Raw genomic sequence first — 72,089 nt, forward strand, 5'->3', positions numbered from 1 at the left:
TAAGGTCTGCTTCATGGTCTCCTAAGAATCTGGAAGTGAACGAATAACTGCTTGAACCTGTTGTTCATTAGTCAACTCATGACCAGCAGTTTTAAGCTCCCGAATCATGTTCGACATCTCCCTAAGGTGTTGAACCATTGATACATTCGGACGCTTTTTGTAGCTGTTAAACTTGATTGTCAGCTGGCGAAGCTTGCTCAGACTTACTCCACTATATTTTTCTTTAAGGGCAACCCAGACTTCATGAGCCGTAAAATATGACTCATATTCAAAAGCTAGGTCGTCTACCATTGAACTAATCAATATACCCTTTGCAGTGGAGTCCTTTTTCTTCCATGCCTTATAGGCATCAAGATCTTGTCTGTGTTGTGCAGTGGGACCATCTACAGGTACTTCCATAACCTGATTTACAACCTCTAGAACTTCTTGTTCCTCAAGTACATATTGTATCTTGAGGTGCCAGATCTTATAGTTATCCCCATTAAATTTTTCACCTTTGTTGAGTTCAGCTATTATGTTTTTGGTTGCCATAATCTATCATAAATAAACAAATTATTTAGTATTCAGTGTATATCATATGTATGCAATTTATGATTGACTTAATATTACTTTGAGTTGATTTACAAAATCAAGTGACAACTATGTTTTCACTCATCATTCGTATGACCAATCAAATTAATATTAATCAATTCTATTACATACATCCCAACAAATGAACTAATCATTTTTAATATCATGAATTCTTTAATTAAATGAACTAATCATTTAATATATCATGTTTTTTTTTTAAAATTAAATGAACTAATCATTTAATATATCATGTTTTTTTTAATTAAATGAACTAATCATTTAATACTTCATGAACTAATCATGCATCATGTCAAGCAAACAACATAAATAAATGAACACATCATTAACATAAAATTATGTTGCAAATTGTTAACATATAACTAACTGACATGAATGAAATGGATTAACTATTGTTCATACAAAACGACAATAAAAATAACAGAACTCTAATAAACTAGATAGGCAACTACCACTCCCACTAGGACAGACACTAGTGTAGTGGCTAATATAATCCCTCTCAGCCTGGACTCATTTGGAGTAATCACAGGCAGGACATCTTCAAGGTTCTCTATTGGATCCATAATTGGATCCTCTTCTGGTTTCTCCTCGATCATTTCCGGGTCCTCTTTGAACTCTTCCGGATCCTCTTCAGTCATATGATGAAGCAACTCCTCACATAGTACAGAATATGTGATGTGTCCTTGATGACGCTCCCAAATATAATCTGCTATCATCCTAGGATTTTCTAGCAATGAATGCATCAAAGCCCAAATCCTATAACTGTCCAGGACTGGAAACTCTTCTCGCTCAAGTTTCCAAAACAGATCATCAAGTCGTCCAATGTGTCCGTCGACTCCATAAGTAGAGTTATACTCTATCTCCTGAATATCCTCCCTGAGCTGATTTCGTCGCACTTCACGACGAGTCAATGTGGTAATCGTCCGTGCCATCTAAAAAATTGAAAATAAATAAGTCAGTACAAAATCGACTAATCAGTATAAAACCGGCTTATTTCAATTTATACAGGCATAGTACCAACATAATAAATCAAGAAAAACAAATCTTCTCGATTTTCAGGAGTTTAAGTCGATAATTAGAACTAATCTAATTGGTCAGACCCGTTGGATCGGTTGATTAGGGATCCAGATCCTAAGCTCGGTCCATTGTCCTTAATTAGAACTAATCCAATTGGATGGAGATTTTTGTACTTATGTTCTGTTACTTTTTCTCTAAGTCCATTTCTACCAATTTCAGACTTATTGATCAAACTCAGATCCATTTGATCAAACCAATGTCCATTGGTTTAAGTCTAACCAATTAGAACAAATCTAATTGTTTTGATCAAATCTGACCCATTAGAATAAATCTGGCCATTTGATCATATTTGGTCCAAGTCTAATTAATCAACCCAAATTAATTTGGGGTTGGATCAAATTGGTTTAATTAAATCCAATGGTTTAATCTAAACCGGATCTAATTGGACCAATCTGATTCGACTAAACTAATTAATTGCCTCGGATCTGATTCTAATTATCTTTCAACCAAGCCCATTTAAAGTTGAACCAGTTCAATTGAATAAAATTCATTGCATTCAAGTGAATAAAAGTCATTGCATTCAACTTGAACAGTACGAAATTAAATTTATGCATGCATCAAATTTAATTGCATGGACATGATACGCTTTTCCTTTTTTTTTTTTTTAAATAAACATGTATTCCATGCGTTTATTCACCGTGTGCAGTAATGAGATGGTTTTTTTATTTGATTTTCTAAAATCAAACTTTTCCTCACACGAATGGTTCTTTTGCCGATTTCTCCGCCACTACCCACATCCTCAACCCGTGCACCTTGCACACGCCGCACACGCTACCACGCCGCCTTCTTCAATCACACCGCGTAAACCACCCACGCCGCGACGGACACGGTCGCCGGTGATACCTACCTTCTGCTAGTGGCAGTTGATCATTTCCAACACCAAAAACTAGTCAATTTTAGGCTCGACGAGATCGTCGACAGTGGTTCTGACTGTCCTAGCCACTAACACATAGCCGACCAGCCAGGATGCCAACGACGGCCATGGACTGCCGTCGCCGGCAAATCCAGCGGTCTTGATTTTACATATTTGGCACAACGTGTATGCTACGACACATTAGTCGTGCAAAACAATGACGGGAAATGACAAAACGAGGAAACATTCGTACAACAATTTCATAATTCGTTTATAAACATTTAGAAATAACTACGCGCTCTGATACCAATGTAGATTTATATTCTAAATGCATGATAGACGAATAAAATAAAAGCGGTAAAAACTTACAGCGATCTCCCGCAGATCCGCAATCTGCAATGGCAAAACTCGCTGTCGGAAGAGCGATCACAGGATCGGAAAGCCCTCCGTAATTCCACAAACCAAATTTCACCGTCTCAGATGTTCTCCTCTTACTCTCGTCTTCAACGCACCCTAATTCTCGTTGCGTGATCCTTGGACGCATCCCCTTTATATAGGGAAATAAACCAGGGGCATAATGGACCTTTTCCATTATGAATAGTGGGGAACATGGGCCACGTTCCCATATCCCCACTCTTCCTATTTCCAACAAAAACATCCCTTACCAAGTACCATACAGGTTGTCCTGACGATCTCCAAACACTTGACTCGATCTAAAATTATAATCTAAATCGAAAGATAAATACAGGAGAGATCATAGCTAATTTTAGCTCAATTTTAATCAATGTAAATTACGGGAGAGGTAAGGAAGAAATTGTGAATTATGGAGTAAAAAATCTGAGCTCCCACTTATACCCAAGTTATATGAGTTATATGAGGGTGATTGCATCAGGAATTTATCATCTTCCTGCACCCAATCAATCACAATATATTACTGGCAATAATAGCGCAGTGGTAAAAGGTTGCGTCCCATCATAGGATATGATCCACTCCAACGGTCCTCGTACCGAATCGCTCAAATGCTCCCCTCCTTGACGGGCACGTAACCAGCTGGGACCAAAGCCTTCAATTCCGCTGCCACGGCCACCCCTCAATGCTAGTGCGCCAATTCGTCGTCAAGCCTCTTCTGCTCGTAGCCGCATAAATGTATTCGTACGAGGCTCACATCCGGCGTCAAAAGCACTCGCCCGACTCATCTCCCTTTGCGTAACTCGGCCGCATGGATATTAGCATGCGGAAGGCTGCGGATGAGGTGTTTCCAAGGGTTAAAAGAGCGAAGATAGGTAGCTTTCGGCTTCCTCTTTCCTATAAATAGCAAGTTGGGTTTAGTTTCTTCTTTCCAAGTGCGAAATCTTTTTCTCTCTTGTTCTTCCTTTTTCTTCTTTCCTTGATATTTTTTTCAGTCTTCGTTGTTGTTGATCTGGTGAATAGGAAATGGGAAGGGGTAGAGTAGAGCTGAGGCGGATCGAGAATAAGATCAATCGGCAGGTAACGTTCGCCAAGAGGAGAAACGGTCTGCTCAAAAAGGCTTACGAGCTGTCCGTTCTGTGCGATGCCGAAGTCGCCCTCATCGTCTTCTCCACCCGCGGGAAGCTCTACGAGTTCTCCAGCAGCTCCAGGTACTTGAAAAAAATGGTTTGATATAGGATCATCACTCTCTTTTTGGTTATGTGATAAAATTCCGCTATGATCTGTTTCAAGCTTCGACTCATCTTCTGGATTTCCGTTTTAGTGAAAGAAATTAATGGGAAAACTGACTGGATCTTATGAGGAAATAACACGAAGTGGGACAGATAAAGGAAAATTGAATGGATCTTCCGGTTTCGTAAATTTCCGCTACTTTTTTTTTTCCCCCTCAGATCTTCATTGCTACGATGCAATGGTCCAGACATTCAAAAGGCATGCTGAAATTTATGCTTTCACAAAATATTAACAAAATTTCCAACTTGCCTCATCTCTGTTTTCTTTTTGGGCTCATAGGGACTTTGTGTTGGATCGAACAAAGACAGTTTTGTGTTTTGGTGTTAAGTCTTATGAAAACTTAAACTAGAAGATAGCTACAGTTCGTACGGCTGCGGCATCAGATCTCTATCTTTCAGATCTTTTGCCTTGCCTTTTCTTTTTCGTTTTCTGAATAAAAACAACAGTAGTAAGTAACTTCTCTTAAGCCTATACTTGTTCCAGAGTAAAGTTAATTGCTAACAAAGTCTGACAGAGAGAATTCCGAGGTTTCTCTTTTTTGTTTTTCTATATATATCAATCGCATAAAAGTTTAGGGTTTTTTTTGGGTGTAGTTTTGATTATTCATTATCCTCTTCCAACAGTTCATTATATCAGGGCGAATGGAAGGGTATAAAAAGTGAATTTTCTTTCAGAAATTATCCAAGAATATATTGTGTCTGAAGACCGGTAAGGCACGGTCATATCTGTCATTCTTGTGAAGAAACCTCGAGGGTTCTAGCTGCGTCCTTAAGAAATTATCTCATCCATCATTCTAGGGGGAAAAAAAAATCACGATTTCCCATCAAACTATATTTTGTCATCCTCTTTCAGTTACCAGAATACATCCATGGCAATGGCATGTTATGAACAATACCAAAATAAGTTTTTCGTAAAAACATCACATATAAATCCTAGATCTTGCATATTTAATCATTAAGAATTAAGAAACAAATATACGGAAGCATACTTGAATTTATAATGCTTAATACCCTTTAGGAGTTGATCTTCCAGATCAACACGATTTTCTTGAGATTTAGAAGAATAGAATGGCTCGTCATTGTGTGACCTAAGGACTATAACCCCTTATTTATAGGGATGACCTCTCTATTATGCTTTTGATAATTTTATTATAGTCCATCGTAAAAATAAAAATTACCCATCTTTATGCATTAGAAGGCCACATCCTGTTAGATATTTTAATGACTAAATACCTAAAACCTAAGTTGATCGCTTTAATTGGACTTAACCTAATATAACAACCCACAGTACATAATTATTTCACATCCAAGGCCAACGTTGGATTAAAGATCAACAATATTCCACTTGGACTATATGTATAACCCTATAATTATATTTTATAAAAATGACTATACAAGCTTGAATTTACTGCCATTAAAAAAATATATTTGTAACCAATTCCGTCCATTAACCATATCAATATATGTTCAAAATTGTATTCATTACATCTATTGTAATTCAACCCAATGGTCACGTATATTGATGTAACTAAATGACATGGATTATGATATGGATGTGTTATAAGAATATTTTATACAATGTGATTATATCATGTCTATTTCCTATACGTCCACCTTAAACTTTATTGAGATCAAATCATAATTAAAGTCAGAGTGTGTAAATCAACCAAAAACATTATTTCTACAAAAATTATTCTAAAAACATAATAAACCGAAATAACAAAATTTGTCCATAATATGAAAGCATTCAAAATTATAAACTTCCACTAAAATTGAATATCATCTAAGGACATAACACCCATATGAGCAGTGTGCTCATGAAACACTCTGAGTGACACTCCTTTAGTAAGCAGATTTGCAATAATGAAGTTTATTCCAATATGTTTTATGGACAACTATCCACCCTAAACTCTTTTTTTCACAACTAGAAATTTGATGTCTATATGCTTTGACTTTGTCGAGCTTCTATTGTTGTTAGCGTACAGAATTGCTAATTTATTATCACAAAATAACTTGAGTGATCTATAAATACTATCCATTATGCACAACCCTATGATAACATTTTGCAACCATATTCCATGATTGAACATTTTATAATATGCTATGAACTCTCCTTCTATAGTAGAAAAGGCCACAAGTGATTGCTTGGTACACTTCCAAGTGATGGCTCCCCCAGCTAATAGATAGATATATCCTAATATAGATTTCATACTATCTTGACATTCGGCAAAATTAGAGTTAGTATACCTGACAATCTCTAGGTAATCTAACCTTCAATAAGCGAGCATGTAATCCTTTGTTCTCTGCAGATATTGCAAGACCCATTTGGTTACTTTCCAATGGTCTAATCCTGGATTGCTTAGGTATCTATCCAACATCCCTGTAATATACACAATATCTAGACATGTACAAACTTGAGTATACATTAGACTCCCTACTGCTGATGCATAAGGAATCTCCTGCATCTCTTTTTTCTCAAAGTCATTCTTGGAGTATTGATTAAGACTAAATTTATCTACTTAGCCACAGGGTACCGCCTGGTTTATAATTTTGCATATCATATCTTTTGAGATTTTTTTGATATAGCTTTTTATGGTAATGCAAGAGAACCTCAAGAGCGATCTCAGTGTATTTGTATACCTAATATAAAAGAAGTTTCATCAAAATCTTTCATCTCAAAATTTTTAGCTAGAAATCTTTTGATTTTGTGCAACAAGCCTATTTAGTTGTTAACAAACAAAATATGATCAACATATGAAATCAAAAAATATACCTACTCCCACAAAACTTATGGTATATACAATCGTCGGTCGAATCAATCTCAAAACCGAACAAGATGATCACTTGATGAAACTTGATATATCATTGTTGAGATGCTTGCTTGAGTTCATAGATAAATTTCTTAAGTTTGCAAACCATATTCTTTGAATCTCCCAACACAAAGTTTTCTGGTTCCACCATATTGATCGCTCATCAATGCAACCATTGAGGTCAATTTGATGTAATTCAAGATTGTAATGTGTCACCAATGTCATCATGATCCTAAAGATTCTTTCGAAGAAACCGGTGAGAAAGTCTCTTTATAGTTGATGCCTTCTTTCTATATAAAGCCCTTCGCAACAAGACGAACTTTGTACCTCTCCACATTGTCTTTTGAATCCCTCTTAGAACTTTGCATAACTTGACAGAAGTTGCTGGATCATCTTTGATCACTCCAATGTCAACCTCATGTTTTGAAAAAAAATATACAATGTAATCATCTAATGCTACATTTCGCATTTGTCTAGTGGATCTCCTCAATTGCATAGGTTCTTGAGGTGGTAGAGTTTTCTCTCTTGGAATAGTTTCTTGTAAGGTTCTCCGATTTTGTCTTGATCTATTGTGTCTTGAACTTGATCAAGAATATATTTTTGACCAAATTCAATAACACCTATGGAAATATCAACATATTCCTCTTCAAAGACAAAATCCCTAACCGTATCCCCCACCCCAAAGAACCGAGCATTTCTTGACTAAAAAATTGACTTAGTCATGGGATCATAAAATTTATAATAACAACCTATCGTTCTTGAGTTAAGGTCGTGCATCGGCTAGACATCCTCAAACATGTAAGTACTTTAAACCAAGCTTCTTGCCTGTCCAAAGCTCTAGACCAACTCCAACCGGTGCTCTTTTACACTAAAATGGTGTAAAAGGGACACCAAGCTTACTCCAACGGAGACCCCAAATCTTACACCAAAATGGTGCAAGTGAACAGCGCAGCACCAAGATGATGCTGCATTGTTCACTTGCACCATTTTGGTGCAAGTGCAGATTTTTTTAAAAATATAATATATTATATTATTAAAATTATATTTAAAATATTTTTAAATATTATAAATTAATATTATTTAATTTAATTAAATTTATTAGGTAAATTTTATATATTATAAATTTATATTAGTTATTAACTTAAATATTAAATATTAGTATGTTTATTAAATTATTTCTAACAAAATTATAAAATACTAATTTTAATTTTCTTATAACTAAAAACATAATATCATAAAAATTAGTTATCATGTACAATAAATTTTTTAATTTTAATAGTAATTATTATCATAATAAAAATATTTAATAAATTAATATGTATGTTAAATAATAAATTATAAGATGGAAAAATAGAATATTCTAAATAATATTCCTTTTGGTGTAGGAAATGGTGTGTATTGGTTGGAGTTGGAAAATTTTTTTGTGCTCCAATGACATTAAATTGGTGTTAAAAGTGCACCAAAATGGTGTTTGTGGTTGGAGTTGGTCTTAAGGGGTTTGCTAGTTGCTTTAGTTGGAACCTTGTTAAGAATATATGCTAGTCTTAAGCATTTCTCCCTAGAGTGATTCTAGTAAAATAGATTGATAAATCAAACTCCTCACCATATCTTTAAGCGTTCTATTTCATTTTTCAACATCATTCATGCACTTGCCAATTTAGGAACCCGGTTGGGGATTTCATTACCTCTGCGGACCTCTGCCCATGCACTTGCCAATTTGAATTTCTGTTGAACTTCCTCTCAATGACGTGGGACAGTCGTAAAGGCAGCGCTAACGTGGCGGTACCACGTTTTTTTTAAGTGTCTTCAATTTGGAAGCAAGATGAGATGTTTTCATGATGTATTCCCTAATATTACTCTAACCCTTATACTTCATTGAAATTAGATTGGTTAAGAGTGTACTTATTTCAGCTTTTCATTTTTGACAAATCTCTTTTCAATTTCAATAAGAAACTCTTTAGCCTTAGTTATCCTATTTATCATTGTACCCTTGAATGCTTCTGGAATGGTTTTGTTCATTATCATCAAACACATGCAGTTTAATTTCTATCACTTTTTCATCTTCCTCTTATCGTCAGAAGTACTCTTAACGTAAGGTCAAGATCCATGACTCCAAGAACTATTATGAGGTTCTCTTGTCATAATTTGAAGTTAGTGTCATTTAATAGGAATGAAATTGATGTTGGCAGCTATATTAGCATGATTATTGACAACTGAAAGAGAACAACAAACAAACATACTCTTATAAGTCTTCATATAAGAATAATAGTAAATTCAAATAAAGATAAGCATATCTCAAGATGCTAGATAGCCCATTAATATGTCATCTTTGGATAAAATATTAACTACCTACCGTGTGATATCTTGGTGTAGTAATCAAATACTGATAATAAGAATACATCAAATAATAAGTCTTCCTTTGACCTAATTTGTTGCTTATATGTAAAACCTTTGAGCAAAGACTCGGCGCAGATTGTCTTGAATGTAAAATATGCAAGAAAATTCAAACAATGGTGATTGTTTCTTTTAAATTCGATATGAATTGTGCGTTCACCTATACACATACTCAATTGTGCTCAGGTACCATGTAAGAAAACATTACCTATGTTTGATTTTGGATAATTTACTTAATTTGTAACTATATTTTCATATACAATATCTTGTGTATGTAGTTTTTCTTAAAAGTTGATTGTGGTTTGGTATTCTAGTTAATGGAATTATTTTATTACTTTTGTAGCATATTGAAGACGTTGGAGAGGTACCAAAAGTGTAATTATGGGGCCCCAGAGCCAAATACGATATCAAGGGAGATTCAAGTAAATCTTCAAAAGTTTTTTGTCATTATCTACATGCTAATCGTTCTTTCCATTTAACTACAAATATTTCATTGAATATCTAAAATCATATAATTGAATACTTCAAGTAATTAGTCTTTTTCAATAATTTTAATCATATGATTAATTGTGAATTAGATAAATAAAAGTGTAGATTTTGAACACAAAATATTGATGGTAGGTTTTTGCACTGAACAATACTAGTTAAAGAGATATTTATTTTCTATTTTTCCCTTGGGTATAATTACTATGAAAAGTATTGTCACTCGAGAGGTCCTCAATTGACCATATAATAACTACTAGTAAGATAACTTTCACTTTAGTTTTTTAATAGTCCTCATTGATGTATTAATCACCTAAAATGGATGAATCATTATAGCATTAAGTCATCCCCTTGGTTAAGATATAGGGTGTTGCTATATAAGGTATTGGGGTCAAAACTTGACGCGTCCAAGCATACCTCCCCCATACCTTGGTATCTCTTCCGTGTTAACCTAGGGATATATTAATGGGAGCGTTAAGGACGAGTGAATCGTCTTTTATCATGTTATAGCATTAGACCTCTATATATTTTTGTGGCACTTACTCATGTCTAGGCTAAATTGTTAATTTTGATGCTAGCAGAGAGATTCTATGTCCAATTAGTGAAGTGCGGTGATCCATTAGATAAAATTACTTTTTTTTTTCTAATAAATTTAATTTTAAGAATAAGTGGTAACCAATTAATTTTAATATGGCATTATAAACATGAGATATAAAACTTGAATTCTGTCTATACCAAATTAAATATAGGATTACTGAAAAACAAGAAAAATCATAGATAACTAATCCATAAGTTGATGTGGATAGGGCTGTAAATGAACCAAGCGTTCGTGAACAAGCTTGGTGTTCGACTTGGTAAGAGCTTATTTATGTTCATTCAATATACATAAGATTATCTAAACAAACAAGCTTGAACAGCTCGTTAAGCTAAACAAACAAGCTTGAACACATATGTGTTCAGCTCGTTAACGTTCGTGAACAATGTTCGTGAACAATATTCATGAACAATGTTCATGGACCATATTCATTAATAAAACTCTTTTCAATATGGTAAATAAATAATAAAATAAAATAAAATAAATAAATAAATTTAAATTATCAAGCTCAATAACCAATCAAACAACTAAAAGTTTGAAACGATCAAACAAGTTTGAATTGAGAGCTTGATAACATCTAAATGAACCAAACTCAAGCCAAGTTTGAACCAAGCTCAAGCCAAACTTGAAAGCTTGAACCAAGCTCAAGCCAAACTTGAAAGCTTGAACCAAGCTCAAGCCAAACTTGAAAGCTTGAACCAAGCTCAAGCCAAGTTTGAACCAAGCTCAAGCCAAGCTTGAATTGAGAGTTTGATAACATCTAAACGAACCAAGCTCAAGCCAAGTTTCAAACAAGCTCAAGCTCATAAAAAATAAACCAAGCCAAACTTGAACACTCATTTCAAAAGCTTGATTCATTTTAAGCTCGGCTCGGCTCGGCTCGGTTTGGTTACCTTATCAAACAAGCTTGAACACCCCAAAGCTCGGCTCGACTCGGCTCGATTTGTTTACAGCCCTAGATGTGGAGGTTGGTATACCTCGACAACAACAACAACAACAACAAAAACAAAAATCATAATTAAAGTATTTGCTTTTTTTCTCATACATTGCCACCTTTCTTTCTCTTAAATGCATGGGGAAGATTATCATAATCTTTCTATTGCTCCTTAGAGACAATGATAAACTAACTTCTAGGTTTATAATTATCTTTTTGACATCACTCGTTAATGCATCATCTCATCATCTAAGACAAAGATGGCCCAAAAGAAAATTGATGCAACATTAAATAAAAATCACAAAGAGGATAAAACTCACGTGAATATCGTTAATATAAGAGATTAATATTCATATTCCTTTTGATCATTAAATACTTCAATTTAAATCATATTAATACAAATAAAATATCAATTACTTAAAAAATAAATTATTCTATTCCTAAAAAACTACTTGAAATAAATTTTCTCTATCTCAATTTTAAATCTGATTTTTTTTAAAAAAAAATTATATTCATAATATGCAATAGATGTCAATGCCTCAAAGAAATGATTTAGACCCTTTAATCCTAAATTTCCATAACCTAGATTGACAATAATATACCTCTATATCATAATATTGTAACTTTCATTAACTTTGTCCCTATGGAGGTGTCCAATTGATTAGAGAGTGACAGATTTACTATAATGAAGTAGGGATTAATTTCCGATAGACACATGTTCTAAAAGAAAAACTCTTTCCATCCTCTAACCACTTTGTGATGACTATAAACTGGACATAACTTAGTATGGACTGTGTGTGAGCGATGTTTAGATGACCATAATCATTTTTATTGCTACAATATAACTACCATTAGCTTTAGACACATGATCACATGAAATGTAGGTACCATTTATGCACAAATCTTAGACTATATGAATCATAATGTATCATTTACTAAAAAAATTAAACAAGGACACCTAATATAACTAGATACAAGCACCTACATTTTGGTTAATTTTCTTTTGTCAATATAAAGGCATATGCTATAACTAAACAAAACGCCTATTATAACTAAATAATATACCTTCATTCTAGTTATTTTTTTGCCAAAATGAAAACACATACAACAATTAGATAAAGGCATCTACTGAAACTAAATGAAAATATCTATTATAATTAAACGAGCGCACTAGCATTGTGATTAATTTTTTTTATCATTCACTTGCTATAAGAAAATGACATGTGCTATAATTAAACAAAGGAACATACTACTAAATAAAAGCACTGCATTCTAGTTAAGTTTTTTTTTTAACCAAACAAAGACACATTCTACAACTAAGAAAAGGCCCGTTATTTAAATGAAGACACATACTACTGTAACTAAGTAGAGACACATATTGCAACTAAATGGAGACACATACTATAACCCAATATAGACATTTGTGATAATTAACAAAGATATTTGTTATAACTAAATAAATAGACAACTACAATTAAATAAGTGCATTTACATTGTATTTATTTATTTTTTTTTTATCAAAATAAAGACACTTGTTATAATAAAGATTAAAAACACATCCACCTTATACAACAAATACAATAATCAAGTTTTATCTTACTAAGTGAGATTGTCTATATGAATCTTTTTATACCATTAGGATCTATCTCCTACTTTATCATTATTTATATTTAAAAATATATATATTTTATTTTATTATTACTAATTAAGTCTTTTTTGATTTTTCTCTTCCTCATTTAATGTACATATTTATCATACTTTTATATCACTTAATTAAAATATTTATTAATTGTCTAAGTGCATATTCGTACAATTTTAAACACATCTCTTAGAGTTTTTTTTCAATAGACGCAATCCCAAATTTCTCTTTAATATTTTTATTTCTTATCCTGTTTATCCTCATATGTATATATATCCATCTTAACATCCTCATCTCAATGTCTCTCAACTTATGTTTGTGTGCTAGAGTCATAGCTCAATATTTAACTTCATATAACATAGTAAATCTAATCACAGTTTTATAAAACTTTTCTTTAAGTTTTAGAAATACCTTACAATTACAAAGAGCACCTGATTCTCTCCTCTATTTCAATTATCCTATTTGTATTCTATGTAAGACATTTCTCTTAACTTCTCCATGTAAAAATGATTTTAAATATTTAAAGCTTTCATTTATAAGTAATCGTTCTCCTATCTTAACAATTATTTCTCTACATCTAATATTCTTAAATGTAAAGTTCATATATTCTGTCTTTACTCTACTAAGTCTAAAGCCTTTCACTTCTAGTATTTCAACCAAAATTTTAACTTAGCATTTACTCATTCACTTGTCTTATCTACTAAAATAATATCATTTACAAACAACATTCACCATCGTAACATATTTTGGATGTGTTCAGTGAGTTTATCTATGATTAGTGTAAAAAAAATAAGGACTTATATTTATATGAAAATTTTCAATTAATCTACCTAGAGCTTTCATTCTTGTAATTATACATTTCATATAATTTCTCTTAAAATTCTTTCATAATTTTTTTTCTAGATCGACAAATATCATATGTATGTCTTACTTTTTTTTTTTTTTGATAATTTTCAATTAGTTGTTTGAGAAAATATATAACTGCTATTGTCATGTCCTGAGGGTAAGGTTGTTCGACGAAAATCGGATAGCATCTCCCCTATAACAGTGACAATTGAAACCTAGATACATAAGCACTTGACTATACAAGAATAATATCTATAGTCCACATGCCTGGAATAAAAAATACAACCACACAAGATAATATATAGCTCACACGGTTGGACCAAAAACATAGTGGAAGGCATAAGAAAAACATAAAAATAACACAACTGATTATGAGCCGACTCGGCTTGACACAACAAGTACATAATCAAATAAAAGGACGCCACAATTTTAAAAATCCACACAGAAGATACATATTACAAGTATAATAACAAAACTAATAATGCGAGTGGAAGCAATAATAAAAGAAATCACTTGAGGTGACATGGAACTAGCGGACAAGATTTCCAAGCAACTTCATAAATCCTCTACCTTCTCTTTGGTGAAAGAAAAATCAGTTCAGAGGGTGGTGAGTGTGGGTGATTCAGTGGATAATAGACAGATAGTGTATGAACATAATATATATCTAGAGATTCAAAGATATACAGTCTCATAAAGAATAATCAACAAACATAACAGTAATACCATAATAAATGTCCATACCTGAACGATGTGCCGAACATCTAATAACTACAAGTGCAAAACTGAATCTACAACATAACTACTTGTATCAACTAAAGCATCATATATATGGTCTATCCAGCTACCAATAAGCAGATCAATGTCAAGTACATACAACTGACATATCTCAACTATATGTAAACAAACATATGGATATAATCAATCATAAGCATATGTAATCACATATCATATGCATATACATGGCATGGTCACTCCCGCCCACCCCTCAGCTACCACGACCCCTGTATAATCCGACTACCCTACTTTCCTAGGTACTGCAATACTTCTATCAGAATATTATCTAGTTTAACCACTTTTATTTTGCATCCCATTTAAAGTCTATTTTACTTTTGAAGTTTAAATTTTCTGATAAAAATTTAAATTTCTATACTCCTTTGATCTACTTATATTACCTACATTAATGTGGTCACCTATACCTTTATTAAAAAATTAAAAAAAATACCTATTTCATTACTCATTTATTTGTTCATCATTCACTAGTACTTTATTACATTCATTTTTAATATATATTATTTAAATAAGATATCTTATCTTTCCATCTTCCACTTTAGCTATTCTATAGATGCCCCTTTCCATTCTTTTATATTCAACTATCGATATGAATATTTGAAAGTTTTATTTTTAACTTCAATCACTTCTTTATTGGTATCTTTCTTGGCTACTATATTTTTTTTAGATTTTCTTGTACAATAACTTATATGCAATTCATTTTTCCATCACGTTTCTTGTATTTTTTGTTCTACTATCAAAATTCTTTACTTGGATGTGCATGTCCTTTTGACTCACCGAGTACACTTTTGACTATCTTTTTTAAATTTAATGTCATCTTATTCTAAGTCATATTTGAGTCGCATGTATTTCTCCTAATGTTGTGCTTCTACCCTCTTCTTAAAAGTACTTTGATTCTCATCCTTTAACTTTCACCACTTGATTTTAAGAGTTGTACATATTTTACTTCTATTGATATTATGCTTGAAGCGTAATCTAATACTACTAACCTATGTTGGATAGTTAATTTTTCTCCAAGGATGATCTTACAATATTTATAATTTATCATTATTTTTTTACCATAATAAAATCAATTTATGATTTATTATTCTCACTTTAAACGTAACCAAGTATTATTCTCTTTTCTTAAAAAATATATTATCTATTACAAGTTCATATGGTATTACAAAATCTAATATAGTTTTTCTTCTTTATTTCTTATTTCAAAATCATAACCTCTATGCATCATATCATATTCCTCATTTCTTACTCATACATGTCCATTTACATCTATTCCTATTAAAATCATCTCGCTTGGTGAGCTTTTTTGTACTATCTCATTTAGGTCTTCTTTGTATGTTCATCTAATCTTTATTTGAGATACATATATGTTAATTATATTTATAATTTTTTTCTTCGCTACAATTTTGAACGTTATAATGTTATTCCCCTTCCTAACTACTTCTATTATTTCATACTTTAATGGATTATTTATAATAATACCTACTCCATTTCTTGTTTTACTCTTTGTGCACTATAATTTAAAATATAAGTTCTCTATCATCTTTATCTTCTCTCCTACTTATTTTATCTCTTGTAAATATAAAATATTAATTCTTCTCCTAATCATCATATTTACTACCTCCATTATTTTATCAATGAATATTCCTATATTCCATATTCCAAATCTAAGACAATCGATATTCCTATAATGCTTATTCTTATCTAACATATGATGTAAGAACTCTTGCATATTTAATCTTGCACTTAAGTTTTCAATGAGATATAATAGTCCTTGCTAAGACATAATCGGATTTTACAACATATTTATGACATTAATATAATAGTTTGATGAATTTATTTATAGAATATTCACTTATAGTTAATGCTAGCTGACAACCTAATATAATCATCAACCTTTTTCATTTGGGATTGAGACCGACATTATCAATTTTATATACACCTTAAACTTCCTGAAATTCTAAACCCCTAAACACTCATCTTAAAGTATATTTATTACTATTTTTCTTCCTTATAAAAAAATAAATATACTATAGGAATAGTGTTGCTAAGATTTGTGAAGCTTTAATACAAACACCTTTCATGTGATGGTGTTTAAAGAGCGCCTTTAAGGAAGTTTTATCCTATTATATTATCTAGCACTGGGTCAACAGTAGCCTTATAAAAACATCATCATCATAAATAGCACGCCATGTCGGTTCCAACTCTCTAAGATTATCTTCATGGATGTTATCACTCAATATCTTTTACACTTTAACTTATACTTGAATCAACTGCTTCTTCCGATGATACTTTAATCTATATAATATAATGAGTTGAATCATTTTCATATCAAATTTGTTCATGAATGAATGTAAGAAGATCATTTACAAAAGTTTCATGGGAACGAGAAATTGACATAATCATTATGACCAAGGAACACAATGAGTTAATCAAAGACTTCTATGACAATTAGTAGTCATTTAAATTATTTTATCTTCAATTCCAGTAAATTAATCATATCTAATAAAAAATATTTTATAGACATAAGACATCATCACTATTATGATGGGCAATCGTTAATTGTATAGGTATGACATCAAGTTACCATACAATATTAGCAATTACCTTAATCCAATGATATATCTTTCTCTATTGTTCTTGACATGAACTATTGATAAGAGTGGTCTATTCATCTTCAATGCCCATTTAAGATAATGCCCTCGAGTATTAGAAATAAAAAAACCTAGATATCTCTATTAACTAACCCTAGCCCAAAGACCCTTGAATATTTGTTCATTTGCAGACTTATTCCATTGAAGAATGCTTCATATAAGATTAGAGTTTGACTGAGTTTGTTAATATAAAATAAAAAATCAACTATTCTTATGCAGTATTAACAAAATGTTCAGACTATCGAGACCTAGTTCTTGGGTTAGAGTTGAACGGTTATTTGCCCATTGCTATCTCAGAAAAGAGATGCATGTCTAGGTGTAAGGATCATATGACACATGATCCTCTTAAGTATTTCTTACTGGCACAACTATAACACAAACACTTTATTTTTTCAAAACTATTATTAACATTCAAGAGAGAATCTAACATGAGTGTTCAATTGATTTAATCACCATTAACAATGTATTTATTACAATGTAAATATGAAAACACTTTTTTATTTATATAATTTATTCAATATTAGTGTCATCAAAATACCATTAGCATAAGTCTCAGTTTATGAGATTCTAGGAATACAAAAGTGTGTCAAAATGGTTAATTGGGATGAAGATGGTTAACTCCCACTTTTGAACTGTTTTATTGTTTAAATAGTTCTTGATTTATAGTGTATCAGTTGGATAATATTTATGAAAAAATAAAAATAATGAAGTAATTAATGTTAACATTTTTCATTAGTTTTCACAAATGCTCTCAAAAGTAATCAAGATCACAAATTCTATATATATTTTTTATAGATATGGATGGACATCTTAAAAGATTTTTTTTTAAAAAAAAAAATGACAAGGGACTAAAATTATTACTCCAATTGATGTCAGTTAATTCATTCGATGGTTTGAAAATACTTTAGTTGGCTCCAATTATCTAAAATAATGAATCCTAAACTATATTATCAATAGTATATAATATATAACTAATTCTATAAGATTTTGTTTCAAAAGAAAAGTATTTTGTTTAGTATTGTTCAAGAATAATGATTTATTATATCAATGAATAATATCATTTATGTCAGACACTCAATTTTGTATTTCTTTGATGTTACTAATCATAGAAAGATGCCATGAATTTTGTTTAGTTTCACATTTCTTTAATTTTTTATAACTTAATTTGAATGGAAAAAAATAATAGTTTCACTATAATATTTTTTTTTGTAATAATATAATATAATTACAGTAGTGTTGGATATACATTTTAAACATAGTATTAATTGAAAAAAATATATACGACTCCTAAAATTAAATGGTGAAATTTAAAAGATGAAAATCAAAACATATTTAAGGAGAAGGTAGGAGTACAAGTATTAGGTAAAATATATCAGAGCAAATCCTTTGGTCCAGGATCTTCTAGGGAGGCCCTACAAGTTCATTGGTGGAGTGAGCTAGACCTCACCTGTTTAACAGGTGGGGTATAATCTACCTCACCAATGAATGGGCAGGGGTCCAAGATTGGTCCAGGGATCCTGAACCAGAGGATCCCTGCTCAAAATATATGGTGATTTTAATACAACATGAGATAAGATGATATTAAAATTGAAAATAGTGACTAAGAGTATATTCACTGAGTCAAAGACACATGCACCACCAACTAAGAAATTTTAGTGGTGGAATGAGCAAGTATAAGAGAAAGTAACAGAAAAACAAACAACTTATAAGGAATTATATATTTGTAAAAATGAGAAAAACTTTAAAAAATATATAATTGCCAAGAAAGAAACTAGAAAAGTAGTGAATGAAGGAAAGAATGAAACTTTTAAACGATTATATCAAAAATTGGATACAAAAGAAAAGGAAAGAGATTTATATAATAGCTAAAATGAGAGAGAGGAAGATAAGAGATCTTATCCAAATAAAATATATTAAATATGAATATAATATGAAACTAGAAAACGACGGAGAAATAAAAGAAAGGTGGAAAATTTTATTTTCATCAACTTTTTAATAAAGGTTTAGATGACCAACTTAATTTAAGTATGTTAAATGAGTATAAAAATTTAAATTTTATCATAGAATTTAAACTTCAAAAGTGGAACAAAGTTTAAATGGGATGCATAATGAAAAAGTCATTGACCTCAATGATATTACGATAGAGGTATAAAAATGTCTAGAAAATAAAGTATTGAATGACTTATAAAATTATTTAATATGATATTAAAAATAAAAAAATGTTTGATCAATAACGAGTAAGTACTTAGTTTCCCCTATAAGAACAAGGGAGACGAACAAAATTATATAAACTATAGGGGTATTAAGCTAATGAGTCATTTCATGAAACTTGGAGAAAGAGTAATAGAAAAAAGATTAAGGAAAGAAACCGCAGTGATTGAAAATCAATTTGGATTCATGCCTAGAAGGATGACAATATAAGTTATACATTTTTTTAGGCAATTAATTGAAAAATATTAGGGGCAAAATAAAGATCTGCACATAATATTTATTGACTTTGAAAAAACTTATGATAGAGTTCTAAGAAAAATTATATGGAGAATTCTAAAAAAAGAGAGGTGTTAGCGCAATATATATTGAACTAAATAAGGAGATGTATGAGGATGTAATGTCCTGAAGACTTTGGGTTGATTAACTGAAGTATTTTCAATAAAGATAGAATTATATCAAGGATCAACTCTAAGCCTCTATCTTTTTATACTAATTATGGATGAGACACGTGATGGAGTAAATGCTAAACTAGAATCTTGGCGAGAAATACTATAATTTAGGTTTATTGGAGTAAAAATAGAATATATGAAATTTAAACTTAGCAATATTAGACGTAATGAGATAATTGTTAAGATCAGAAATAACGAGTTGTCTGGAACTGAGAGGTTTAAGTATTTAGGTTCAATTTTGTAAAATAATGGAGGGATTAAGAGAGATGTTTTACATAGAATACAAGCATGATGGTTGAAATATGGAGGAGAGCGTTAGTTATTTTATGTGATCGCAAAGTATCTCTAAAACTTAAAGGGAAGTTCTACAAAACAACGGTTAGATCTGCTATATTATATGATGTTGAAATTGGGCTATAAGTCAAGCACATGAGTAAAAGATGAGAGCTACAGAGATGAGGATATTAAGGTGGATGTGTGGACATATAAGAATGCATAATAAGAAATGAGAGTATTAGAGAGAAAGTTGCAGATGCTATATATATATATATATATATGATCCGGTGGTAAGAATCCGAAACCCCATAACGAGGGGTCAACACCACGGGGAGGTTAAAGGGCCCAGTGGCCCGCCGGAGAAGGACGAGCCGACCAGATTTAGAAGAAAGGGACATCTGGTAGTAAAAGGCACCCTGGTAGGGACCAGGGTTCCGACGCTCAATGAAACAGTACATAATGACCGAGCGGAGGGACGGGCCGCCCGGCCGACGCAGGGAATTAAGGCCGTCCGGACGACGTTCTTCGCCCGGTCGGCCGGACGGACGTCCCGGCCGGGCGGTGGGTAAAGGAAGGGAACACCCTCTGACAGCCGTCAAGTTGTATGGCTACGCCATACCCCTAGTCTGGCGACGGGGTGTCCTGTTGTCCCATCGAAGACATGCTCGGACTGTAGCAGTATGGTGTCAGGTAAGCTCTCTGACAAGTACATACCGAGGTATGGGTTGCTGACACGTCTGCACCTCGGTGAACGTGCATTAGTTCTCTCCTCGCTCTATATATATAAAGCCTCTTACTTCGCCGCAGGTACGCGAAAAATCATCTCTAGAGCCACCTTTTGCATTATTTGCTTGCCTGACTTGAGCGTCGGAGGGTCGACGCCGGGAACCCTTCCCGGCCCGACTTCTGCGCAGGTTCGCCGGAGATTCGTGCGACCAGACGGAGGCCTACATCCTCGACTAGGAGCGCGCCACGTGCCCAGCGTCCTTTGGTTCGGTGATTCGGACAGGATCAATTTGGCGCCGTCTGTGGGAACGCTCCTGCATCCGATCGGGAACAATGGACGAAGCTGGACGACAACACATGGTGACGCTTTCGAACGAGGAACTCGATGCTCTGATCGAGACAAGGGCCGCTAAGCTCGTGGAGCAAAAACAGAAAGCCGCATCCGAGCGGCCGGAGCAGCAAGCAACATCAGCATCTGGTGGCCGAACGAAAGCACCACCTGCCACCGTCGCATTTCATCGGGCTCTGTTCCGAACCCCTGAAGCCTTACCAACTCACAGAGATAAGGGGTCTTCTTCGGAGGAAATGCCTCGACGAGACGACAGGAAGGGGAAAGCCCCCCGAGCGGACGCGTCGCCCGAGCGGATCAATCGCCAATTTTCAGAGGTCATTCTACGAGACCCTCTGCCCAAGCACTATACGCCCCCGACGATTGGCGAGTATAATGGGACAACCGACCCGGATGATCACCTGTGTAAGTTTGATAACACGGCAACCCTCCATCAATACACAGATGGAGTAAAGTGCCGAGTTTTTCTCACCACTCTCTCGGGATCGGCTCAACGGTGGTTCCGGAGGCTGCCGGACGGATCCATCACAAGCTTCAAGACTTCCAAACGGCCTTCCTCCACCACTTCGCCAGCAGTCGGCGTTCTCAAAAAACAAGCGTAAGTCTGTTCGCCATCAAGCAAGAGGCCCGGGAATCGCTTCGAACTTACATCCAGCGATTCAACCAAGTGGCGATGGACATTCCAACGGCCACTTCGGAAACCATGATGAATGCCTTCACACAAGGCCTAGTGGATGGAGATTTCTTCCGATCGCTCATCCGAAAGCCGCCCCAGGATTACGATCACATGCTATATCGGGCTAACGAGTACATTAACGTGGAAGAAGCACAGGCGGCCAGGAAAAAAGAAACTCCCGCCGAGCGGCCTCCTCCAGCCGAGCGGAAACAGCACGCCGCTCATCAGCCGCCTAGAGGACCAAGGGCTGAAGCAATCCGATCTTCCCATGTCCGGTCCCATGTGCAGGAGGTAGCCGCCGCCCGACCCAAACCGAAGAAGAGGTGGACCCCGATGTTCTGCTCCTTCCACCGGACGGATACGCACAACACAAGGGATTGTCGAAGTCTTCCCTTCGTGGCTCATCCTGTGCCACGGAATGCTGGACGGCGATCTCCCTCAGTCGATCGGCGACAGAAAATTCAGGAAGCCGATCGGACGCGAGTTGATAGGCCACGACAATAGACTCCCGATCGGCATCGCTCTCCCAGGCGAGAGAATCGCCGAGCGTCCAGAGAACGGTCCCGACCATCCGCTCGGGAAGAGGAAAATAAAAGCAACACTTCCCGAGGCGAGATCAATGTCATCGCTGGCGGGCCGACCGGAGGAGACTCCAATCGAGCTAGAAAGGCGAACGTGCGGCAGCTCCAAATCCATGCCGTCAGTTGCAGCAGAGAGAGAGCAAGCGGACCTGAAATCAGTTTCGGGCCCGGGGACTTGGAAGGAATTGAAGTGCCTCACGACGACGCTCTGCTCATCAATGCGGTAATAGCCAACTACACTATTCACCGCGTATTTGTTGACACAGGGAGCTCAGTCAACATCATATTCAAGAGGGCGTTCGATCAGCTGCAAATTGATCGAGCCGAGCTGCTACCTATGACGACTCCGCTCTACGGGTTCACGGGTAACGAAGTTCAGCCTGTCGGCCAGATCCGGTTGGCTACCTCGCTGGGAGAAGAGCCGCTCAGGAGGACGAGAACAACAAACTTCGTAGTGGTTGACTCTCCCTCGTCCTACAACGTTATTTTGGGACGACCGGCACTCAGCGAATTCCGGACGGTCGTCTCAACTTTTCATCAGAAGATCAAATTCCCCGTGGAGGACCATGTGGGAGAAGTACGAGGAGACCAGCTAGCAGCTTGGCGATGTTACATCGAGATGGTCCGAGCAGAGGCCAATTCTGCTCGGAAAACGCCCCGGATCGAGGTAAACGCCATCACCGAAAGGCCACCCACTTTAATTTATGAGGAAAAAGAAGAAGTGCAGATTCATCCAACCCGATCGGAGGCCACAACCTTTATTGCGTCCGATCTAGAGGAGAAGCAGAAAGAGGAGCTGATCCAGTGCCTCAGGAGAAATCATGATGTCTTCGTCTGGTCGACACATGAGTTGTCCAGAATTTCGCCAAACATAGCGCAGCATGAGTTGCATGTCCGACCGGATGCTCGGCCGGTAAAACAAAGAAAAAGAGATTTCAGCGCCGAGCAGAACGCCATCATCCGGATGGAGGTAGAGAAACTTCTGGAAGCCGGCCATATACGTGAGGTGCAGTTCCCGAGCTGGCTTGCAAATGTAGTATTAGTCTCCAAGCCGGGCAACAAATGGAGGGTGTGCATAGATTTCCGGGATCTTAACAAAGCTTGCCCGAAGGATTTTTATCCTCTGCCCCGGATAGATCAGCTGGTGGACTCCATGGCCGGTTGTGAATTAATCTGTATGTTAGACGCATACCAGGGCTATCACCAAGTGTCGCTCGCCCGTGAAGATCAAGAAAAAGTCAGCTTCGTGACGGCCGACGACACTTATTGCTATAATGTGATGCCATTCGGATTGAAGAATGCTGGAGCCACATATCAGCGCTTGATGAATAAGGTATTCAGAGAGCAGATCGGGCGGAACCTAGAAGTTTATGTGGACGACATTCTAATTAAGTCTGTCCGAGCGGTCGACCTCTTCAAGGACATGGAAGAAACCTTCCGAACGCTGCGTAAGTATGGAGTCAAGCTGAATCCTCAGAAATGCCTGTTCGGAGCGAAAGGAGGACGCTTCTTGGGATACATAGTGACCGAGCGGGGCATCGAAGCCAATCCCAGCAAGGTGAAAGCTCTGCAAGATATGCCGCCTCCCAGAAATACAAGGGAAGTTCAGCGATTGACCGGTCGGATAATTGCTCTGTCTAGATTCATCTCTAAAACCGCCGACCGGAGCCTTCCTTTCTTCAAAATCTTGTGCAAAGCCACAAAGTTTCACTGGGATGAAGAATGCGATCGGGCGTTCGAAGACTTGAAGGCATATCTGAACTCTCTTCCGGTGTTGGCCAAACCAACCGCGGGTGAGCCGCTTTATATGTATTTGTCTTCAACCGAGCATGCGGTCGGCTCAGCATTAGTAAGGTCGAGCGGAGAAGAGCCTGTGTATTTCCTCAGTCACATTCTAAAAGATGCTGAATCTCGCTACACTGGGCTCGAGAAACTAGCATTCGCTCTGGTCCTCGCCGCTCGGCGCCTTCGTCCATACTTCCTGGCGCACACGATCGTTGTCAAAACCAATAGCCCGCTCGGACGAGTGCTACTAAATCCAGAGGCGTCCGGACGGCTCATCAAATGGACGACGGAGCTGAGTGAATTTGACATCCAGTATCAGCCCAGATCGGCGATCAAAGCTCAATCCTTGGCTGATTTCGTGACTGAGGTGCAAAGGCAGGAGTCGGAAGCTATGTGGAGAATATATGTGGATGGATCATCTACTCGGCTTGGAAGCGGAGTCGGAATATTGCTGCTCTCTCCTCAAGAAGAAAAGATGCACTTATCCGTCCGGCTAGATTACAAAGCTACCAACAATGAGGCATAGTATGAGGCCCTCATAGCTGGCTTGCAGGCTGCCAGGCATGTGGGAGCCGGTCGGGTAACTATTCACTCGGATTCGCAGTTGGCCGCTCAGCAGCTCTCTGGCACCTTCGAAATCAATAGCGCTCGGCTTAAACTCTACGCCGAAGCCTTCGAGAAGCTCAAAGCTGAGTTTAGAGAAGTTATTGTCCAGAAGATACCCAGAGCGGAAAATCAAGCAGCTGATGAGTTAGCCAAACTTGCGAGCTCAATAACGCCGGTCGACATACAGCAACCCATCGAAAAAGTACTGTTGGTAGCTCATGTCGACCGGATGAAAGGTCTCACATTTCCCAGCGATTGGCGGACACCCATCATAGAATTCCTCCGTTCGGGCGCCACACCATCCGATGAATATGCAGCCCGGCTCCTCAGAAGGAGAGCCGGTCGGTTTACACTCATCGGAGATCAGCTTTACAAGAAAGCTTTCTCGCGCCCGTTACTGAAATGCGTAAGCTCGGAAGACTCAGCTTACATCCTCCAGGAAGTACATCAAGGATCATGCGGGGGGCATCCGGGCGGGCGCTCGTTGGCCAAGAAGATCCTCTTGGCCGGATACTTTTGGCCAACTTTACAAACAGACGCCGCTCGGACAGTATCTACCTGCCTTTCATGCCAGAAGTATCACAACTTCTCCCACCGACCGGCCGAAGAAATGAAGGCGTCAAGCGTTTCATGCCCGTTCGACCAATGGGGAATGGATATTGTCGGTCCATTTCCGATGGCGTCCGGACAGAGGAAATTTTTACTAGTGGCGGTCGACTATTTCTCCAAGTGGGTGGAGGCCGAGCCGCTGGCAAAGATCACTGAACAAATGGTTAAAAAATTCATCTGGCGACACATCATTTGTCGGTTCGGCATCCCTCGCCGACTAGTGTCCGACAACGGGCGACAGTTCACAAGGAAGATGTTAGAGGATTGGTGCAAGAGCTACGACATTGAGCAACATTTCACGTCCGTGGTCTGTCCCCAGAGCAACGGTCAAGCTGAAGTGACCAACCGGGAAATTCTTCGTATTCTGCGCGCTCGGCTCGACCATTTGGGAGGAAGTTGGCCGGATGAAGTGCCGAGCGTCTTGTGGGCCATCCGAACGACGCCAAAAGAAGGGACAGGAGTCACACCGTTCCATTTGGTATATGGCGGCGAGGCAGTCATTCCGGTTGAAGTCGGCGTTGACGTAATGAGATAATTGTTAAGATCAGAAATAACGAGTTGTCTGGAACTGAGAAGTTTAAGTATTTAGGTTCAATTTTGTAAAATAATGGAGGGATTAAGAGAGATGTTTTACATAGAATACAAGCATGATGGTTGAAATATGGAGGAGAGCGTTAGTTATTTTATGTGATCGCAAAGTATCTCTAAAACTTAAAGGGAAGTTCTACAAAACAACGGTTAGATCTGCTATATTATATGATGTTGAAATTGGGCTATAAGTCAAGCACATGAGTAAAAGATGAGAGCTACAGAGATGAGGATATTAAGGTGGATGTGTGGACATATAAGAATGCATAATAAGAAATGAGAGTATTAGAGAGAAAGTTGCAGATGCTATATATATATATATATATATATATATATATATATATATATATATATATATATATATATATATATGACTAATAAATACTCCAGTTAGGCGATATAAAACTATAACAAATACACGCATTAAACAAGAGAGAGGAAGACAAAAAAAGACTTAGTTAACAATAATAAAATAAAATAAAATTTATTTAAGTATAGATGATAATATAGTTGGGGATAGAGTCTAATGATGTAAAATGATTTATATAACTGACCCCACCTAGTGTGATTAGACCTACATAATATCCATTATTTTCCAATTTCTATGTCTCTTTTGGAAGGATTTATTATAACATAGGGTTTTAAGATTCAAAAGAATAGGTTAGCATATGGATGAGGGAATCAATGACCAATGATTGCCTAATGTTCTTTATTCATCAATATACCCTATTTTAATTACATCTAGATTTTGCAGAGGACGTAACTATCAATTAAAATCAGTAGCTTTATTTCTTGATTCAACATATCTTATTTTAATTATATCTACAATGCACAAGGGCACTAAACAATAAATTTAAATCACTATAAGAAATTCATTGGATTAGTGTACATATAATTTCCCTTAGTTCAATTTTTCTAAGCTCATCTTAACATCAATAATGCCTTCTGTTATTATCTAGGCCAACAATTACATAGAGCATAGCAAATGATAATAAAATATAAGTCAAAAGCTTCTGTTTATCCATTCGAACATTTTATATAGAGAAATTATATTATTTAAATATGTCAAAAATTAATTGAATTAGTAGTTATGTTTATAAAATAACAAGTGATATGAATGAATACTCACATAAGATATATTAGCTATCTAATTTGTTAGATTTTATGTATGAGCAAGATATATTGATACCTTTGAAATTCGATTTAATGTGTTATAAAAAGTATTGTACATTAAAAGCTCCAAACTAGCAATTACTAATTGTTATTTTCTATATGATTTATTGTATAATTGATGTTGGAAGCTGTTGATAGGATCAAGAAGGAAAAGAAGAGATTAATAACTTTGTTTAATTGTCTTTTATTTCACATTACATCATGTTCTAAGATTACATTCCTTTGTATAGAACTCTTATATAATTCTAAATCTAGATAACATAAAAGACTTGTTAACTATTACAATTTACAAGCCATGGAGAAGAGAAAGGACATAAAAGTTTCAAGATGCATGGAGTGCTTTGGCTTAGTATCCATGACCATTTTTTATTCTTGTATGGAAGCTTAGGTATGGATGAGGTTTATTTTTTGAGATTTCAAATTAGACTTCAGCAGTCCTCTTAATTTGCAATCTTTATTCGCATCTTGTCATCACAGATTTTGCTTGAAAAACTTGATCTAAACTTTGATTTGAAGTCTTGCTCAATCTCTTTATGTGCTTGCAGAGAACTTGTTAGTTCATAATAATTACAAAACTCCTAAGAACTTTCAAATATAATTTCCATTTCTTCAATCACATTTTCAAGATTTCTCATTTAATTAACAATTTTAGAAATTTTTGTAAGAAAGTCTTCCATGTGGTTACTTTCTTGCATTGTCATATTATTATCATCTTTACGTGTTTGAAGCTTTATCAAAATTACTTTTTTGCATCTTCTTGAAATTTTGTTTTTCAAGTTATCTTAATCCTCTTTAGCTTTTTCAACCCAAAATAAGAGGGAAGATTATTTTGCTTACACACGGTTGGAGATTTTAAAATATATTTGCATTTTTTTGCTTCTCCATGTAGGCCTTTCATTGATATTCCGACCAATATTGTCTATCTTTTCATGGATTTGGATGTCTTCTATAACCTCCCATTTATCTTGTGAGAAGAAGAGAATTTTCATTTGGCAACTCAAATAATCATAATGACAGTCCATCGAATATGAGTACTTTATTTGAAATACATACAAATATTGGGCAAAAGATGATTACGTTCGTCTCAGCACCTCATTAATCCACCTTAGGACCATAATAAGGGAGGTAAATCATGATGATTGAGAGGTAAGACGGATGTAAAGGTGAATTGTGTCAAAGTGTAGGGATTTACTCCCCGTCAATCCTATAATTTGACCCTTCATTCATTGGACAAATCTGTCATCATTTACCATCTCAGCTAAGCCCGTGGGGGCAGAAGTATATTCGAACATGATAGGATTAGATGTGGTATACATTTTGTGGAGCTAATATGGATATGAATGAAGTTTCTAAATAGAAATAAGGTTTGCATTTGATGACTTTATGATGATGATCATTTAATGGTTAATAACAAGCCATATATATGCAATTGACTTCACTTCTTACTAACTAACTGAATATACACAATCCACTTCACTTCTATGAAGATAGAACCGTTTAACTATGTTTTCCCTCCACTATAGATTTAAGTATATGTAAATTAGAGTCTTACATACTAATTTATATTAATTGAGATGGACTAAGAGTTTCCATATTCAGGTATTATACAAGTTCATGTTTTATGCTATTGAGTATCTGAATAGTAAAATAAGAATATAATTTTTTTAAATTAATCTTTATGTTGTTATTTAGTAATATCAATTGTTGACAAGGATACTTTTTAGTTGTGAATTGAAATTAACTTATGCTTTATATTTTAGTTGTATTTTATCATTAATATATATTTTTATTATATATAACAAAAAATATATGTTTTCGTATTGCATCCTACTATTTTATGTTAGTTTTATTCATCTAGTAGGTATCATCTAATTAGATTAATTGGTTTAGATATATTGTGCATTTAAATTTTAGCTAGATAATGAGATACTTGTAGTTACATAGTTCAATTTATATGGTGAACAAATTGCAGGTATTATTTTTTGGTCTAAATGCTAGCTAATTGGCCTTTATTGAGAATTAATTATACTAGGCTAAGTTTACTAGTAGTACGAAGTCTCATTGAGCTTAGAATATCTCCTAGAAATACAACAAGGGAAGATAGATAAACATATTCACAATTATTTCTTAGAGCTTCATGAGCCAATTTGTTAGCCATTCCATTCCCACTGTTACAGTATGAAGCACTCTCTTCCAAGTAAGGCTCAAAGTCAATTCACCCATTATCTACCAGTAGGTGGTTCTTCTCTTCTACCATTGAGGTTCTCGCTTGTGACGAGGTCATCTATTGCCACTTCATTGCTCTAATCCGAGTGTCTCATGCCCGTAGTCACCTATCTCAATTGGCTAGAGCTCCACTTATAAGATGAACCTGATTCCAACTTCATGAAGCCTTCAATGGCCATGTCCATCTTTAACCTTCAATGCTTGATAGTTGATTCTACTATTCTTAGTTTGTATGTTTTAGTTATCATTTAAATCTATAACATGCTGATATTTGTATTGGGAAACAGAGTAGTCAACAGGAGTATCTGAAACTTAAGGCACGTGTTGAAGCTTTGCAGCGATCTCAAAGGTGAACTACTTTGTTTCTTGAGCTTAGCTAAGCAAAATACATTGGATGACAATCTCTCAAGTAGAAATACAGAAAGAAAAAAAAGACATGGTTATGGCTTGACCTTTTTACTATTGATTCTTAAAAGGATCTTTTTGATTTCAGAAATTTATTGGGTGAGGATTTGGGGCCGCTCACAATCAAGGATCTTGAACAACTAGAGCGGCAACTTGATGTCTCATTACTACACATAAGATCAACAAGGGTAACAAATAGACATTACTTTCTACTATTTACTTGCTAAATTTCTTGTATTGATTTGTATATTTTATTGTGAATGGTTTGTAACATATAGTCGATACTAAACTTTGTCTTTCTCAGACACAGTTTATGCTTGATCAACTCACAGATCTCCAAAGACGGGTACTAAATACTAAAATATGCAAATTGCTTTAGATAACAATCATTTTGTATTTCTCAAGGCAATTAGTAACAAGATTGTTGATCCTGACAGGAACAAATGCTTTGTGAAGCTAACAAGGCTTTGAAGAGAAGAGTAAGCAGCTAACGTTACCTGCTAACTATATAGTCTCAGTGCATTAGTACATTTTAAGTATTTTTTAATTCTATTTTTCAGATAATATCATCCTTTAATCAAATTTATAAACAAAAGTTAAATTTAAAATTGTTTAATTTTTTTTTTATCAACACTATATATAGTCAAATCGTATTCTGGAATTACATAATGATATTAATCAAATTGAGAAACTTGTCATGGTTTCTTATAGTTAAATGAAAGCCCCCAAGCCAACCAACAGCTGTGGGATCCAAGTACTGATGGCATACCTTATGGTCGTCCCCAACTTCAACCACAGGGCGATGGGTTCTTTCAACCCATAGTTCAACAAATAGAATGTGAACCTACACTTCAGATTGGGTAATTCGATCCTTATTCTATTCCGTTTAATTCATCTCTTGTAGAAAGGATGTTTTGGATGAGTAATGGCTGATCATCTACCAACAAATTTAATTTAATTTAATTTATATGTACGATCTCCTTTTTCTGTTCCAGTTATCATCCAGATCAAATTGCAACAATTGCTGCAACAGCACCAGGGCCAAGTGTGAGCAGCTACATGCCTACAGGATGGATTTTGTAACAACAATTATCAAATCTAAATTGCATCTCTGTGTGTTGTGTTGTATGTCAGTAAACCTTTGTTTCTACTGCAAATTCCGAAGGCCTATCCTTCACTAGATATTTGTTTGTGGTCACTAGATACATAACTATCCCATAAAGGAGCAATTGCAATATGTTTCTCCTTGAATGCTTTAGATAATTAGGAATTCTGAAAATTTGCAGCTAGAAATACAACGAAACACACACCATCTCAATCATATTGTAGCGAGGAATTAGAAAAGTTTTTAAAAGGAAATGAATAATTAGTTAGCCGGTGTAGATGTGGACACCGATGGCGATGAGGAAGATGGTGAGGACAGCAAAGTAGAGGATGGCATGGACGAGGATGGAGACACCGCTGGTTTGCATGTTGCCGAACTCTACCACTCTCCCCCTCGCCGGCAGTTGGATCAGGAGCCCTGGCGAGAGCAGCACAAACAGTACTGCCGCGATCACCACAGGACCCCAATCTGCCATCGATCAGCCTGCTGAGGTAAATGCAATAACTAGTGTTGCCTCCCAATTTCCATGGGTTCATTATATACGAGCATAAAGATTACAAGTCTAAAGACGGGGGATAGGTGAAGTTGATATTAAATAGAGAGAGGATTAATTGGAAAGAGAGGAAGAATCGATGCTTCTGCTTTCTCGTTGGATTTGGAAAAAAGTAGTTAAAGGGAGATGAACACGTGCCGAGCAAGTTGCGGTAGCTAACTTTGTGTTCCTTCACTATCAATTCTTGTCGTGGGAGACAAAGGAATCCACGTTATTAACGCCACTTGTGCCTTCTAAGTGATTTCCAAAAGTTGATAATGTTTAGGATACTAGAAAGCTCCATTGGACGGCCATTCCCATTGCATTCTCTGCTATCGTAGGCAATCTAACCTCCCAATCCTTTTTCATTAGAGCAAAAGTGATATCATTCGTCCTAAGTGATCAGCATCATCGGTCAAATACATAAATCATAGAGAATATTTTGCCCTAGCACGACCCTTTGTATAGAGGAGGGAAGACACCCAACTAAATATTTTACACCTGCTAAGAATTGATCACAACCCAATCCTTCCTCATTAAACTATGCTTGTGCTTCATTTGCATTTTACATTGTGATAATGTTGGAGCACCCTCCTTTTGGATTTAACTAGCAGTATGGTTGTCGTCCCCATGGGCTGACATAGTAGGTACTTGCATGTGCGGGTCACCTGACCCATGCAAAGAGTTACTGTACTGGACGAAACTTCCCATGATTTACCTCTCGTTCAAATTGCATAGGGCAGCCCCTCGAAGTGAAAGTTATCATCATTTATGCAACTAACAGTATGACAGTCTTTTTCCACTAGTGATGCTCATTCCAACTATATAGGTAGAAATGAAGGACGATATATGAAATCAGTCAAGTGCTCAGTGCATTCACGCGACAAGTACCTTAATAAAAGATAGCCTTGTGGGCAAAGACAAACTACTAAGTAAACATCTAAGCGAGTAGAGAATTCAGAGACTTGTAACCTGGGAGGAAGTTCTCAATTTAAGCAGACTCGATCGTTAGAATGATTGTAGTCAATGATCCAATTGACTGACGGGTAGGATACAATCGATTGGTGATTGAGTCAGTTAGATAGTTGACTCAAGCTGATTAGCTAATGAATATAATGTTTTTGTTCATGGCCAAGTTGACTAAGCAATCAACTAAATTGCATTCAACAGGCTTATAACTAAAGCCATTGATTTGACAAAGCTAAGCAACAACAGTCAGATGACCTAAAGTGTATAGAAAAACAATCGATTGATGGTAGATACTAATCGATTTAGGTAGCCATTGGCAAATTGTAGACTTTTACAATCATAAAAATACTCGACTAACCAGTGACAAACGGTAGAATAGAAAGTAAAGGTTAGAGAAATTGAATGTTATAAAAGGAGAATCACAAGGAGCATTCAAAGGCTAATGTTTAAATTTATTGTTCTTATTCTTTTGAGCTCTCCTTGTATAATCTTAGTCTGAATCTTCCATGCTTCATCTCTCATCTTATAAAGAAGATTGTAAGAAGCCAAAAAGAGTCTGAGAAGGAGAAAGACAAATGGGCTTTCAGGAATAACATTTTGAAGAATTATAGGTCGTGAAATGGGAAAACAAATTTTGAATCACGTTACATTTGTGTATTGACGTTGGTATGTGTCTTTTTTTTCTTTTTTTTTTTTGTTGCACTAATAGCTCGTAATTAACCTTGCAAAAAGCTATTAGTAAGAGTAGAAGTTCAAAGTTAATTCTAGACCTAGGCAAACTTCTAAGGTCAGGGAGAGATTAAAGAAACTCGATCTCACAACCTAGGCAAACCTCCGAAATTGAGGATAGATAATAGAAGAAACTCGATCCCACAGCCAAGTTGCATATGTCAGGAGACATCGTAGAAGAAACTTGATCTCGCAATCTGGGTAGATCTCTGAAGTCAATGAGAGATACAAAAGACACTCGATCCCATGACTTGAGTAGACCTTTGAGGTTAGAGAGAGATAATAGAAGAAACTTGATCCTGTGACTTGAGCAAACCTCTAAAATCAGGAAGAGATAATAGAGAAGACTCAATCCCATGACCTGGATAAACTCTGAGGTCAAGAAGAGATAATAAAAGAGACTCGATCCTCAAAACTGAGTAAACATCTAAGGTTGGGGAGAAATAATAGAAGAAACTCGATCCCATGACCTAGACAAAACTCTGAGGTCCGAGAGAAATAATAGAAGAAACTCAATCCTGCAACCAAGCACACCTCTAAGATCTGAGAGAGATAACAGAAGAACTAGATATCTAAAAGTTGACCCAAGAGCTATTGAGACTAAGGGGGAGAATATGTTCCAACTCTAAAAGAGAGTTCTCGTTTTCAAAATTAGCATTAAGCAATACTATAAGTGAAAACTTTTTCAAGCAACATGAAACATATATCTTAAACATTTCAAATCCTTCTAGCCTCATGAGATGATGCTGATGATCCCTTGTGTGAGATGATTGTCGGCAGCCCCAGCCTCTTACTACGTGTTCCCCTCTCTTCCTGAGAAGACAAATCAGACTCATATTAGACTTGTATCCTCCTCTGTGTACACCCTCGGAAACCTCAGACATCATGATACCCAACCTCTCTCTGACGTACTCTTTCTTGGACCAGGAGGGACCTCATCCGAGGATATGAGTTGATGGCACGTACAATCTCTTGATTGATTTAATGACAATTCTAGGTGGTATGACCATGCTCGCAATGGAAGAAGTAGAAGTGGTTAGGCAAGGCCTCTTAGGTCTTTTCCCCGACATTGGAACGTCAGATTCTCCTCACAAATCTACAATGCCTTTTTCTAAGATACTTTCAAAGGCGTGCAAGGAGCAAAATGCCCTAGGGGCTCGATCCTTAGTAGTGGATTGTATTCCACCCTATCAACATGTCGAATAATTGTCTTCTACTCATTCCTTTTCAATCATTAAGCTTCTTCAATGTTGATATATTTCTTAGTCTGCCCGAGGAGCTAGTCGTAATTGGATGAAAGCCTCTTCATTAGAGATTAAAAAAAAAATCACCCTCCTAGAGGCCTTGAGAGAATACATTAGTCAACACTCCAAAGGTGGCACTCTAAGGGTGACAGAAGGTATATCCAGGGTTACCTAGGTGAATTATTGGATGTATTCCTGAAACGACTAGGACCTCTACTGTTTCTGATTGAATAAATTAAAATTTTGTGGGTACTTCTTGCTGCTAGCGAATGATGCAGGAATGACAGGTTGAACTCATCAAAGAACTTATTGGTGTTAGGTTTTAGCGCGTTGAGTCATTATTGAGCTAACCCGACCTGCGTTGAACTATCCAAGTACTAGTGTAGCAAGGCGACATTCTCGAATTTGCACAAGTGGTCCTCTGAATTAGTTGTGTCATTGTATTCCCCCACTCGAGGCAACCTTAAATTAACCAGCAACTCCTTGACCAAAATTGCTATCAAAAAGAGGGTTCCCCTACGCGATGCAACTCCCCTCATTGACTCCTAGCTTCTTGGAGCTCATCTTGTGGCTCATGATCACCTAAGGGAGCACGACCCTCATGAATGCTATGGGAGCGACCTCTCAAAGTAAATTTTGAAATCTAGGCTCCCTAGCCCAGCCTACTGAATTAGGAGGGTTTTAAGTAGTACCTATGAGGACTTCATCCACAATGGCAGTAATTAATTACGTGACCTTGAATTTTGAATTGTTAGTCTTAGACAGGTCACGCCAACTAGTGGAAGACTCAGGATATTTGGATCTAACCCTCTTAGTAGTCACCATCTCCATGTCTTTGTTTGATTTAACTGATTTTCCTAAGAAATCAACAAAATTATATTGCAAAAATTGATGGCCAAGGTGAATGCTGACATAGCAGTGATGATATGGAGATTTGCCAATGAGGTGGAGGCTAGGGTGGGGATGCTTCCCGACTTGCATCCCATGATCCGACCTAGATGTCATGGACCAACCTACCTACACTTGAGCAAACATTAGAATGCATTGGAGTTGTTTGACAAAGTTCTCTGATGTTTAAGCCACTAGGATGCAATGGAAGAAAAAACAAAAAAGTAAAAATGTGAGGAGATATCCATACCTCTAAATGACACTTATACTTGAGTATTTATAGGTGTAAGAAGAAAGAATATGTAGAGATTGTGGCCATGATCTCCAAGAAAGATGGGATTTTTTTTTTAAACTGTATCTCCTAATATAATTACCATTTAATTATGACAGTATTGACCACTTGACAGTTGATGATCATGGAGGAGTTGTTACTGAGAACTAGGCCAAGTCAACCTGCGACTGTTATTGAACAAAGAACTCAAGAAACCAAGTTATGAGAGCTTGAAAGCCAAGTTGGACGTTGCACTCAAGAGCCAAGATTTGAGTGGGGAGCTAAATTGAGTTCATCTATAGCATAAGTGGAGACCTCCTATAGATCATTAGAAGAGTCGACCTAGCGGTAAAGGTCGGGGTTTTTATCTTTGTATACGTAAGAGTGTTGACTGAGAGTGGACCACATAGGCAAGAAGCAAGGCCTGCTGACCTGATGTACAGTCAATATCTAGGGATATAACTAAGAGTCACCTGCATCTTCTAGTCAAATGCAACTTGTCTAGCAGAAATTATGGAAAGACAAAGGAAACAACTGTAGATAAAGAGGTGGACGGACAACCTACTAAATGTGGACATAATTAGGCAAATAGAATTCCCAACTTGGTTGGCCAGAATAATCACGATGTATAAGCCCAATAGAAATAACAAATGCATGTGGACTTATACATTTAAATAAATGAGTCCCACACTTTATTCCGAACATCTTATTGCTACAAAATCATGCCTTTAGTCTCAAAAAATATATATATAGGTGCTACTTATCAAAATTTGGCAAACAAGTTGTTTAAGGGCTTAATTGGAAAAATGATGGAAGCTTATATCGTTGAATGATATGATTAAGAAGACAAACTAAAGAAGGGCATGCTTATGATTTCAAGAAAGTTTCAATATATTCAAGAAGTCTAGAATGAGGTGTATCCCCATCTACTATGCCATTCTTTGAGTTCATGATTCACGTGAATCCTAATAAAGTTTAAGCTATAATAGAGGTGATGTCTCCAGAAATAAAACCAAGTACAAAAATTAAATGGATGGGATGCAATATTGAGTAGATTATTATCTAAATCTGCAGAGAAAAGTTCCTTTCTTTAAAACTTTGAAAACCAAAGAGTTCAAGAAAATTAAGGTTAACTCAATCTGATTAAAGGACCAATTAACAATATAATTAGCAATATTTGACTATGTGCTAAGTGTTGTTTTGCTGAAAGAAGAAAGGGATATGAAAAGAATAGAACACTATGAAGTCATATACTGGAGGAACAGAACTAGGGATGAGACAACTGACAAGTTAGTTTATAACTAACAATCAAGAAGGTTCAGGTTAATTTTCAATATCATACCACTAGAATTGTTGAATTATCCCATAGATATTTCATAGTCATTAAATGCAAAAGACAATAAAAAATCAAGTGATGTTATGATTCAATTAAAGGTCTTAATCATACCGCTGTATTAGAAGAATGACCATGCAGGTCTTCAGATTGTTTTGCAACTTGAATCAAATAACTCAAATGCAAGCCTTTGAACTCAACCATTACCAACCAATCACGCTCCAGATCAGTAAGTTTAATGACGAAGAATCTTTCAATAAATACTGCCCACTTCCAAGACATACTAGATTTTTTTTATCAAAGTAATAACACTCTGCAACAAATGGCATGAAAATTCATCTAGAACTGCCAATTTGTGGTGATCAGAAGTACATTACATTGTCTTTGAAGGAATCATTAGTAGCTCCACTATCTGAGTTATCTCTTATAAGGTTTGAAGTGATATTGTTGAAACTCAGCACCAAACTTTAGATATTCTTCTTCAACCTTATTCTTTAATCTCCTCCAAGTCCTCAACATATCTGACTGTATCAGTCCACGGTACAAAGTCTCAAATGTGATCTTCTGTGGAAGATACCCTTTCTCTATCATTTCCATGAAAAAATGACAAGCTTCCCTCCATTTTTGCTTCTCACACAAACCATGAATCAATAAAGTATAGGAATCCAAGTCAGGTCCAATACCAGTAACACCCATATCATTCCATATTTCTTGGATAATCTGCATGCGACCTAATTTTGAAAACATTCCAAGTAATATATTATATGTATGAATATCTGGACCACCCATTGGGTTCATTTCCTTCATCTTCCTATACAGTTTTATAGCACCATCCGCATCTTTCCTTCCTCGATACTCCTTGAAAAAACAATTATATGTAGCTGGAGTAGGGCAGATTCCATGATGCATCATCTCACTAAGCAATTCCTCAGCATCTTCTAGTCTTCCACATGAAGCAAGACACTTGATTAGTGACGTGTATGTTGCTATAGTTGGGGAAATTCCTTTATCTTTCATCGAGTGAAACACACTAAGTGATAATTCTGGTTTATGGGCTCGACTGTAAACATGAAGGATAATAGAATAGCTGGTGACATCTGGTTCAATGCCTCTGTCACGCATCTGATTTAAAAGGCCCTCAGCAGCTTGGATCGTTCTATCAAACCGGTAATCCGGATGTAAGCTAACCCTCCTACACATCCCATTCAGCAGAATATTATATGTGACCACATTTGGTTCTAACCCTTGATCAACCATTTCATTTAAAAATCGCTGCGCCATGTCATGTCGGTTTACTTTACACCAACCATAGACCAGTATCGTATATGTCTTTTCATCAGGCTCATACTTATATTTCCTTTTATTGAATAGCTCTGTTGCAATCTGTAGACAAAAAAAGAAATGGTACATGAAATCAATTGGCTTGCACATCAATACCATGAAATTAGATGGGGGGAAAAGGTTGTATGGATACAGAACAGGAATTAGAAAAAAAAAAATTTACAAAATAAATAGGGAGAAATATTGTCAACAGTAGCTCAATGGCCAACAATAAAATTTTTTAACACGCTTATGGAGCTAATCCAGAATACAGATTATACTGATGAAGAATGTTCATGCCCATCAATTTTCATCTTATCCCCTTTCTCCTCAACTTACCACATTTATTTTGAATATAGAAGAATACAATTAAATGCATGTTCACATAAAACTCATATCGGAACAATCTACTTTGAAACATGGAACTGGTAGTCCAAACCAAACTCACCTATTCTTCAATGCAGTATCAATCAAAAGCCAGTTCGAGATAACATTCTTTGAATCAAACAAACTCAATAATTACAGAGAGAGAGAGAAAAAAAACCACAATCACAGAAGGAAATTGTGAAGGGCAGAGAAAGAAAGGCAAGCAGCGAGAGTGCAAAATTGGATGTTTAAGAAAGAAATAAGTGGAAATTTGAGACCTTAGGGTAGCCGTACTTGCAGAGGGTGTCAAGTAGCATCTTGAATTCGTCTCCATTGGGCTCCCTCCCCACAAACGCTTCCATGTCGTCGAAGGCCCTGATGGCCTGCCTCGTCAGTCCGGCAGCTACGTGCCGACGGATTAAGACAGAAAACGTCCTCGGCGACGGCCCTACGCCGCGCTGGTCCATCTCAATGACTAGCTGCCACGCAACGTCGAACTGGCGGACTCTTCCAAGGATATCGACCATGAGGTCGTACGCATCTGCAGCATGCTGGTAGTGGGCATGGTCGCGGGCCCAGATGAAGAACCCGAGGGCGACCTTGGAGGCGTGGCGAAGGCGGAGGAGAGTTTGGAGGACGAGGGGGTTGGATAGGCCGACCCCGGCGAGCTGGAGAGGGGACTCCATAGCGTGAAAAGGGTTGTAGTGTCGGATAAGAAGATGGGCTAGGGAATCGGCGTCGGGGGAGGGCTCCATCTGCGGCGGCGTCGGTTTCGGTGCGGTGACCACCTCAGTGGGTTCGGAAGAGGAAGAGAGGAAGCGGGGAGAAAGGAGAGGCGAAGGGAGGGGGTTGAAAAATCGACGATGGAGAACCCAGGCGAGTTTCGGCCGGAGCATGATGAAGTCACGCCGGGGCTCCTGTGCGGCGCAGTGCCCCCAAATCAAAGGGTGTTTCTGAACCGTAACAAAGCCTCTCCGGCCGACCTCCCTCCGTAGGGGGCCGTTGTGAGGGGTGTTAACGTGGCAATTTCATATAAAATAAGCTATTTGAGTCCAGACTATACGAGTTAAAAATAAATTAAGTCATTTTAATTTAATTTAATTTATTTTTTATGAATTTAAATTTGATAGATATTATTAAAAGTCTTGTTTGATAATTTAAATTTTTACTTATTTGATTGATATTTAAAATTATTTATTTATTTTAAAATTTTATTTATTTGGTAAATTGATATCAATAAATATAATTCATGAATATTATTCATGAATATTATTTATAAATATGATTTAAGAACGTTTATTAATATTGTTCAGTTGAATACATACTAGTTCAAGCTTATTTAGTTAGTTTAATAAATTGTTCAAGATTTTTTTATTTAATTGATCTTATGTGTATTGAACGAATAAAAATAAACTTAGTTCACGAACATTGTTCACTAATATTATTTAGTTAAACACATACGTGTTCAAGCTTATTTGATTAGTTTAATAAATTATTCAAGTTTTTTTATTTAATTGATCGTGTGTGTATTGAACGAACATAAATAAATTTTTATTAAACTGAACATAAAATTTATTTATAAATGTTTAATTCATTTACAATCGTACACGTGGAACACAACTCCACACTTGACGCTGTTCTCTTATCCGTATATTGTGGCAAAAGACGAATACGCTCGCCCTCAGTGTCCCCGCCAACTCGTCCCAAGGCCAACACGGAGGAGGTAAATCACAGGCGACAACTAGCCTTTAGAATAGTGACTAGCACATAAGGGAGGTATTTATCTCGACTTTGCCGAGATTCGAACCCCAGACCTCATTGTGACAACACCTCATGCGCTAACCACTAGACCCATCCGAGGGGACTCTCTTATCCGTACATGTGGCAAAAGGTGATTCGCTCGCCCCCAGCGTCCCCGCCAACCCGTCCCTAGGTCAACACGGAGGAGATAAATCACGGATGACTACTAGCCATTAGTGCAAATGACTAAGACACTCTCTTATCCGTACGATAAAAGACATGAGCGCTCGACATGATTTTATTTGAATTGATTTTCTAGGTAAATTTCTCCTATAGATTTTTTCCTCCTTAAGTTAATTGTTAAATTTGTTGTTTTACCAAAAGGTTGCTCTACAATTGCGTAGCTCAATCGACACTAGTTCGAGCATGCAATTTGATCCCATTCAATCTGATTTAACCTTGGTTCAACCATTTTGAGGGGCATTTAGGTTTTTAGGTTATGTTCAATGCTCTATCACATTTAAAACTTGTGGAGATAGTTCTTTATGATATAATCCATATAGAGCAACTTACCCTAGGTGTGATCGATCTACAAAGTCACCACAATATTTGGGCATGTGGAATTGACTCACTTATGAAGTTATGTGACCTCTACTTGTCATTATCATTGAGGTAGGATTACTATGATCTTGTGGTACTATGATCAAGACTAGAAAAATCATACTAGTCTTTGACCATCATATAGACTGAATCCGGTTGATTGGTCGAACATGTGTTGTTATTAGTAGTAGACATACTTTGTTAGTTTGGTATACATATGTCGGTTGCCATAGATTCATTTTTTACTTGGTTGGCTAATGGTAGTATGAGTCATTGTGTCCTTGGTTCTCTCAAGCTAATGAGTGATTATGATTTTTTTCTACGGGTTTATTTCATTCATCGTTCCTCAAATGTGTTGAATGGTGATGGGGGATGTTAGATTTCTGGATTGACCATCACATGTGTTTTCTGATTTACCCTGATAATTGATAGAAAACTTCTGTGAAGTCAGGTCAATTGCCATTTTACATAGACATCCCAAGTCTCAAACGCCTAATTAAATAGGTTGCCCGATGGGTATATTCGTAAGTACCTAGATCCTATTCAATAGGCAATTGACCATAATACAAGCAATGGAATTACATTTTGAAGGGTGAATCAGTACTAGTCTCATTCTCAAAAACAAGGTTTTCTTCGATCAGTTGGAAATACAAAAACACTTCTCTTCAAACTTCTCAGGACAAAAACACTTCTCTTCAAACTTCTCAAGAACTAGTATTTTCAAATATTCATTGATTCTGTCAAGAATTTGAGAAGATGGAACTGCCAGAATTACGTGGCTAGAATGTTGATTGCATCTCCATAACCCGGAGGCTGAACTGTCTCACATGTTGACCAAGTCATCCTAAAACCTCCGGTCAATACTACCTATAGACAAGGACCGGGTTTCCTCAGTCCTTGATACCTCGATACTCGAGGTGGATCCCCGAATATATATAAGCAGCCGAATAATATTAGAACAATGAAATAAATACAGGATGAGCACAGTGGCGTACCCTGGCCCGGGGGGCTCGGATGGATCAGTGAGCTAGTCGCAATACTGATCGAGTCATCGAGATCCAGAAAGGTAGATGAATGTGAGTCGGCTAGGGAGTCGAATCTGGGGGTGATGACACAAAATCAGGTGTAGCATGGATTCAAAAGGCGACACGTAGGCCGAAATATGACAACGACACCTAGGCCGGAATTCCATAGCGACTCACTGACTAGATAATACCAGTAACTCACAATCATAATAGTGGTGCGAAGAGTGAAACACAGCAGCTCGATGGTCGGGACACAGCACACAGGGAAGAACACACAAATCATGGAGGTAGAGTGCAATAGCAGTGGCCCAAAGGCCGGATCAGCAGTGGCTCGAGCGTCGGATTAGCGCCGAAACCATACGCCGATATGGATCGAATATTGAATCGGCGTTGGAAGTGTATGACAATGTCAATCGAGGGTTGAATAGACGCCATGAGCGTGGCAGCAACGCTGGATGGTCGAATTTAGCGATAGGTGTGCCAACAGCGATGATGGCGTTGTGCCACCGACGAAGGGCATGGGTCAGCTGGTGGCTGTTGCTGGAGGTGGCATAGGAGGGCGACAACGATGATGCCGTCGGCAATGGTGGCTAGTCGCTACGACAGAGAGGTCGCCGACGTACGACTATGTACACCAGAAAAAAGGAGGTGAGGTAGTCGGCTGTGGCGCGAAGGCTGCTGTGGAAAGGCCATGGAGCAAGGAGAAGAAGAGGGAGGGTAGCGTAGGTCACGTCAACGTGGAGGGGGAGAGCCAGGCGGCTATGACGAAGTCAAACCAAGTTAACCTGAGGGAGATGATGATGTGATGTTCCTTGGCGTGTGTGGCTCCAGCCGCCCCCTCGGCTGACAACCTGAGAAAGGGGAGAAGAGGTGCGGTGGTGGCGTCCCTGTGCGGCACCCTCATGGAGTGGGCCCTCGTCGGTGAATCCCCCCTCCTCTTTTGTGGCCGCTGGAAGAGGCAAAGAAGAAGTCCCTTCGTTTCCTCCCCCGACGACGGAAGTTCAACCAGCCCCCCTTCCCACTTTCTGTGATGAACAAAAACCCTCAAAACATGAAATGACCTAAATGCCCCTCTTCTTTCTCCTAATTCCTTTTGAGCCCAGAAATATATCTGCATCACAAGCCTTCCCTTCAAGTCTAGTCGAAGGAGGCGCGAGTCCGACTGACTAGACAGTCTATAGCAAAAGACTGAATCACTCCTGTGTACAAAGTCTGATTGTTGGGTTCGTCGCAAAATGTCCATATCTATGATGTCGATCGAGCAATGGAAATGGTGTCAAGCAAGTAATAATAGCGATGTCAATCGAACGATAATAACAATGATGAGCAAGCGATAAAAAATATTACTGAACGATCGTCAAATAAGACAAGTACCAACGAAGCGATGAGTGAGGCAAGTGTTGACAGAACGAGGCGCGCCCGGTAGAGTGGCGAGAAAAATGTGTCGACCGAGCGACAAAAAATAGTGTCAAATGGACGCCAAGCAAGTGAACGGGCGAACGTCAAGTGAGCGCCCAAGCATGTACCGAATGAGCTACGAAGCAACGTCGGGTGAGAGTGGAGCCCGAAAACCGAGCGGGAACATAGCCTGTGAAATCAAATGCGCATGGAAGCAAAAGTTATTAGCCAAGCGGACGCATCACCCGTGAGCTGAATGGAAGTGTAGCCCGGGAATCAAAGGCGCATGGAAGCGAAAGTCGTTAGCTAAGCGGGCGCATCGCCCGTGAGCTGAACGGAAGTGTAGCCTGGGAATCGAAGGCGTATGGAAGCGAAAGTCGTTAGCCGAGTGAACGCATCGCCCGTTAGTTGAGCGGAAGTGTAGCCCGGGAATCGAAGGAGCATGGAAGCGAAAGTCGTTAGTCGAGCAGGCGCATCGCCCGTGAGTTAAACGGAAGTGTAGCCTGGGAATTGAAGGCGCGTAGAAATGAAAGTCGTTAGCTGAGCGAGCGCATCGCCCGTGAGCTGAGCGAAAGTGTAACCTGGGAATCGAAGGCGCATGGAAGCGAAACCCATGAGTTGAGCAAGTGCAGAGCCCATAAGATACTTTGATTTGAAACCAATCGACACTCTTGTACGCGACCATTAGAGATATCTCGACTCCGACTGGGGAGATGGATTCTCTGATAAGCTAGTTTGTGACCAGTGAAAGCCGCTCGACCTCGAATGGGGGAGATAAAGGAATCCGCTAAGCTGGTTTGAGACCAGCGAAGACCGTTCGACCCTGAACGGGAGAGATAAGAGATCCGATATGCTGGTCCGAGACCAGTGAAAACCGCTCGACCCCAAACAGAAGAGATAAGAGATCTCATATGCTGGTCTGAGACCAGTGAAGACCGTTCGACCCCGAACGGAGGAGATAAGGGAATTCGATAAGCTGGATCGAGACCAGTGAAGACTGCTCGACCCCGAACGGGGGAGATAAAAAATTTGATATGCTGGTCCGAGACCAGTGAAGATCGCTCGACCCCGAACGGGAGAGATAAGGGAGTCTGATAAGTTGGTTTGAGACAAATGAAGACCGCTCGACCCCAAACGGGGGAGATAAGGGAATTCGCTAAGCTGGTTCGAAACCAGTAAAGACCGCTCGATCCCGAATGGGAGAGATAAGAGATCCGATATGCTGGTCCGAGACCAGTGACCACTGCTCTACTATTGACATAGACAGGAGTTTATCATTGCTGCTCGACTGTTGGGTGGACGAGTTGTCAAGTATACTATGAGCTTACCAAACCATGCCTTGGGAAAACACAAGAATGACTCCTTTTCATCTTATTTATGGAGGCGATGTGATCATCCAAGTAGAATTGAGGAAGAATCAATTCAAAAGAAGCACTTATGAATAGGACAATTCTGAACAACGACTCCTAAATCTCGACCTAATCACTACGACTCAAGAGCGAGTGGCTACTCGACTCAAGGCATATCAATAGTGGATGTGAATCAAGTATAATAGAAGGGCTATTTCTCATACTTTCCAAGTTGGAGACCTAGTCTAGAAGAAGGTTAAATTGGTTAGAAACGTGAGTAAATTGAAACTACCCTTTTGGGTAATTAGCAAGTAAAGCTTAGGATCCTGCTATTTAGAAGATACAAATGACAAAAAACTTAATCGACCATAGAGCGCCAACCACCTAAAACCTTACTTTTCTTAAAAATAGTTTTGATAAGATTTTTCTTCTAGGTTTATCTATGCTTTGCATTTTTCTTATCAAATAAATGACTATTTTTCTTTTAGACTCAAGTCTTGCCCAAACTCTCTTAACTCAGATATAGTTGGAGTCGAGATCCTCCAGGCTGCAGTAGCATACTCCCTTTTGTACAAGGGTCTAGTGAGTACCGTATCACCTTATTATTTTCAAGGCCCAGACTCCCCCAACTTGGATATAGTTGACGTCGAGATCCTCCAGGTTGTGGTAGTGGACTCCTCTTCATACAAGGGTCGAGCGAGTACCATATCACCTTATTTTCTTCAAGGCTCAAACTCTCTCAACTTAGACAAACTCAGAATCGAGATCCTCTAGGCTGCTATAGCGAACTCCCTTTCGTACAAAGGTCAATTGAGTATCATATCACCTTATCTTTTTTAAGGCTTAAACTCCCCATTCAGACATAATCAAGGTCAAGATACTCTAGGCTGCGGTAGCGAACTCCCCTTTGTACAAAGGTCGAGCGAATTCCGTATCTCCTTATTCTTTTTAGGGTCCAAACTCCCTGGACTCAGACATAGTAGGGGTCGAGATCTTTCAATCAATCGTAGTATACTCCCCTTCATACAAAGGTTGAGTGGAAACCATGTCCTCGCCCTCACGATGATAGAAAAAAGCAATACAAAATTCTCAAACCTTCATCATGTTTAAAAGAAACTATTAGAAAGGATAAATCTTAAATAAGTATATCTAAAAAATTAGTGACATCTTCATCAGGGATGTTGTCATTGATCTTCAATAAGTCGATGACTCGAAGGGAGGAGTCAGCAGGAAGCTTTCCATTCTCCACCAGCTGCTTGAGGGTGTCATCAATTCCATGTTGCACTAATCGGACAAGACGAGTACTATCTCATCGAACTCCTCTGATTGCAAGAATTCTTTCTTCTGGGTGGCCCAATGCTCATTCTCTCCCACCTAGTGTTTCTTAAGATCGGATACCTGGGTCTCTAACTGGTCCTTCTGAGCCTCAAGTGTCGCCATAGAGGCTTGCAATTCTACCAAGGAGGCCTCTTGGCCATGCACTGCAACTCGGGCATCCTAGATTGCAATAAGGGAGGCCTCCAACTCACATCATTGAGCTTCTGCCACAACCCTGGCTAACTCAGCCTCCTCTCAAGTGGTTCCCAGTTCCACTTTCAAGAGCCCATGCTCCTTCTGACCGACCTCTAAATCAACCTGAATGACCACCTCTTTAGTCGTTGCGGCCTCCAATTCTATTTGATGTGTGGCTACAGCATTTGTCAACGCGTTATCTCAACATGCAATTGGCTTACCCTGTGCCCCAAACTAATCCTTTCTGCCTTCACCTCTATTATTCCCCTCTTCAACAGGGTGATCGTCGCCTGATCAAAAGTGAGGTCAATTTATTGTCACTTCAGGCGGTCAATCTATGGCTAAGTGAAGGTCATCTCCTCCTGAGCTGCTATCAAAACTTCATGAGAAGGGTTGCGGCTAACTGGGTGTCCAATTCAGCTATGCGGCCCTGCAGCTCTTGTTTGCCTTACCAAATCTTGGGGTATCGCTAGCCGAATACTATTAGCTGGAACATATGCTTAGCCTCATTCAGTAAAAGTTCCTTTGCTAAAGCTCATATAGGCATGTCCTTGGCCGCTTCTTCAGTGTCCCTCCATCCGATGGTCGTTGAACTGTAGAGGGTGAGATCCAGCCTATGTTCTCCTTAAACTGGTTCTTGGGATAGCTTCATGGTGACTAGGACACACTCTTCACTTGGCAAATCTCCCCGTCGACCCATAGAACCTGGATCCACAGGAGCACACAAAAAACCTATCCCGTATAGGAATTTCTTGACTTTGTAGGAGGCATGAAAGCTATAGTCCTAGGAGATGATAGGAGATGCACCAAAGGAAGGTTGGCTATGATCGAGTAGCTCTCCAACCCAACTGACGTGCGTGATAGCTGAGCTGGTGAATGGATCAATGGACCTAGGGATCCGACTGGGAAGCATGTGGGGATGGATAGACTTGAGTGGCCAACCGAGGGTTGAGACAAGCGACAGATCTTCCTTGAAATTATTAGGGGGGCCTCTGACTTCTTATCTAAAGTCGATCTCGATGCACTAGACCGATGAACTGGGGACCTCCTTGACTCCCCCATCGGGCTCGATGCTCTCACCATCGATTGGGGAACCACCTCCATTGGGGATGTAACTAGAATCGGAGGTGTTCCTTCCTTGGGTGTCACCTCGGTAAGATCAACAATATTTGCTCTACGCGCCTCATCTCCGAATCTTCATCTACCCTAACATTCGATCTCGTGATCTACTAGGGTCCCCATCTTTTGTAAAGAATTTGGTGTTCGACCTTTTTGGACTTCTCTTGCCTTGCATCTAGTCTTCTGACTTGCAAAGACTTTTTCTTGTCAAGAATTTGACCCTTGACTTTCTTAGACTTCTCTTGCCTTGTATCCGGTCTTCCGACCTGTAAGAACTTCTTCATACTAAGAATTCGGTCCTCGACATTTTTTGACTTCTCTTATCTTGCAAACTTGTAACTCAAATTATTCCAACGTATTAACCTAAACTTAAATAATTATTGATTCAGAGGGTAATTATAAGGCGCCACATGGATAAGAGAAGTTGGAGCCCCTACTGAGATTGTGATTCCAACAAAGGAAAAATAGAGTCAATCCCCGACTTTTTGGATGCACCCCGACTTCTTGGGCACAACCCAACTTCTTGGGCGCCCCCCGACTTCTTAGACTCATCTTGGCTTTTTGGGCGCACCCTAACTTATTGGGTGCACCTCGACTCCTCGGCACCCTGACGCCTTTGCCTCCTAACTCCTTGGTGACTTGACTCGGAATGCATGACCATTTTAGGAAAAAGATAACCATCATATAAATCTCGGATTATTTTAGGAAAAAGATAATTATCGCATGAATCTCGGATTATTTCGAGGAAAAGACAACGATGTGAATAACTCTTGGATTATTTAAGGAATTAAATAATGATAACGTGAAGTTCGGAACGGAAGGAAAAAGTTTAGTGTTCCATATAAAAGATAGTCTTTTCCGGCATCCAATGTACATGCATACATATGCATCAAAAACCACTAATATGGTTCCTTTTCTTCATTTTTTAACTTAAGCATAGGAGGAGTGACTATGCCAAAGAACTTATTGGCCATCATTCTAATTATTTTCTTCTTGTTTACTTTCATCTAAGCCAACAGAACCATATCATCATCATCATCCGGATTGTCATTTAGCGATTGCTGATTAAGTTGACAACAAAATTAACTCACCAATGATTTACTTATCATCATTTATAGATAAAAACAATTATCAATCATTAAAACTTTCCATTCAAAATATTATTGCACCAACACCGCGAGGGGAAGCATCGGAATTAGAGTTGGGATCTAGCACAAAAGCCCTATCAAGGCCAGCTTACATCAAACCTTTTACTATAATAATTAAGAAATTAAATCGTTCGTCCTCTCTGCATGCCACAAGGGAAATTTTCTTTTTCTTCAAGTTCATAATTATTTAAATTTTGCACAACCATCGATTGGCCTATCCATTCTCTCTATGCATGGCCGTAGAATGACATCAATTCATGATACATACATACACACAGATGAAAGGACGTATATGTAGTATATATATAGAATAATTAAGATACAATGTAAATCAATACATGTCGTAGTTAGGCGTCTGTTGGCAGGGCAAAGTAGTCTCCAAGTCCCAGTGTGGTGTCGCCGCCGAACATCTACAGTCCGAATCGGCGTTATCGGCGATCTTCCACACCTTCACTGACTTATCCAGACTCCCCGAGTACACCACCCACCTCCCGTTTGACTTGCTTTTTTCTTGGTTTGCCTCCACCGCCAAGCACTTCACGGGCCCTGTGTGCCCCGTCAACACTGACAGGCACACGTGGACGCCGCCTGCCTCTCGCCGCCACACGCACAATGTCTTGTCGGCGGAACCGCTAAACACCAGGCTCCCTGCCGCCGCTAGGCACAGCACCGCCACCTTGTGCCCTCGGATCACACCTCCGCTCCCTGCATCGCCGCCCACACCTCTATGGTCCCACCAGCTGACGCCGCCGTCCGATGATCCCGCATACACCATTCCCGCCGCAGAGTTGACCACCAGCGCCGTTATCGCCATGTCCTGCCGCACGAGTGTCGCATACGGCTCATGCCTGGTTAGAAAGGCAGCTGCTGGTTTCTTCCCGTTCCCCTTCTTGTTTCCCATCGGCGGCTTCGGCAGTTGCTCTGGCTTCCACACCTTCACCGTGCCGTCAGCCGATCCAGTCAAGACCATGTTGTCAAACCCCAGGGCGACGGCGTTGATCGCGTCATCGTGGGCGTTGATCGACTCGACGCAACGCATGTCCTCGACGCGCCACACTTTGAGCGTGCGGTCCCAAGAGCCGGAATAAATTAGGGATTGATCCTCGCTGAGGCAGAGGCAGGACACGGCATCATGATGGCGAATCCAAAGGGCGGAAGAGCGGTGGTGGTGGCGCTTGTGGGCGGCCTCCACGTAGTTACTGGGGTTGAAGGAGCACTTGATCAAGTCCTTGAAGCGCGGGAGTGTCCCGACGTGTTTGTGAATACGCGGGTCCTTCGGGGAAGCCTTCCAAAGGCGAACCTTGCCATCCTGGTGGCCGGTGAAGACGCAGTGGTCGTTGGAGATGACGATGGCCTTCACGAAGCCGCTTGCGGCCTTGAAGCCGGAGAACTCCTTTTGGTTCTTCCACACGCGGATGTTCTTGCTGTCGGAGCCAGTGTAGAGGAGGTCGCCGACAGCAGCGAGGGAGTAAATGTGGTCCTCCTCGCGGACGAGGGAGGCGACGAGGCCGGAGCCGGCAGCCTGGAAGAGGTCGGTAGGGGGCGGAGGAGGAGCATTGGCGGGGTCGAAAAATGGGTCGGAGTCGGGTTGGTGGTTCCAAGGGGACATCTGTAAGGGGGAGCTGTCGGCGGAAGAGGGCTGGTCGTCGGTGTGGGAACTGTGGTCGGAGAAATAGCCAGGGTTGGCTGGGGAAGGGCTGCTGGTTCGGCCGTGGAAATCCTCCTCGCTCGCGGACTTGATGAGAGGGTCAGAGTGCAGGAGGGCGGAGAAGCTGGAGGTGCGAGGGAGGCCGCCGCCTTCTTCGGCGAACAAAGCACAACCTCTTATGGATTCTCCGTTCATGGATGCGGCAGTGTAGAACGTTTATAGGATGGCAGATCATGAGATAACAGAGTGGATATACAAGCTAAGGATAAAATGGAGGTGGAGGAGGAAACTGGAAATGGAGGAAAGAAAGAGAGGAGGAGAGGATTGGGCGGGAGGAGCTGCCGAGCATGAGGACGAGAGTAAGGCAGAAGCAGAAGTAGCCGGGGACCCGCGGACGCGCAACGGCTGATTCCTTTATATAGAGAGAAAGAATAAAAGAAATTATCAAAATTATTGAGAATTAATATATCAAATTAATTATTCGGTTAATTAAATCTAGAGAAGGATTCTCTATGTTTGACGATTTTGAATATATATAATAAAATAACTAAAATATATAGCTCAAAAGAAATAATGTCAAACACCACAAAAAGAAACTCATTGATCAACTTACGACTGAATGCTAAAAGACTTTAGGTCTACAAGATGCATATATCTTAAATTAATAAATTAAAGGAATGGTAGCAATTAATTAAAGTGCATACGGAAGAATGTAAATTTTATTTGAACATTTTGCTAACACTTTTAGATTTGTTACACTTAAGTATGATATTCAATAGTTATACTCATTGATACTCACTTTAAATTATATTCACATGTATTTGTTTCGTATTTTTATCTAGCATATAAAATCATTTACAAGTGACTCATTTGGAATCTCATCATGAGAGTATGAATAGTATGGGCTGACACATGGCTTTGGGTCCTTACCTATTAAAGGGGGCGTTTGGTTCAAATTTATCAATCGGAATGGTAATGAATTTGATTATGGAGTCAATGGGAATGAGAATCAGAATTGCATTATCAATGTTTGATTCAAAATATGGAATGAATATGATTATAATTGATGATGTTTGTTTCGAATCAACATTAGTAATGAGAATCAAATAAATTTTCAATTTTACCCTTATTAGTTAATGCATTAAAGAGTTTATCTATAATATACATTGGTTTATCTATAAATGTACATTGGTTTGAAGCAGATCAATTGCATAAAGAGTTTCAAGATGTGGAGCAGCAGAAAGTTGAGCTTCCTCCTCGGCCTGATCCGGTTCCTGCTCCTTCTCCAAGCTCCCACAGCGGCCATGGCAGCGAACCCTTTCAGAGCAGATTGCGGCGGCGACGCCTACAACTCGAGTAGCAGCTTTGGCAGAAGCCTAAGCGGCCTCTTGTCCTCCCTCACTTTCCTTTCCTCCAATTCTAACTCCGCCAACGCCACCGCCACCGCCGGAGCCGGTAGAGACTCCGTCTACGGCTTATACATGTGCCAAGGCGACCTCTTCGGCTCCAACTGCCAGAGCTGCATCCAGACTGCCGTCGCCGGCGCCAACCAAAGCTGCCCGGGAGTTCATCGAGCAATCGTCTACTACGACCAGTGCCACCTCTGCTACTCTGACGCAAACTTCTTCGGCGTCGTCGACGCTGACGGATTCAACATGACCAACCCCTTGGAGGTAACTAGTTCGCGGATGGCGTTCAACATATTGTCCGATTTGGTGCAGGCGGCGCCCCAGCAACGGCCATTCATGTTTGCCACCAACTTGTCGGATATGTATCCCCTGTTCGCCCTGGCTCAGTGCACGGCCGACCTGAGCCCCGACGGCTGCCGGAGGTGCTTGACGGCGAGTCTGGCGGGCATCGAGAACTGTTGCATCCAGAGGAAAGGGTGGCGGTATCTCTCCCCGAGCTGCTGGATAAGGTACGAGCCCACTCCGTTCTTTGGCAATTACCCCAACAACTTGAGCACGTACATCATCCGGAGCCAGTGCTCGAGCTTGGACGTGCAATCCGACGACCTCAGCGCGAGGACGGCCAATTTAAGAGGCCTCTTCGACGACTTGAGTGCTCAAGCTCCGGCGACGGGCTTCTACAGCTCTTCCGCCGGAGACGGCGACGATAGGATGTACGGCCTCGGGCTCTGCGCCGGGGACGATGCGACTCGCGGCGAGTGTGCGGCATGCCTCGCCACAGCGGGGCAAGCCATAGCGAACGAGTGCCCCAACAAGACGGAGGGGTACATGTGGTACGGACCGTGCTTCTTGAAGTACTCGTAGCAGCGCTTCTTCGGCGAGCTAGACACCGACGTGCACACCTTCTGCGGCGGCGCGGCGCCGGTGACTGCGGAGTTCAGTCGTGCTACAGAGGCGGGAGCGCGGAGCATCGCGCAGGAGGCGAGGTGGCGGCGTTCGACGAGACGGAGGTGTTCGGCGAGGTGGCGACGTTCAGCGTCGAGCGGCGTTGGCGTCGTTCGAGAATAGGTTGCAAAGAGGAGAGGAGAGAAATGCGATGGAAAATTAGGTTAAGGGTATTTTTGGTATTAATGAGAAATTGTGATTGCTGTAAATATAGGAATGGATGATTGAAGGGGTGGGATACCGGAATAAGTTATTACCCACTAATAAGGAATCATTCCCTCTTTTATATTCCCATTGTTGTAATCCAAACATTAACATTGATTGGTATTTTCATTCCTTACTTCTATTCTCTTAAACCAAACGTCCCTAAATGTTTCTCTTTTGAGAGCTGCTTTTTCCACCCCGTTGACATCTTCCCCTCCTCGGGCCCACCATAAAATTCAATGATATTTACCATTCTATCCTTTTCCTTATCCCTCTCATTCACGTTTCTTTTATTTAATTTTTTTAAGTTTTGTTTTTTTAACTAATTTTATTTTTTATCAGTTTTATTTTTTAATATTTTTTTTATTATTTATTGAGTGGCAGTGCTTTTCCCACCTCCACGTTTTATTTTGTTTTATTTTATTTTATTGTTTTTTGTTTTTTCAATCAGTTTTTTTTATAATTTTAATTCTTTTTAATTTTTTTATTATATATTTATAATCTTTTATTTATTTTTTAATTGTAGATTTTCGCACACACTCCCTTTCTAGTTCCATCATATTATTTATCTTTATATCATTTTTTTAAATATTTTCTCGACAAAAAAGTCATGCTTTTTTTATATTCGCAATATGAGATTGGATCTTTTGTCCCCAATTTTCTCAGTCCTCCTATCATACTCATCGCCTCAAGCCCACTACCGGCGGCCTCTGGTCATCGCCCCGACCAGAACTATACCCTAGGGGAAGGTGAACCCCCGGGGTCGCTATCAGGGCGATCGACATCGAAATTCGGCTGAATTTAAGCAGGGACTTATATCGCCGACAAAGGAAAATTTACTCAAATCCGGTCGAATTTCGGGATTGATCGCGTCGATGGCGACCGTACCCTAGGATATAGTTTTAATCGGGGTGGCGGCCGAAGGCCGCCGGTGGTGCCGCCGACGATGGACTGGGGCAATGAATGGGATACGGAGATAGGTGATATTGAGATAGAGGATTCGATATCTTATAATCTTTAATTTTTTTTTAATAATAGATTTTAGGAGTTATTATTTATAAAAAATTGAAAGTAAAATATGGATAAAAAAATAAAAAAAAATTGATGAAAAAAATAATAAATAAAATTTATTTAAAAAAATAAAACTAAGGAAGTAAATAAAATTGAAAAAAATAAACGGTAAACTAAAGAAAGTAAATAAAATTGGAAAAAAATAAAATAACTTGTTATTTTAAAGGAAGGGGCAAAAAAAAAGTCATTTAACAAGGGAGAGAGAGGGGATGTACTGTCAGAGGTGTGGGAAAAACAATTTACTTCTCTTTTTAACATTTATTTCATTATTTTTAATAGTCATCTATTCTCTTTAGGATTTTCCCAGCAAATCTTATTTCATTTTTTATTTTATCCATTATATAGATTTTTTTATAATCTAACTATCTATTTCTTTTGATTTAACAAATACTAAAAATAACTAACTTGACCTCATAAAAATAATCGATCAATCATTAGAATAAATCAAGAAATCTAGATGAGCCTAATTGACCGCACAGAGACAAAAATAATTTAAACATTTTAGATGTAATGTGTTTCGTTCCACCCATGCCTGCATTTAAAGTATGGTTAGTTGATTGTGATTATCACTATTTAATAAAAATTATACTAATATAAAAAAGAATTGGGAGATAATTGTAAGATCTAATTTTTGGATATTAATTTCATGTGAAATATGTTATAAATTTTTGAAAAAAAATCCCTCAATTGTGACTTCACAAGAAATCCCACATGTTTAATAAAACATGAGAAACCAAACCCAATTTTGTAGCCCAACAATTTAGTTCATTTAGAACTAATTTTATTAATTTAGAATCATTTTATTCCCATATAAAAACATTTAAAATAATATAATAATTTTATTATAAGATATTCGTTGTTGCAATCAATCTCTTTCATCTACATTCCCTCTCAATCCTTGAGATATATACTTCTTCATCTTCCATCTCAGTTGTTAAATACCTCTCAATTTTCAAATTCTCTTGTTCTAGTATCAGTGAGTCTCTCTTCTCATGGCCATCTTCAGCTTATGTTGGTGAGAGCTCTTCATGAAGCTTTATTAGCTTCTTCTATAATTTTTTGATATCTCGCTAGCTACCTATCATATATAAAATGTCGTTAGGAAAGATATTGACTAATAGTTTAGTTATCTTTTCATTTACCTTAGATTTTTAAACGTACTTCTCGGTCCATTTCTTTTTTCTCAAGAAGTCTTCTTTTGCTATTAATTGGGATTTCAAACCCCCCCATCAAAATGAACCCCCTTTTGATGTTTATCATGATGAAATGCTCCATTTGTGACTTCCAATATTTGAAAATTTCCTTTTCAAATGGTATATATATATATATATATATATATATATATATATATATATATATATATATATATATATATATATATATATATATATACATATATATATATATATAAAATCTCCGAGTACCTCTACCATTCGAAATAAAAATTTTTAAATATTATATATCAAATTCAATTCTATCTCGGGATCTATTCTGAAATTGCAAATGTTCTTCCTTCCTCTAGTGCTATGCTCTTATGATAGTCAATCTGACGAAGAGAAACTTTACTCTGATATCACTTGTTGGGTATCAATGGGCTCAAATTCATAATTCTTTATTCTTTCCTCTAGCGTTGTACTTGAAAGGTTGTTAAGCCTTTTCACAATGTTCTGGCTCTTATACCACTTGTTGGGACTAGTGACATTGCCAGAGGAGGGTGGATAGTAGTGATTCATGATTCATCACTTGTCAATCATGTGCTCATCTACAAGATTTTAATGTGTAGCGAAAAACATAACATAAAATATAAAAGAAAGTGCAAACATAGAGACATCTTAATTTTACTTGATTCAGAACCCCCAATTCCAACTCCATGGCTTAATATTCTAGTGTTAGCGCCACTATCTTTATTAACCTATCAGGACTTCCTTTGCATATCATCAAATCAATCTTAATCTATCGGGACTTCACCATTACCTATCATATGGCGATCTTGACTTGCCAAGAATTCATCATTTCCTAGAATATGGCCATTCTTGACCTACTAGGAATTTACCATTATCTAGTATCCGGTCAATCTTAACCTACTAAGACTTTACCATTGCCTAGCATCTAGTCAATCTTAACTTATCATGACATTGTTAGTGCAAAGAACATCAGATGATCAAACCTGAGTTTTGATATTGATAAAGGGTTCAAAGTTAAGTCTTATTATTGTAATGATAAGTTTGACCAAATGTGTAGGAAAGTTCTAAGTGATTTTAGACAAGGTAAAAGTGATGGATCGAAAGCGCTAGAGGGGGGGGGGGGGTGAATAGCGCTCGTGGCTATTTTATCGATTTAAAACACAGAGTAGAAACGCAGCGGAAAGTAAAATCAAACACACAGAGACGCAGGTGTTTTACTTCGTTCAGAGCCTATAGCGACTCCTACTCGAAGGCCCACGGTCCTTGACCGCTTTCGGTGGACAACAACTAAAATATCAGAATTATTACAATCTAGAGTACAATTAGTGCAATAAAGAAACTATAGCAACGAAAAGAAGAATAGAGAACTTTGGAGTTGATTCGTTGGAGTAGCAGCAGCACACGGAAGAGCGCAGTTTTCTTGTTCAAATTGGATGTACTGAGCTGCACCTAGAGGCCTCTTTTTATAGCTCTGCAAGGTCTGATCCATATCCCCAAGTCTCGGGATCAGATTTGACCCGAAGCGGATCGGTCGACCGATCCTCAGGTTCGGTCGACCGATCAGATGATCTCCACCGCATCTGATCCGTCCATCCGTCGCTCCGCTTCGATCTGGTCAAACTTTATCCTTGGGTTCGGTCGACCGATCCCAAGGTTCGGTCGACCGATCAGTCTCCTCTGACCCGCACAGCTTGGCTTGATCCAGTCGACACCTATCCCAGGTTCGGTCGACCGATCCTGAGGTCCGGTCGACCGATCCCTGGTCGAGCTCAACTTCTGGAGATCTGATCTGGTAGCTTGGAGGTTCGGTCGACCGATCCCAAGGTTCGGTCGACCGATCCCGGTCAATACTAACCCTGCACAAAAGTATTAGTTTCCTGCAAAACAGAGTTAGAACATAAAAGATAATAAATAAACAAATGAATTGACAGCCTTCGGACTGTCCGGGTCTGACTTCGGGTTTCCGAACGGAAACCCTATGTCGACCCGACGTCTACTGTTCCCTCTACGAGGAACGCGTCCTCACCTACTCCACTCAGAAGATTTTATCTTTTGTAGTGTGATCCTCCAGATCGACTGGACTTTTGCTCGATGTTCGATGCCTCCGGACTTTCTGCTGGACGCCCGCTTCCCGACCCGTCTAGTCTTCCACCTGGTTCGCGACACCAGGATTTTTCACCTAGGGTTACCACCCCCTAGGACTTTTGCCTGAAGCACTCGACCCACCAAGACTTTCAGCATAGGGTTACCACTCCCTATGACCTAGGGTTACCACCCCCTAGGGTTTTTACCTTGCCTAACCACAGTTAGGACTTACCTGAAACACTCAATTAAGCACGTCAGTCCACAACCCACCTTAACTTTGAATCCTTTGTCATTATCAAAACTCAGGTTCGATCGTCGGATGCTTCCCGCACCAACAATCTCCCCCTTTTTGATTATGGCAACCCAAATTCAAAGTTAAGTAAAACAACTATATTAACAAATTTTAAGTGAGCAAGCTTAAGTATATAAATTAAAATAAAAGCATAACTTAAGCTAACACTTGAACTTTGTGAAGCTCCCCCTTAATACAGGGCTTCCTTTTACTTTTGAATTTCCTACTCTCCCCTTAATAAAAGCAATTTTTAATTGAATTTTTACTTTTGAATTGAATTTCCTACTCTCCCCCTTTGCCATATATCAAAAATAGGCTAGTTGAAAGCAAGTTTTAAGTTTTTAGAAAAATAACAGATTTATTCTTTGCAAGAACAAATGCTTGTTTAACACTTAGCTTATCATAGAACAGATTTATTCTTTTACTTATCAAAAATTTTGAAAGTTATAAGTTAAATTTTGCAAGTAAAGAAGTATGTGTTTAATTCCTTTTAGTTAAGTATAGAATGAATCTAATAGGTAACGAGGCAAAAGTTCATAAAGATGGCTAAGTTTAAAGGTTGCTATCTGTGCCACTTAGCTAAGCCTTTTGAAAATGTAGTTTGAAAAGGTACTTAAAAACAATAATTTTGAATAAAATAGGAGTAAGAATCTCTGAAATCTTAGGACGAAGAGGGAGTAACTAAAAATTTAATCTAGGTTATTTATTCAGTTGGTTTAAGTCCAAGCATGAGTCAAGTTAAATAGTTGTTAACTTATTTAAATTGTTAACTTAATTGTTTTGATCAAGTATCAGAGCTCTAAAGTAGAAGCGTGCTTAAGTTTAGCATTTCCTTCACCAACTGTCTAACCATTAGCTACTTGCTGATTGCCTAGAGGGCAACAGCTTTCACTTGGTTAGTCAAGTAAAGTCATTTAGTCCAGTTAGATTTGACTAAGGCTGGAAGACTTGACTTGATTACTATTAATAAAGTATTTAATGCCCAGACTCATATTGATGCACAGAAATAAGCATTCTTGAGTCCAGGCTGTACCCTATGCATCTCACATCATTCTATGTTTTACAAACACAAGCAAGGTATACCTAGGTGTTTGTGAGATGCTCTGGCTTAAATCTAGGGGAACAAGATTTCTATGGTAGAATCTAGGCTAAGTCATATTTTTGAAAATTCTAAGAAAATGAGATTTTAAAATCATTATTTTTCCTAGATTTAAAAAAAAAAGAGTTTTGAAATAAGACAGTGAATTTTGAAAATTAATATCTATTCTACCCAGCACATTCCTATTTGCCTTCTAAGTGCGCTGAACTCAAGTTCAGGTAAGGGCTTTGTGAAGATGTCAGCTAGGTTTGATTTTGACTCAACATAGTTGAGTTCAATATCACCCTTAGCTACGTGATCCCTTACAAAATGGTGCTTCACTTCTATATGTTTAGTCCTTGAGTGATGAATTGGGTTTTTTATTAGATTTATTGAGCTTATATTATCAATTGAGATTTTAGTTTTATGATACTCCAGTTGATAGTCTTTAAGGGTATGTATCATCCACAGCAACTGAGATGTGCATTCACCTAAGGCTATATATTCAGCTTCAGTGGTAGATAAAGCAACACAGTGTTGCTTTCTACTTAACCAACTAACTAGGCATTGTCCTAGAAATTGACAGCTGCCACTTGTGCTTTTTCTATCTAGCTTGCATCCGGCATAGTCTGAGTCAGAGTAGCCGGTTAGGTCAAGGGTGTCAGATCTAGGGTACCATTGTCCTACATTTAGGGTTCCCTTAACATACCTAAGGATTCTTTTGACAAGAGTTAAGTGAGACTCTTTTGCACAAGATTGGTATCGTGCACACATACCTACTGCAAAAATAATGTTTGGTCGACTTGCAGTTAGGTACAGTAGACTTCCTATCGCACTCCTATAGTATTTCAAGTTTACTGATTTACCTTCTAAGTCTGAGTCAATTTTAGCATTTGTAGCCATTGGTGTATTGATTATTTTTGAGTTTTCCATGCCAAATTTTCTAATTAATTCCTTAGCATATTTAGTTTGATAAATGTAAATTCCATCTTTAGTTTGCTTAATCTGTAAACCTAAGAAGAAATTAAGTTCTCCTACCAGACTCATTTCGAATTCATTTTCCATAAGTTTGGTGAATTCTTTTAGAAACTTAGAGTTTGTGGAACCGAAAATAATATCGTCAACGTAAATTTGGGCTATAAAAATGTCATTTTCTAAGGTTTTTACGAACAGGGTTGGGTCTATTTGACCTTGGTTAAATCCTTTTGATATTAAGTAATTGGACAGACGTTCATACCAAGCTCTAGGTGCTTGTTTTAGTCCGTATAGGGCCTTTTTTAATTTAAAGACATAATTTGGTTGTTCTAAGTCCTCAAATCCTGGGGGTTGACCTACATATACTTCTTCTTTGATAAATCCGTTTAAAAATGTGGATTTTACGTCTATTTGAAATAGCTTGAATCCTTTGTGTGCTGCATAGGCTAGCAACATCCTAATGAATTCAAGTCTTGCCACTGGGGCATAGGTCTCGTCATAGTTAACCCTTCTACTTGACTGAATCCTTTAGCTACTAACCTAGCTTTGTTTCTAACTATTTCACCTTGATCGTTTAATTTGTTTCTAAAAACCCATTTAGTGTCAATTATGGATTTATTAATGGGTTTATGCACTAATTCCCAGACCTGATTTCTTTCAAATTGGGTCAATTCTTCTTGCATTGCTAAAGTCCAATCTGGGTCTGGTAGGGCTTCTTCTATGGTTTTGGGTTCGATTTTTGAAATCAAGGCTATTTGGCTCTGGTTTCCATAAGATGATCTGGTTCTGACTCCTATAGTTGGGTCACCCAAAATTTGGTCAGATGGGTGGTTTGTGCTTATTCTAGTTGGTCGTATACCATTTGAGTTAGTGATTTGTTCTTCAGATTCAATAGGTTCAGATTGAATTTCGTCATCTTCTCTGTTTATTGGGTTAATGTTTTCTGTATTTTCATTTTCATTTATTGTGTTGGGTAACTTATTTTCTTCATCAAATATTATATTTATTGTTTCTTCTACTTTTAGGGTATTTTTGTTATATACTCTATATGCTCTACTGGTTGTTGAATATCCTAAAAATATTCCCGGGGTTATTTTTGATATAAATTTCCCTAAGTAGTCTTTAGTGTTCAAAATGAAGACTTTACACCCAAATATTTTTAAATAGTTTAAGTTGGGAATTTTATTATAATAAATTTCATAGGGTGTTTTATTTTGAAATTTGTTAATTAAAAACCTATTTTGAATGTAACATGCTATACTAACTGCTTCAGCCCAGAATTGATTAAACAGTTTATATTTGTTTAACATGGTTCTAGCAACTTCTTGTAAAGTTCTATTTTTACATTCTACTAAACCATTTTGTTGAGGGGTCCTAGGGCAGGAGTATTCATGTTTGTACCCATTTATTTCATAAAATTCAGTAAAGTTGTGATTCTCAAATTCTCCTCCATGATCACTTCTTATTCTTTTAATTTTAGTATCTTTTTCATTTTCTGTTAATTTGCAAAAATTACTAAATATTTCAAAGGTTTCATCTTTTGTTTTTAGAAATTTTACCCAGGTGAACCTGGAGAAATCATCTATTATAACTAAGCAATACTGGTTCTTGCTTAGTGACTTGGCTCCGTGTGAATCAAATAGGTCTAGGTGAAGGAGTTCAAGTAAACAAGTAGTTTTACCTAGATTGGTTGACTTGTGGGTTGACTTGGTTTGTTTTCCTTGTTGACACGCATTACAGATTGAATTTTCAATAACTTTTAATTTCGGCAATCCTCTGACTAGTCCATTTTGACTCATTTTTGAAATGAGTCTTGTGTGAGTGTGACCCAATCTCCTGTGCCACAACTCTGTTTCCTCTTGTTGTGTTAGAAAACACTTTATCGAGGGTGTTGGTAGATAAATGGTGTAGACATTATCTTTCCTTGTGCCCTTAAGTATGATTTTTGGATTATCAATATGTTTGACTATACATTCAGACTTGGTAAAATTAACTGAGTAACCAGTATCGCATAATTGGCTTATACTTAATAAATTAAAATTAAAATTTTTAACTAATAACACTTTTCGAATAATAAAATCGAAGTTAAGTTCGATATTACCTTTTCCGATTACTTTCAGTTTTCCATCGTTGCCGAATGCAACTGATCCTAGGTTCTTTAGTTTTAGCTTAGTGAACTTTAACCTATCTTCAGTCATATATCTGGAGCATCCACTGTCCAACATCCATTGATCCATTTCCTACACATAAAGTAGTTGATGGATCAAAAGACAGTTTGATTGAAGTAAGTCCTTAATTTTGCATCCTACCCAATCTGAGTTTGAAAAATATTTTAAGTTAATTTATAATTTTGAAAAATATTTAAGTTAATTTTTAATTTGAAAAATACTTAAGTTATTTTTAATTTGAAAAATATTTAAGTTATTTTTAATTTGAAAAATATTTAAGTTAATTTTTAATTTCAAAAATATTTAAGTTATTTTTAATTTGAAAAATACTTAAGTTATTTTTAATTTGAAAAATATTTAAGTTATTTTTAATTTGAAAAATATTTAAGTTATTTTTAATTTGAAAAATATTTAAGTTAATTTTAATTTGAAAAATATTTAAGTTAATTTTAATTTGTTAGTCATCTCATCCGATCTAAATTTTCAATCAAGGACTCCTATAATTTTTGTGAGATGAATTGAGATTCAATTTTAGGAGTATGTTTAACTTTATGTTAGATTCAGGTTTAGCTTTGGGTTCAACAAGTAAGCATTCTTTGGATAAACTTCTGGGCTATGATGAGTCACAAGGAACTCATTAAAGTAACCATGCCTTCGAGGTTTTCCAAATAGTCCTACCCATTGAACTTAATACTAAACCTTGGTCTAACTAGTTAGGATCCATTTAAGGGTAGCTTCGGTCAGTTCCACTTTGCCAAATGCACCAGGTCGAAGCCATATCTTCCTAGACATGCGATGCTCAAGCTTCCCTAACGTACTATCATCCAAAAACTTCACCAGTACCATGGGTCAAGTTAAACCTAGCCTATTTTATCTAACTTAAATTACCCTGCCGGGTGGTCTACTCTTGTTTACCCATTTCGGGTAGATTAAGTTTGGTTACCCAGTCGGGTAGTTTAGTTGCGGGTGCCAGCTATTCTGGATCCTCTTTCTATTTTCAATTGAATTTAGAATGTTAAGTTTAATTTCGAATTTTGATTTAATTGAATTTTTTTTTAAAAAAATTGATTTAATTTCAAATTTTTTAATTTAGAATTTTTTTAATTGAGTTTTAAATTTTAATTGATTTTTTTTATTTTAAATTTTAATTTCAAATTTTTAATTGATTTTTTTATTTTAAATTTTAATTTCGAATTTTTTTAATCGTTTTAGCTCCCCCTGGATCATAGCCTCGATATGGTCTATCGAGGTAATGTATTTGATCATTGGGAACCCAATATTGTCCGAGTCCAACTTGATTGATCAGGTTGGACTTGACAACCCATGCTTGGACCATTTTTTTATTTGTTCTTTATATGAGAGATACATATGACTTATATGTCTTTTTAGATTTGTATCCTAGTCCAGTTCTATTGTAGATTGCCCTTTGTGTTACAAGAATCAAGTCAAGATTCTTGGATCCCAGGGAAAATCGTTCTAAGGTTGTCTTCAAATCCTTGACTTGACTTTTCAGGTTAGAATTCTCTTCCTCAAATTTTTGAACTTGAGTTGAGGTTCCAGTCTGAACTGGATCAGTCAAGGATTCATTATTTGTCGTTTCTTTAAGGAGTGTTACCTCCTTTTGAAGCGACTTGATTCAAATTTTGGACTTAGCTACTTTATGCATTAAATAATTAATTAAGTTACATAAGCGATTTTTACTTACAGAGGGGTTTGGCCTTTCAGAAACAGATGCGGATCCGTGGTTTCTCTCAGACTCGACTTCCGATTCGTCCTCGCTTCCGGATTCGTTGTTGTAGTCCCGGGCTGTCAACGCAAGAAAGTTCGTCTGCTCGAGTTCTTCGTCGTCGGATTCCTCGGAAGAAGACTCGTCCCATGTTGCCTTCAATGCCTTCTTTCTCTTTGGTTTCTTTGGCTCCTTCAGGTTCGAGCAGTTTACCTTGATGTGCCCTTTTTGATTGCACCCGTAGCAGGTCACTTCGAATTTGACCTTCGAGTTTGGTTGGGCTTCTTTGGACTGGATAGCTTTTCTGACATCCTTTTTGTTGAAGCCCTTCTTTTTGCAGAGTTTCTTTACCAGGTTGACTATTTCGGTTGTAAGCTCATCGTCGTCTTCCGAATCTGGTTCTTCTTCTGACTCAGGTTCGGTTCTGCGCTTCATCTTTGATTCGCGCATTCCCCCTGTTCCTGCAACCAAAGCCAACCCTTTCTCGGTCGGATGTGCATTAATCTGTTCATGAAGTTCGAATTCTGCAAAAAGTTCATCTAACTTAATAGTAGATAAATCCTTAGAAACCTTGTAGGCATCTACCATATATGCCCACAAGGTGTTCCTCGGAAAGGCGTTTAAAGAATACCTTATAATGTCCTGGTTATTTACCTTCTGTCTAATTGCATGAAGACCGTTGAGCAGATCTTGAATCCGGGCATGGAGTTGGGCAGCTGTCTCACCTTCCTGCAGTTTGATATTAAACAATTTATTGAAAATTAAGTCTCTTTTACTTACTTTGGTGGCGGACGTCCCTTCGTGAAGTTCAATGAGCTTATCCCACAGCTCCTTGGCACTACTGAAAGGGCCGACACGGTTGAGTTCTTCTTTTGATAGGCCACACTGGAGGGTGCAGGTCGCCTTGGCATTGGCTTCCACCTTCTTAATCAGAGATGCGTCCCAGTCCTCGTATGGTAGTGGTTTGCCGGCGCTATCAGTTGGTAGTTGGAATCCGGTTTTGATAATCATCCAGACTTCAAAATGAGTCTGGAGATATGCCTCCATCCGACCCTTCTTGTACCCGAAGTCGTCTCCGGTGAATAGCGGGGGACGGGCTGTACTGTAGCCTTCTTGAAGGGCCATTTTGGATCAACTAAAAAAGATAAACAACAAGAAAGTTCCAGGACTTGGTCCGGGCTTAGTAGTGCGGAAGAAAAAAAATAAAACATGAACTTGGGTGGTGTTGCACCAACCTCGAGCAGAAACCGATTCAAGAAAAGAATTAGAATATAGCTATGAAGCCAAATTCTAATTGACTCCGAAAAATCTGAAAATACCACGATAAAAAATTGTTTTGAATGGTGATTGCACCAATTCAAAACGACCCCGCTCTGATACCAATTGATGGATCGAAAGCGTTAGAGGGGGGAGGGGGTGAATAGCGCTCGTGGTTATTTTATCGATTTAAAACACAGAGTAGAAACGCAGCGGAAAGTAAAATCAAACACACAGAGACGCAGGTGTTTTACTTCGTTCGGAGCCTATATAGACTCCTACACGAAGGCCCGCGGTCCTTGACCGCTTTCGGTGAGCAACAACTAAAATATCGGAATTATTACAATCTAGAGTACAATTAGTGCAATAAAGAAACTATACCAACGAAAAGAAGAATAGAGAACTTTGGAGTTGATTCGTTGGAGTAGCAAAGCGTTGTTGAGGCGTTAGCAGCAGTACACGGAAGAGCGCAGTTTTCTTCTTTGAATTGGATGTACTGAGCTGCACCTCGAGGCCTCTTTTTATAGCTCTGCAAGGTCTAATCCAGATCCCCAAGTCTCGGGATCAGATTTGACCCGAAGCGGATCCGTCGACCGATCAGATGATCTCTGTTGGATCGAGACGCGCTAGAGGGGGGGTGAATAGCGCTCGCGGCTAAATTTACGTTTAAATTATCAGAATCGTTCGATTTAAAACGTACGAGTAAATGCAGCAGAAATAGAAAAGACAATCACACAAACACGGAGGATTTACTTCGTTCGGAGCCTGTGACGACTCCTACTCGAAGGCCCGCGATCCTTGATCGCTTTCCGTGGGCAACAACTATAAGCACGTAATTGTTACAAGAATGTTATAATTAGAACTATAAAGAAAAACAATACCGACAGTAAGTATATATCAAAGTCTGGAGCTCCGGGTCGTCGGTATGTCATAGCAGCACTTCGGGATGATCTCGTTAGCAGCACGTTGAAGAAAGGAAGTGTGGAAGTTGTTGATCTGAAGTGCTGGTCGAAACCCCCTTATAAAGGGTGTTCAAGGCGCCTTGAAGGCTGTTCAAGGCGCCTCCATGCTGCCGAGTCCTCCGCGTGGATCAAGCTTGAACTGGTCGAAGTTCATCTGCTTAAGGCGCCTTAAACCTCACTCAAGGCGCCTTCTGCCTTCTTCAAGGCGCCTCCAATGGTGCTTTCGCAGCCAGCTCAGCTTTTGCACCCGAGGCGCCTCCAAGCTCCATGGAGGCGCTTCGGACACTGTTCATCCAAGGCTTTAGGTTGCTCCTTTGCACCTGCAAGATACGTTAGTCCCTAACACTATCCTGCAACACAAAGTTAGTACAATAAATATGATAAATGAAGTATAGACAGTCTCCGGACTGTCCGAGTCTGACTTCGGGTTTCCAACCGGAAACCCTAGGTCGACTCGACGCCTACTGTTCCCTCTATGGGGAACGCGTCCTCACCTACTCCCCTCAGGAGAGATTACCTGATGCCAGTCCGGTCCTCCAGACCGACTGGACTTTCCGCCTAGGGTTACCACCCCCTAGGACCTAGGGTTATCGCCCCCTAGGGTTTTTCTCCACCTAGGGTTACCACCCCCTAGGACCTAAGGTTGCCGCCCCTTAGGGTTTTCCTCCACCTAGGGTTACCGCCCCCTAGGACCTAAGGTTACCGCCCCTTAGGGTTTTCCTCCACCTAGGATTACCGCCCCCTAGAACCTAAGGTTGCCGCCCCTTAGGATTTTCCTCCACCTAGGGTTACCACCCCCTAGGACCTAAGGTTACCCCCCTTAGGATTTTCCTTCACCTAGGGTTACCACCCCCTAGGACCTAAGGTTACCCCCCCTTAGGATTTTCCCCTGCCTAACCGCAGTTAGGACTTTCCTGAAACACTCATTCAACATGTTAGATAACAGAGAATCTTAACTTTGAATCCCTTTGCCATTATCAAAACTTAGGTTCGATCGTCGGATGCTTCCTGCACCAACAATCTCCACCGTATCTGATCCGTCCATCCGTCGTTCCGCTTCGATCTGGTCAAACTTTATCCCTAGGTTCGGTCGACCGATCCCAAGGTTCGGTCGACCGATCAGTCTCCTCTGACTCGCACACCTTGGCTTGATCCAGTCGACACCTATCCCAGGTTCGGTCGACCGATCCCTAGTTGAGCCCAACTTCTGGAGATCTGATCTGGTAGCTTGGAGGTTCGGTCGACCGATCCCAAGGTTCGGTCGGCCGATCCAGGTCAGTACTAACCCTGCACAAAAGTATTAGTTTTCTGCAAAACAGAGTTAGAACACAAAAGATAATAAATAAACAAATGAATTGACAGCCTTCGGACTGTCCGGGTCTGACTTCGGGTTTCCGACAGGAAACCCTAGGTCGACCCAACGCCTACTGTTCCCTCTATGGGGAACGCGCCCTCACCTACTCCACTCAGGAGATTTTACCTTTTGCCAGTGCGATCCTCCAGATCGACTGGACTTTTGCTCGATGTTCGATGCCTCCGGACTTTCTGCTGGACACCTGCTTCCCGACCCGTCCAGTCTTCCACCTGGTTCGCGACACCAGGATTTTCCACCTAGGGTTACCACCCCCTAGGACTTTTGCTTGAAGCACTCGACCCACCAAGACTTTCAGTATAGGGTTACCACTCCCTATAACCTAGGGTTACCACCCCTAGGGTTTTTACCTTGCCTAACCACAGTTAGGACTTACCTGAAACACTCAATTAAGAACGTCAGTCTACAACCCACCTTAACTTTGAATCCTTTGCCATTATCAAAACTCAGGTTCGATCGTCGGATGCTTTCCGCACCAACAAAAAGTCCTAGTGGACATTAGACATGTGGAAAGTCGTAATTGCAGCTAGGAGAAGTCTTGATAAGTCGAGGACATTAGCCAGAAATCCTAGGGTCGAGAACACTAGGTGAAAAGCTTGGGGGTTGCGAACACCAGGCAGAAAACTAGACGGGTCGGGGTTCAAACATCCAGCGAAAAGTCCTGAGGTCTCGAGTGTTGAGAAAAAGTTCAAACAGTCTGGAGGACTAGTTTAGTAAAAGGTAAACTCTCCTAAGAGGAGTAGGTGAAGACGTGTTTCCCTTTGAGAGAATAGTAGGTGTCAGTCCGATCTAAAATTTTAGCGAAACTCAAAGTCAGGACCCAACAGTCTGGAGACTATCAAATATTACTCTACATTACATATTATTGCTTGATGAACTAATTCTATATTATAAAAAATTAAAGACTGGAAAAAGGGCTCCAGGCAATCGAACAAGCTCCAGGCACCCAGAGGTGCTCTAAGCGCCTGGACAAGTGGATAAGCACCCGAACGATGGTCTGAAGTGGCACTCACTGGTTGGCCAACCCACGTCAGCGGTTCAGGCGCCCAGAGATGGATAAAACTTACTAGATAAAGTTTCAATGGGAGAACACCATGTCATCCCCGGTGGGGTGCCTAGATGAGGTCCAGGCGCCTGGGAATGTGCTATAAAAAGGCTTCAAATTAACCAACAGCTTCAGTACATCAATTTGAACAACTTTCACTCTTGTGCTCTGCTCCGAAAGTGACTCAACGATGTCGTGATGTTGTTCTGACGATCGAAAGCCCAAGTCTCCAATTCTTTAGTTGTATGTAACTTTTATATATTCGTATTTACATTATAATCAAGATATCCTTTGTAATACTTTGAATTATTAGTGGATTGCCCAACGAAAGTGGTCGATGATCGTAGGTCTTGGAGTAGAAGTCATCACAGGTTCTAAATCAAGTAAAGCTAACCCATGTTATAGCTTGGCTTCTTGTTTTTTTCTTTACTTCTTTATTTCCGCTGCATATTTCGTGTTTCCAAAAAATATGAAAAAGTCATTAGCACTATTCACCCCCTTTAACGGTTTTGATCCAACATTCACCATTGCCAAATATTTGATCCTTCTTGACCTATTTGAACTTTTATTCTCGTTCCTAATATTTGATCTTCCGTGACCTATTAGGACTTTCGCCATTGCTAATTGTCTGGTCCTCCATGACCTACTTAAACTTTGTTCTTGCCAACTCCCTATTAGACTTTCGACTACTAAGTGTTCGGTTAGCCACGACCCACTTGGACTTCTTGTCACGGGCAAAATAACAATTATTCTAGAGATGGAAGTTTAAGGAGGAATTGTATATAAAACAAAACACGAGAAATCGATAAATGAAGAGAATCCGCCATCTCTAGGTTTTATTGAAAAAAGAGTTTGATACAATAATAAAAATAATTCTAAAACAACTAAACATACATTTAAATAAACCAAAACCTTAACTTGAAAAATACATTAATACCCTTGAACCCTAAAATTGAAAATGACTAAAAATAGTAATAAAAATATTTAGAACCTTCAAAAAGACCTTAAACAATATTTTTTTAGACCCAAAATTCACCGGTTGTGGGTTCCACCTAGTAACAAATATAGATCTCTGATCGAGCTTTAATTTGGTGCATAGAATGTCTCCTTTTGATACTCGAGTAAAAAATTATGGCTTGTTGAACCTCAACTCCTCCTTCATCAGTCACCTGAGGTTGAAAATAACTTGTCCTTGAGTTTAGAGTAATATCAGGTGGTAACCTAGGAGAAAGATCATCTAGAATCAACTCAACAATTGTTTATCGTGGATAGATATGTGTTAAATATAATCTAACATGTTTGAGTACTAAAAAATAAGTAGCAACGACTCTTGTTATCTGTACTAGTGTATTAGAATCACAATTTTCAATCTCTTTAGCAATCAAAAAGTCAAGGACTAAAATAATATTCTTGTTATTGTAAGCAACTGTATTTCATAGCTTCTCTATCTCATTGGTAAATTAATTTGTATAATGATGGTGTGTTAATTCAAGAGTCTTCTTCATTTCTGAATTCATTTGCATGCTAGTCCAGATAATATCAACCTTCTTTGGATCTAGTGAGAGTGAATTCAAAATGTGTCAAGAATTCTACTACTTATGGGTTCTCGGTATAAACACAGAGCATACGATCATTATGTCGAAGCACATGTGTGGTTAGAGGAGACTCCTCAGTAGAAGCACAAAAATTCTTTAATGCAAGCTTCTGCTAATATTTTTTGAATTCTTGGATAAAATAATTTCTAGTATATTGAACCAAGTTGTGATCCTTGTAGGGCATTGTTTGTTCTCTCTGATGCCAAACAAGAAATCTCAAGTGCATTCTTCCCCATCGTGCATCGCATGACTTGGCCACAATAGTGAAATGCTTATAGCCGATGCAAGTTTCCCATTAGGCATGGACAGAAAAGGTATCACCATGAAATTTGGGTTATCACCATGTTATAAAGCAGAACCTTATTCATGCAATTCGTTAAGATCTTCATTCATTATAATATGTATATTGCTAAGATCCATATTCTACATAAAAGTATCAACAATGGGTTCAACAAGCTCATCACTTTCAAATTTGGTTTCTTCATTGTCATCATCCTCTTCTTCCAAGACATCTTCATCAAATTTGTTATATCCATCTCATGCTCATTGATCCTTTCTAAGAGCGGGGATTGTTGACTCGCCTATAGCGTTGCTACTATAGGTTATCTGGAAGTTTACGTGGCTCAGAGCTTGCAAAAATGATCACTCAAAGAAAGCATATTAGAGGGACGGTCGAGAGAATTCCCGGCGTGGCTACTTTGATTCTCAAGTTAGCTCTCCGAATAAAAAACTAGTGGATTGAAAGATGAAGTTTTGGACCTTATTTTCGCATACCTTTCTCCCTGGAGTTGATCTACCTTTTATTGAGTTGAAGTGATGTGCCACATTCTCTTTATTTCCTGCTGACATTATCACATTCATGGGAATAAATGGTCATTTATTGCCCATTTTTTCCAGAGTAAATACCCACATTGTCCACCTCTTATGCATTCATGGTAACATGGCTTGCACATTTCCCAAAAGTAACGGTTCATCTAGGAAGTGGGAGTTGCGAATCAATGGCTTAGTGGCTTGGAGTCGAGAGTCGGGGGAGTTGGGAGCTTAGAGTCGAGAGTCAGGGTCAGGAGCTTGTTAACCCACACACGCTATCCTGACTTGATTATTGACCCTCTTGGCCACATGACACCTACGGAATACCCTCGTATTACTAATCTTCCCTTTAAATCTAGTCAAAGGAGGTGTGAGTCTAACTAACTAGACTACAACACCACATGACCAAGTCTCGGTTTGGTTTGTTATACACGTGGATAAGAAAATCCTGGGCTCGTCTTTAATGAGATCCTTGCTTTAATTATTGACATGCCTCTTAAATGTCAGGCATGCCTTGTTAGCCTTGACTTCCAATCCCAGAGAATACCTTTATCTCTAAAATTATATCAAATTAATATGACGTGACCTTTGGTAAAGAAGAATACCATTTATCTTCAGCATAATGATTATTTCATTCTCATAATTCAAGCTTGATCAAACAACCCTCCAATATCCCTAAGATCCAGATCCAAGAGTCCCTGTTGATCATTTCTGAATATAAGTAGGGCATGACAAGGGTTGTTATTATATGATGGTTTTGTCCATTTGTCATTCTTCTTCGTATTGCCTCTAATTTTTTACGTGTTTGTCTTGCGAGTAAGTTCTTAGTCTTTCCCCCCTTCTCCATTTCCTTATTAGCACTTTGATGTGCATCTAATGATGGCTTTGAGAGATTCTTCATCCACCCCTTAGTATCGGACCATAGAATCCAATTTTAGTAATGCCTCCTTAACTCGCGTGAGAGCCATCTATGGAATTCCATATGATTAAGTCTTGCTACTTCCTAATGGCAATGACCGCCCCGATCGTCCCCCTCTTGGATGTGTAACCTTCTTTCATAGTCATTTGATTAGTGGCTTGCGTTTTTCCATCCATGTCTTCTTTGTAGAGGTGTCATAATATTTTCATATTTCACTGTTAGGGCCAAACTCTTTCCATATATTGACTGGAGTTGTCATTTTGTTTTTCTTATATCGTATTCCTTTGAATGCTCATCTATTCCATTGCTTCTTTTACCCCAAAAAGATAGAGGATGGGGTCTTCTTCTTCTCATTCCGAGTGGGTCACAGTTTGCTTAAAAAATTTTCTACTTCTCATAAGGGTTGGAAACCTCAATATTTCTTCGTTAGAGCCCCCGTCCCAATATCTTGGCCGAATCGATCGCAACGAGATCTACCAACACCTCCTACTATAAAAGACTATCACTTGGTACGAGGCTACCACTGAGCTTCTGAGCAGTTTCAAAATATAAAATTTGACAACACTTCTTTACTTGAGGAAGAGCTTCCTCATATGTTCGGGTTGAGACCTCTTTGATCTACTCTTCGGGTACCTTTTAGTGCAATCCTGCTCTTTTCCTTCATTTTGTTTTCT

The 72,089-nt window shown here is 38.4% G+C and overlaps 5 protein-coding genes across 5 annotated transcripts; 2 read left to right on the forward strand and 3 right to left on the reverse strand.

Annotated features, from left to right (window-relative positions):
• Positions 1-3,877: 3,877 nt before the first annotated feature.
• On the forward strand, positions 3,878-31,151 carry LOC122051075 (agamous-like MADS-box protein MADS4). The gene is made up of 8 exons (XM_042612021.1): positions 3,878-4,137; positions 9,766-9,844; positions 29,905-29,966; positions 30,111-30,210; positions 30,327-30,368; positions 30,460-30,501; positions 30,734-30,882; positions 31,018-31,151. Exons 1-8 carry the CDS (start codon positions 3,953-3,955, stop codon positions 31,103-31,105), a joined length of 747 nt encoding a protein of 248 aa, XP_042467955.1. The 5' UTR covers positions 3,878-3,952; the 3' UTR covers positions 31,106-31,151.
• A 125-nt stretch (positions 31,152-31,276) lies between these two features.
• LOC122051076 lies at positions 31,277-31,737 on the reverse strand. The gene has a single exon (XM_042612022.1). It carries the CDS (start codon positions 31,600-31,602, stop codon positions 31,393-31,395), a length of 210 nt encoding a protein of 69 aa, XP_042467956.1. The 5' UTR covers positions 31,603-31,737; the 3' UTR covers positions 31,277-31,392.
• A 5,473-nt stretch (positions 31,738-37,210) lies between these two features.
• Positions 37,211-39,819, reverse strand: LOC122051077 (pentatricopeptide repeat-containing protein At2g13420, mitochondrial-like). Its single transcript, XM_042612023.1, has 2 exons — positions 39,058-39,819; positions 37,211-38,476 (listed from the first exon to the last, which is right to left on the reverse strand). The coding sequence occupies exons 1-2, from the start codon at positions 39,673-39,675 to the stop codon at positions 37,511-37,513; spliced, it is 1,584 nt and encodes a 527-aa protein (XP_042467957.1). The 5' UTR covers positions 39,676-39,819; the 3' UTR covers positions 37,211-37,510.
• Positions 39,820-49,001: 9,182 nt separating this feature from the next.
• On the reverse strand, positions 49,002-50,513 carry LOC122053477 (protein JINGUBANG-like). Its single transcript, XM_042615531.1, has one exon. It carries the CDS (start codon positions 50,511-50,513, stop codon positions 49,002-49,004), a length of 1,512 nt encoding a protein of 503 aa, XP_042471465.1.
• Positions 50,514-51,622: 1,109 nt separating this feature from the next.
• LOC122053478 (cysteine-rich repeat secretory protein 38-like) lies at positions 51,623-52,591 on the forward strand. The gene has a single exon (XM_042615532.1). It carries the CDS (start codon positions 51,623-51,625, stop codon positions 52,589-52,591), a length of 969 nt encoding a protein of 322 aa, XP_042471466.1.
• Positions 52,592-72,089: the final 19,498 nt, after the last annotated feature.

The sequence above is a fragment of the Zingiber officinale genome, chromosome 3A, assembly GCF_018446385.1.
Source record: "Zingiber officinale cultivar Zhangliang chromosome 3A, Zo_v1.1, whole genome shotgun sequence".
In the NCBI taxonomy this organism is placed as follows: Eukaryota; Viridiplantae; Streptophyta; class Magnoliopsida; order Zingiberales; family Zingiberaceae; genus Zingiber; species Zingiber officinale.

Coding starts and splice junctions, on each gene's coding strand:
- LOC122053478 (XM_042615532.1), top strand. CDS start 51,623: ATGGCAGCGAACCCTTTCAGAGCAGATTGCGGCGGCGACGCCTACAAC.
- LOC122051075 (XM_042612021.1), top strand. CDS start 3,953: ATGGGAAGGGGTAGAGTAGAGCTGAGGCGGATCGAGAATAAGATCAAT. Junction 4,138..9,765: donor GAGTTCTCCAGCAGCTCCAG/GTACTTGAAAAA, acceptor TTACTTTTGTAG/CATATTGAAGACGTTGGAGA. Junction 29,967..30,110: donor GCTTTGCAGCGATCTCAAAG/GTGAACTACTTT, acceptor TTTTGATTTCAG/AAATTTATTGGGTGAGGATT.
- LOC122051077 (XM_042612023.1), bottom strand. CDS start 39,675: ATGCTCCGGCCGAAACTCGCCTGGGTTCTCCATCGTCGATTTTTCAAC. Junction 38,477..39,057: donor GCAAGTACGGCTACCCTAAG/GTCTCAAATTTC, acceptor TTTTGTCTACAG/ATTGCAACAGAGCTATTCAA.
- LOC122053477 (XM_042615531.1), bottom strand. CDS start 50,513: ATGAACGGAGAATCCATAAGAGGTTGTGCTTTGTTCGCCGAAGAAGGC.
- LOC122051076 (XM_042612022.1), bottom strand. CDS start 31,602: ATGGCAGATTGGGGTCCTGTGGTGATCGCGGCAGTACTGTTTGTGCTG.